A 72,089-nucleotide genomic window follows, 5' to 3' on the forward strand; every position below is an offset into this window, starting at 1 on the left:
GTGTAAACCACACCAAAAGAACAAGGATCCTGCTGATAATCACCAGTGGTACATGAGTATTTTTGGGAGGTCAGCATATAAAGATCATTCCTAATTGTTATTGAGGTGGAGATGATGCCTGCTGGCTAGTGAATATAGTGAAGGAAGTCCCACAGAGCTGTTAGCCAGCGAAATATGAGGTGCTGTTCCTCTAATTTGCGCTGGGCCTCACTCTGGCAATGGAGTAGGTCCAGGACAGAAAGGTCAGATTGGGAATGGGAGGGGGAGTTGAAGTGCTGAGCCGCCGGGAAATCAGGTTGGTTAAGACGGACTGAGCGGAGGTGTTCAGCGTCGATGTAGTTTCAGAGGGAAAGGGGCAAAGATTTTTTTCAGAGATTGAAAACAAATTCAAGGGTCTTCAGAAGTCAAGTAATACAACTTTAAATATACACATTCCTGAATAGGTTGAAGTGTGAAATGTTAGAGGAAAGTTTAAACAAAGTCAAGAATCTTGGGACAAAATGCTGAACACAGGGATGGAATGCTTCCCGACTCACCTCTGCCTTTGTCGTGTTTTCTTGCAGTTGGCAATAATTAGTCATTAAGTAGGTCATCTGCCTCTAACTCGTTCTTCCTGTCAAAACTGACTGGATGACCTTTGGATCAGACCTGAACTCCTAGAAGTTGTAAGACAATTTGGTTTGATGAACTTTCTGTCTCTGCTAATACCAGATGCAAACGAATGTTTGAGATAGCAGGATGATATTGGACGTCAATTGGATTTGTGAACATATTAAAAAATAAATTGGGTTCTCTCCCGTAAATGGAAGAAGGCCAAATGCAATAAAAAAACAATAAGCATCCTCTTCAAGTACAGCCATGAAATTCCTTGAGTTCACCCAAGAGGGCAGCCTGGACCTTGGCCTTTCACTTCATCTGAATATCAGAAGCCTGGAAATTCACTAGATACAAGGGACTGCAGATGATGGTTTATAAAAAAAGACACAAAGTGCTAGAGTAACTCAACAGGTCAGGCAACATCCTCCCTATTACAATCAGTCTGAAAAAGGGACACGACCCAAAATGTCACCTATCCATGTTCTCCAGAGATGCTGCTTGAACCATTGAATTATTTCAGTACTTTGTGTTTTTTCTAGAAATTCATTGTTGCAGGGCAAGTGCACAAATAATCTTTGCACAATGTACCAAAAAACATGATGATCATGAATTCTCCCACCATGACATGGAGCCATTGAATGGCCAATGAACACATCCCTTCACACACCGCACCATTATATAATGGAAGTAATGGTTAGGAGCCAAGAATGGGAGGTTGCAAAGCAAGAGGACTACTTTGTCTTGAACGGTGTTCTGTTTCTTGCTTGCTGCAGCATCACAGGGCAGATAGACTCAGACTCCACACAAAAACAAATTACACATAAATTACACATAACATAATTAGGAAAAAAAAACAAGCTCACCATAGTGCAAACGAGGTCCGTAATGTTCCATTACTGAGGTAGGATTAGGGTTGTGCAGGTGGGTTCAAGAGCCTGATGGTTGTAGGAAAGTTGCTGCTCCTGAACCTGCTGGTATGGGTCTTGAGGCTTCTGTACCTCCTGCCAATAGTAGGAGATGTGGTAGCAGTGAGATAGCACCCTCAACATCCCTTTTATGATAATTGAATGTAGATTGATTGGTAATCAGTCAGACTAGATTTGTCCCAGCCAACTTTCCACTTTTGTCTGAAGAAGGATCCCAACCCGAAACGTCACCTATTCATGTTCTCCAGAGATGTATCCTGACCCGCTGAATTACTCCAGCACTTTGAATCTTTTTTTTAAAGCACCTGCAGTTCATTGTGTCTGCAACTTTCTACATTGAATAAATTGAATTGAATTGAATTGAATACATTTTATTAGCCAAGTATGTATACATACAAGGAATTTGCCTTGGTGCTTTGCTCGCAAGTAACAACATGACATACAGTAAACAATGAAGGATAAAACATTATGATTTACACATGTGAAGAATGAATTAAAATACCAGAGCAAAAACAGGCTACAGACTTTTGGTTGTTGAGTAGAGCTACTCCTCGTGGATAAAAACTGTTTTTATGTCTAGCTGTGGCGGCTTTGACAGTCTGGAGTCGCCTTCCGGAGGGAAGTGCTTCAAAGAGTTTATGGCCAGGGGAAAGGGGTCAGAGATGATCTTACCCGCTCGCTTCCTGGCCTTTGCAGTGTACAGTTCGTCAATGGGGGGAAGGTTGCAGCCAACAACCTTCTCAGCTGATCGAAAGATGCGCTGCAGCCTCTGGATGTCATGCTTCGTGGCTGAGCCAAACCAGACCATGATTGTTGGGTAGAACCAGTGTTATGACTGTACTGAAACAGTTAGATAGAGGCATATATTTACCTGTTCAGTACTACCTTCAACCACTGAAGGTCACCTCACCTTCTGTCTCCTTTCTCTGTTCATTTATTTATTTACTTATTTATCTATTTATTAATTTCCCTATGTTTTCAAAATCTCTGTAAAGCGTCTTTGAGTATATGAAAAGCGCTATATAAATAAAATGCATTATTATTATTATTATTATATATTTGGAACAAGGAACAAGCTCTTCAGTCCATACTGTCCATGCCAAACATGATGCCAAATTACTACTCTCTTAAATATTTATTTTACAGCTGAAGCTAGAAGGCCACTGACCAAGTGCTGGTAGATGGGATTGGTACAGATGGGTTCTTGATGGTTGGTATAAGCGCCGTGGGAGAAAGGGCCTGTTTCTATGCTGAATGGCTCCGTGACTCTCCAGCCGCAATATAAATTCAATGTTTTGCTGTTGAGTTCTGTTCGACACTGTGTTACCAATTACCCTGATTAATATGCTCTCAATAAACTGGGCCTGACCACCTCGACAGCACAAATTTTCTGTATCAATGAGGTTACGATAACAAAATGTAAATAGGCCACAGCTGCCAAAACAAATCTTGATGGAAATTCCAAATTAATTGAAAATAATCTAGCATGGACAGATATATTAAGCACTGTTTTCTGAGCCAAGCACACTAGCAGCACCACAAATCAAAGATAGAAACAACCCAAGGCGTGTGGATAAGAGTTTTCAAAGGATAGCTGATCTCAAAGTACATTTATTTAAAAAAAATTAGATTCAGAGACAATCCTCCAAATGATTGAATGTTTGGGCTGGGAAGTGGGCCACTTATGTTTTCTGTTACAGCTGGTGGGTTACTTTTTTGTATTCCGAAGCCATTCAGTCCATTAAGCTTAGACCAGCATTCAGAGAATTTCTGAACGGTCCCTCCATAAAGTAAGATATTGTTTGATTCACTTCACCCAGTTGTGGACATTGGACTTGGTCTATGGAACTGATGTGCTATGATGCTGAGCTATTTTCTTCACTCTTTGCTCTATCTATTGGACTTGACTGAACTAATTGTATCAGTTTTATGGTATACCTGATTTGATTGGTTACCATGCAAAACAGCTTTTCACTGTACCTCGTTGCACATGACTGCTGTTCCTGCCTCCACATTTTGTCTGTTCCACTGCAAAACCTCCTCAAGGTGTGCCTACTTTGAAGAACTCCTCTCTTCAATGGGAGTTCTGCAACTGCCTCTCTTACTGCTCCCCCTCTGTGTATTGGTGTCAGCTCTGATTTATTGTGAACCTGTTAACCATTTACATTTTGTTATCGTAACCTCAACGATACAGGAAGTTTGCGCTGCCGAGGTGGTCGGGTCCTGTTAATTGAGAGCACATTAGTCAGGGTAATTGGTAACATAAAACTATTGTGAACAGGTGATCAATGGTCAGCGTGTATCTCGAAACGAAACTAAAGTTAATTGAGTGTGTGGATGATATAATGTAAAATAAGGCTATTTGGCCCTTCTACTATATGCCGGCTCTCAGAGCAATCCCATCAACTCCATTATCTTATTTAATTTCTGCACCCCTTCTCCCACATCTCTATCTTCTCCCTCCTTGCATACACATAAACAGGCAGGGAGTGGGAGGATATAGGCCATATGCAAGCAAGCAGAGACAAAAGGCATGGAACTATGCCCTTTTGTCCAACTCGGCCATGCTGACTAAGGTGCCTATCTAAGCTAGTTCCATTTGCCTGTGTTTGACCGATGTTCCTCTACATCTTTCCTATTATGTACCTACAACTTGCACCCTACAGAATTTAAAGGTAATCTCCATTGGAAGATAACTAGATTCAGATCTGCTAAAACATGGTTCGCGCCTTGGTATTAGTGCTCCTGCCTAGGTGAAGAAAAATCAACTAGGATTCCCCTCTTGATGACTAGCCTGTGTAATGGACTGTGGATTGTGCATTTGCAAAGAAGATACAGGGAGAGGTGCAAGGTGCCTTGTCACAGTTTGTCCCGAGCAGCTGTAGAACAGAGGACACTCCGATCTAGGGGCTATTACCAGGGACTCAGAGAAGAACATTAGGTGCTGCTGGAAAATCACCAGTGAAAGACACTCTATTGTCTGCCCAAAACCTGTTGCTTTCCCAGCACAGCGAGATGTCCATAAGGGAATGTTGCCAAATGGCTCATTCCAGACTGCAGGGGTACGTGCTGAGGGGCAAAACACACAAAAAATAAACACATAAAGCATAAATTATCCATAAATTGCACATAAAATTCTACAAGACAGTGAAAAGTAAAAAAGGACTGTTCAGATAAACAAGACATTAATGTAAAACACAATTGGGAAAACAAACAAATCCAGATAGTCCATGAGATGTTTGGTTGTTGAGGTCGGATTAGGGTTGTGCAGGTTGGTTTCAGATCCTAGAAGTAGCTGTTACTGTTATTCTTGATGATAGATGAAGCAGTACCTCACGTAGATGTTTTTGATTGAGGAAAGGGCTATGCCTGATGACAATGTTTTATGAAATTCATGTTTGGTTGTCTTTTCTAGCAGAGTTTGAACAAATGTTATGTTTAGAATAGTTTTTTTTTAACCAGTTAATGATTAAGGTCCACACTCCTGGACTCTGCCCTGACTCATTTTCCCTCTGTGCTGCAGAATTCACATTGCTGTAGCAACTCTCTTGTTACATCAATGGCCCTGGAAAATCTTCACCACACCATATGGGGCAGCACAGTGGCGCAGCAGCAGAGTTCGTGCCTTACAGCGCCAGGGACGGGTTCGATCCTGACTACGTGGGGTGCCTGTACAGTGTTTGTACATTCTCCCTGAGACTACATGGGTTTTCTCCAGGTGCTCCAGTTTCCGACCACATTCCAAAGACATGCAGGTTTGTAGATTAATTGGCTTCTGTAAATTGTCCCTTGTGTGTAGGATGAGAAACTGAGAAACATCAAACAAGTGTATGGGTGATTAATGGTCGGCGCAGATTCGGTGGGCTAAAGGGTCTGTTTCCACTCTGTATCTCTAAACTGAATCTGATACCTTAAAGAGTGTGGAGGAGTCTGTGAAGATTTAATTATGTTGAGTAATTTAGTTACAAGAAACGTTAAAGTAAATTTAGTTTAGTTTAGTTTACGTTATTATTGTCACGCGTACCGAGGTACAGTGAAGAGCTTTGCAGGCTATCCAGTCAAAGAAAAAACTATGCATGGTTACAATCAAGCCGTCCAAATCAGCAACAGTATGTGCGGCTGCTAGCATTTTCTGAAATTCTGTGGGTCAAAGGAGTAATCTATGACATCAGATATTTATGTTGGTAGGGATGGTGCATAATTCACTAAATAAATGAGGTTTCCATTCAAAAAGTTTGAGAAACAGCAGGTTAGATTACAACTGCTGCAAGAACACTATCACTCGCAGTCACTCAATCTACCCAAAATAGGATAAGATGTGAGCACGGACATTGTGGGCCGTAGAACCTTTTCCTGTGCTGCACTATTCTATGTTCTATCTCCTCCTCATCTTATTGTCATAAGAAAATAACTGCAGATGCTGGTACAAATCAAAGGTATTTATTCACAAAATGCTGGAGTAACTCAGCAGGTCAGGCAGCATCTCAGGATAGAAGGAATGGGTTGACCCATCTTATTGTCATGATGTCTACTCTTTCAACTCCTTTTTTCATACTTTCTTTAACGGGGGTGGCACAGTGGCACAGCAGGTAAAGCTGCTGCCTCACAGCACCAAAGACCCAGAATTGATAGTGACGTCAAGTGTTGTCATTGGGGAGTTTGCACGTTCTCCTTGTGACCGCGTGGGTTTCCTCCACCTATTCTGGTTTCCTATCATATCACAAAGACGTGTGGGTTTGTAGGTTAATTGGCATTTGTGAATTGTTCCTAATGTGTAAGGAGAGGGTGGGAAAGTGGGATAATGTAGAACTAGTGTGAAAGGGGGCTAGATCGTTGGCATGGACTTGGGCATATGGGCTTATTTCCATGCGGCATTTTTCAATCACTGCAATCAATAGTTCTGTTCGACACTGTGTTACCAATTACCCTGATTAATATGCTCTCAATAAACTGGGCCTGACCACCTCGGCAGCGCAAACTTTCTGTATCAATGAGGTTACGATAACAAAATGTAAATTTTGGCCAAAACAAATCTTGATGGAAATTCCAAATTAATTGAAAATAATCTAGCATGGACAGATATATTAAGCACTGTTTTCTGAGCCAAGCACACTAGCAGCACCACAAATCAAAGATAGAAACAGCCCAAGGCGTGTGGATAAGAGTTTTCAAAGGATAGGCCCATGGATCTGATCTCAAAGTACATTTTTTTTTTTTTAATTAGATTCAGAGACAATCCTCCAAATGATTGAATGTTTGGGCTGGGAAGTGGCCCACTTATGTTTTCTGTTACAGCTGGTGGGTTACTTTTTTGTATTCCGAAGCCATTCAGTCCATTAAGCTTAGACCAGCATTCAGAGAATTTCTGAACGGTTCCTCCATAAAGCAAGATATTGTTTGATTCACTTCACCCAGTTGTGGACATTGGACTTGGTCTATGGAACTGATGTGCTATGATGCTGAGCTATTTTCTTCACTCTTTGCTCTATCTATTGGACTTGACTGAACTAATTGTATCAGTTTTATGGTATACCTGATTTGATTGGCTACCATGCAAAACAGCTTTTCACTGTACCTCGTTGCACATGACTGCTGTTCCTTCCTCCACATTTTGTCTGTTCCACTGCAAAACCTCCTCAAGGTGTGCCTACTTTGAAGAACTCCTCTCTTCAATGGGAGTTCTGCAACTGCCTCTCTTACTGCTCCCCCTCTGTGTATTGGTGTCAGCTCTGATTTATTGTGAACCTGTTAACCATTTACATTTTGTTATCGTAACCTCAACGATACAGGAAGTTTGCGCTGCCGAGGTGGTCGGGTCCTGTTAATTGAGAGCACATTAGTCAGGGTATTTTGGTAACATAAAACTATTGTGAACAGGTGATCAATGGTCAGCGTGTATCTCGAAACGAAACTAAAGTTAATTGAGTGTGTGGATGATATAATGTAAAATAAGCTATTTGGCCCTTCTACTATATGCCGGCTCTCAGAGCAATCCCATCAACTCCATTCTCTTATTTACATCTCTATCTTCTCCCACTTCTCTATCTTCTCCCTCCTTGCCCTTCAAGAGTATGGCTTTCAATCAATGCAAGTGTAAGAGCCATTTCGACATACACATAAACAGGCAGGGAGTGGGAGGATATAGGCCATGTGCAAGCAAGCAGAATCAAAAGGCATGGAAATATGCCCTTTTGTCCAACTCAGCCATGCTGACTAAGGTGCCTATCTAAGCTAGTTCCATTTGTCTGTGTTTGACCGATGTTCCTCTACATCTTTCCTATTATGTACCTACAACTTGCACCCTACAGAATTTAAAGGTAATCTTCATTGGAAGTTAACTTGATTCAGATCTGCTAAAACATGGTTCGCGCCTTGGTATTAGTGCTCTTGCCTAGGTGAAGAAAAATCAACTAGGATTCCCCTCTTGATGACTAGCCTGTGTAATGGACTGTAGGTTGTGCATTTGCAAAGAAGATACAGGGAGAGGTGCAAGGTGTCTTGTCACAGTTTATCCCGAGAAGCTGTAGAACAGAGGACAATCCGATCTAGGGGCTATTCCCAGGGACTCAGAGAAGAGCATTAGGTGCTGCTGGAAGATCACCAGTGAAAGACACTCTATTGTCTGCCCAAAACCTGTTGCTCTCCCAGCACAGCGAGATGTCCATAAGGGAATGTTGCCAACTGGCCCATTCCAGACTGCAGGGGTACGTGCTGAGGGACGCGCAAAGGCTTGGTGCAGCCAACACAAAGGCGTTGTGGTGAAGGATTGTAGTCTAGGTCCCTTCTACCACCAGACATTGAGGGGCTTTGTCTGGTATAGAAGCCTCTCATACACTTGAAGATCTTGTCGAATGACCTGTCCTGAGCCCGGTACATAGATGTAATCACAAAGTAGAGCAGCACCTCAAATTTCTTAAAAGTTTAAAGGGATATGGCACGTCCCGAATGCTCTAACAAACTTCTACTGGTGCAGTATAGACATGATGTTCACTGGTTGCATCATGGCCTGATGTGGCAATTTCAACACAGAGGGACGCAAGAGACTGCTGAGAGTGGTCAATGTAGAATAGTGTTTTTAGAGCCAAATAAAATATTGTCAATGAGGAAATATATCCAAGTAAATGTTTGAGACCCTCTGAGTGATTAGTAAGACTACACATGGAGAATTATGGTCCGAGAACGATTATTGCCTTGGCGGTAACGTAATGTCCACTTGGACAAAATCCATCTAAAAAGATCAAAGTTCAAGTCAAGCTGGGTTTATTATCATATGCATTATTTCGGTGAAGTACAGGTACAAGGAAATTCCTGCTAGCGACAGCATCACAGGCACCTGGATTTCAAACAGCACACTCAGATATAAATTATAGATATATTATACATAAGATTCTGAAAGAGGACTGCAAAACAACAAAATATCAGTGCAAAACACACAAAAAATAAACACATAAAGCATAAATTATCCATAAATTGCACATAAAATTCTACAAGACAGTAAAAAGTAAAAAAGGACTGTTCAGATAAACAAGACATTAATGTAAAACACAATTTTGAAAACAAACAAATCTAGATAGTCCATGAGATGTTTGGTTGTTGAAGTCGGATTAGGGTTGTGCAGGTTGGTTTCAGATCCTAGAAGTAGCTGTTACTGAACCTAGTAGTGTGGGACTTCAGGCTTCTGTATCTCCTGCCCAATGGTAGCAGCAAGAGGAGGGCACGGCCTGGATGTTGGATATTCTTGATGATAGATGAAGCAGTACCTCACGTAGATGTTTTTGATTAAGGGAAGGGCTATGCCTGATGACAATATTTTATGAAATTCATGTTTGGTTGCCTTTTCCAGCAGAGTTTGAACAAATGTTATGTTTAGAATGGTTTTTTTTTAATCAGTTAATGATTAAGGTCCACACTCCTGGACTCTGCCCTGACTCATTTGCCCTTTGTGCTGCAGAATTCACATTGCTGTAGCAACTCTCTTGTTACATCAATGGCCCTGGAAAATCTTCACCACACCATATGGGGCAGCACAGTGGCGCAGCAGCAGAGTTCGTACCTTACAGCGCCAGGACTTGGGTTTGATCCTGACTACATGGGGTGCCTGTACAGTGTTTGTACATTCTCCCTGAGACTACGTGGGTTTTCTCCAGGTGCTCCAGTTTCCTACCACATTCCAAAGACATGTAGGTTTGTAGATTAATTGGCTTCTGTAAATTGTCCCTTGTGTGTAGGATGCGAAACTGGGAAACATCCAATAAGTGTATAAGGAAATAACTGCAGATGCTGGTACAAATCGAAGGTATATATTCACAAAATGCTGGAGTAACTCAGCAGGTCAGGCAGCATCTCAGGAGAGAAGGAATTGGTGACGTTTCGGGTCGAAACCTTTCTTCAGACTGATGTCAGGGGGCGGGACAAAGGAAGGATATAGTTGGAGACAGGAAATTAGAGGGAGAACTGGGAAGGGGGAGGGGGGGGGGGGGAACAGAGAGACAGAGGAACTATCTAAAGTTGGAGAAGTCAATGTTCATACCGCTGGGCTGCAAGCTGCCCAAGCGAAATATGAGGTGCTGTTCCTCCAATTCCCAGTGGGCCTCACTATGGCACTGGAGGAGGCCCATGACAGAAAGGTCAGACTGGGAGAGGGAGTGGGAGTTGAAGTGCTCAGCCACCAGGAGATCAGGTTGGTTAAGGCGGACTGAGCGAAGGTGTTGAGCGAAACGATCGCCGAGCCTGCGTTTGGTTTCGCCGATATAAAGAAGTTGACATCTAGAGCAGCGGATGCAAAAGATGAGGTTGGAGGAGGTGCAAGTGAACCTATGTCTCAACTGGAAAGACTGTTTGGGTCCTTGGACTATGCATGGTTATAATCAAGCCGTCCAAATCAGCAACAGTATGTGCGGCTATGACATCAGATTTTTATGTTGGTAGGGATGGTGCATAATTCACTGAATAAATGAGGTTTTCATTCAAAAGGTTTGAGAAACACCAGGTTAGATTACAACTGCTGCAAGAACACTATCACTCGCAGTCACTCAATCTACCCAAAATTAGATAAGGTGTGAGCACGGACATTGTGGGCCATAGGACCTATGCCTGTGCTGCAATATTCTATGTTCTATCTCCTCCTCATCTTATTGTCATGATATCTACTCTTTCAACTCCTTTTTTCATACTTTCTTTAACGGGGGTGGCACAGTGGCACAGCAGGTAAAGCTGCTGCCTCACAGCACCAAAGACCCAGAATTGATAGTGACGTCAAGTGTTGACATTAGGGAGTTTGCACGTTCTCCTTGTGTCCGCGTGGGTTACCTCCACCTATTCTGGTTTCCTATCATATCACAAAGACGTGTGGGTTTGTAGGTTAATTGGCCTTTGTGAATTGTTCCTAATGTGTAAGGAGAGGGTGGGAAAGCGGGATAATGTAGAACTAGGGTGAAAGGGGGCTAGATGGTTGGCGTGGACGTGGGCATATGGGCTTATTTCCATGTGGCATTTTTCAATCATTGCAATCAATAGTACACAGCATTCACTTCTCACCTTCAGTGGTCTATTCTATTTGAGGGACACTAAACGTAGAGTGACTTGCATCCTTGTGAGCACCCAGGCATATAATGGAAGCTTCAGGCCACTGGCTACTTTAACACTACATCCTCTCTCTCTCTCTCCCAGATCTGTCCTGCAGAAGTTCTGTGCAAGCTCAAGGAAAGGCACCAATGTTGGATTTAAAAGGCTGTCATGTGGCAGATATCAATTTGCCACATTACAGCCTTTTAAATCCAACATTGGATTAATAATTTCAAATAATGAAACTGCTTTTCCTGGTGGAAATGTCAAAGACTAGAGAGCATAGCTTTAAGGTGAGAGGGGGTATGTTTAAAGGAGATGTGTGGAGCATTTTTTTTACACGGAGAGGAGTGGCTGCTTGGAACGTGCTGCCAGGTGTGGTAGTGGAGGCAGATAAGATAGTGGCATTTAAGAGGCTTTTGGATGGGAACATGGATATTCCAGGAAACCCTGTCCTCCTTTCCCCTCCCATCCCATTTCACCTATATCCCTTGCACTGGCTTCACATTTCACTCCTTATCTGTTCTCTACTTTTCTGACACCCTTTTATCTCGCCTTTGTTCACTCATCTGTCAATCAAATTCCTTCACTCATATGAAGAATTCCAACCCCAAACATCACCTATTCTTTTACTGCAGAGATGCTGCCTGATCCACTGAATTACTCCAGCATTTGGTGTCTATCCACCTATCACTTGCCACACTTTGTCCCACACCCACCTCTCTTTCAGCTTTCTCTTCTCCGGTTCTAATCTGAAGAAGGGTTCCGACCAGAAACATTGCTTATTCATTCCATCCACAAATGCTGCCTGGCCGATTGTTATTCCAGCACTTTGTGTGTGTTTTTTGTGAACCAGCATCTGCAATTCTTTGTTTCTCAGTTTCTTAATCTAAGTATCATAAAATGTCATAAACTCAGCTTTCCTAAGCCGTGCTATCAAGAGGGCAGTCATTCTGATGCCCAGGTCTGTCATGGAAAAGGAGTGTGCCAGCACTCACTATCTGGACACAACGCAAGAGAGCCTACTTAGGAATGCACCAGAAAGCATCTGTTGCCCATCGAACTGGCCCTGGTGTGAATCTGTGCCCAGGAGAGGAAATGAATGGACAAAGACAAAATAAATGCAGAAAGGTAGAGATTGAATGTAATCTGGAACAGGTATGCACTGCAAAATGGCCATCATACTATTGTCTGTCAAAACATAGGGGGTAAAAGTATACTTAAGACAGGGGTGTTTGCAAGGATTTAAATATAACTTCTTTCAGAGGGATATTTTTAGTAGTGATTATTTTACACATTCATGCATATGTGTGCATCATTAATATGCTGGGGTCAAGAAAAGAGCATTCACGTCGCGGCCCTGTTTCCACCAATCTTTCCACCACCAAGCACAAGAAGCGCAATTGTGTGCAGATGCCGAGAAGTCTGTTCAGCTCTGGCTGAACAATTTCTAATCGTGATGTGGACTGGATAAGAAGAGTAATATGTTTGATTTCTTTGGGGGTTGAAGAGTTGCTGCCTCACAGCACCAGAGACCCAGATTCAGTCCTAATCTTGGGTGATGTCTGTGTGGTGTTTACACGTTCTCCTTGTGATCATGTGGGTTTTATCCAGTTGCTCCGATTTCTTCCCACATCTCAAAGATGAGTGGGTTTGTAAGTTAGTTGGCCTCTGTAAATTGCCCATAGTGTGGAGGGAGTGGATGAGAAAGTGGGATAACATAGATCTAGTGTGAATGGGTGATCGATGGTCGGTGTGAACTTGATGGGCTGAAGGGCCTGTTTCCATTCTGTAACTCTACACTAAACTAAACTAAAACATCAAGTGTTGGAGCTACTGAAGAAGGGTCCCAACCTGAAATGTCGTCTGTCCAGTTCCCTTTACAGATGCTATCTGACCCCCCTGAATTCCTCCAGCACTTTGTATTTTGCTCAAGATTCCAGCATCTGCAGTCTCTTATGTCTCCTTAATGTGCCAAATGATATGCAATTCCCACTCTCTCACCTATACATAATCGTGCTCCAGTGTAAGGTTAAACTGATGATCTCAGATTAAACCAAGAATTTGGAGGAGTGATAATAAAGAGCCTGTATTCTAAATGGGCAAATAATGAGCAAATGAATTGTTATTCAGATCTAAGTTACTTTATTGTCAGGGTGCAAAGAAATTCCTTGTTCAGGTGAAGCTCACAGAATAAACAATATATATGGTAGTTATAGATACCACATGAAATACAACAAAAAAAGGTGCAAAGGTGCAAACACATCTGAAATTGTGCAAAAAGAAATGCTAAAGTGCAAAAGGGCAAAAACCAAATGAGCTAAATTTTAGGGTGAGAGCAGGGTTTAATAAAGGTGATTGACTCAAGAGTGGGAAAGAAGCTGTTTTTGATTGTGGATGTCCAGGCTTTCGATGTCCTGTATCTTTTCCCAGAAGGCATAAGAGAGAACAGGGAATGGCCAACTTGACAGGCATCCTTGGTGATACTTCCAGCCTTCATGTTGCAGGCCTGGTGTTCTAGCACCATGATGCAAGGTTCTTGATCTCTCATGTATTCCATCTCATTGTTGCTGTTGATCTGGCCAACGACGGTGGCATCAATAGTGAACTTAAAGATTGAGTCGGCGCTCTATTTGGCCACGGGCATGGGTGTACACGGAGTAGAGCAAGGAACTGAACACACAACCCTGAGGGGTACCAGATTTGAAGATCAGGGTGGAAGAAATGTTCTGACCAATTCTAACCAACTGAGTTACACCAGTCAAGAGGTATAGAAGTCAGTTGAAGACTGGAAGGCCAAGGTCCAGGATTTAAGTCTTAAATATAATCCTGTTTACAAATTGTTCTGGAAGGAAAAAAAAAGTAGTCGCAGATTTGTAAAGAGAATATTACCATGCTTAAGAAAAAGGATGTCTTGAAGGAGGGGTAAAGACGGAATCTTTGGAGTTAATAAACTGTGGTGGGAACATTGCATGCACACTACAATTTGTTAGCATTGTTGAACGTACACTACAAATCACCAATTTGAGAGAGACATGTAAAGGAACAAAGACACAGGGAGATTGCAGACGTGTAAAAACAAGAAGGTAGCTGTAACGAGGGACTTTAATTATTCTGCTCTAAACTGAAATAATGATAGCGTTCAGGGCAGAGAGAGTAATGAGTTTCTAAAATGCTTCAAGGATAATTTTCTCGGTCAGTATGCTTGTGGTCTAATGAGAACAGACTTTGTTAGATCTTGTTCTACAAAACGAGGTGGGTCAAATGTACCAAAGTCTTGCTGGAGGAACATCTGGGCGATAGTGATCACTACATCATCAGATTTTGGCTACCTCCAGAAAAGGAAAAGGACGTTCTCAATACAAATAATTAATTGGAGGAAGGCCAATTTAAATGGGATAAGAGTGGACCTTGTCCAAATGTTTTTAGGCAAAACAGTAACAGAACAATGGGTTGCTTTTAAGAAATAAACAGTTCAAATATAGTTGAAGCTTCACTTCAAGAGTGAGGCTCCAGTGCCAGAGTGATGCCGCATGCACGGTGGAAGAAGAGCACCTCATATACACGAGTAGTCTACAACCCATCATCATGAACATTGAATTCTCCAATTTCAAGTTAAATACCAACCTCTCTCCCACACCAGCTCTAGCTCCCTCCTTCTCTTCTACCCAGCTTCTCTATCCTTCCCCCATGCACACTTTCATTTCTACCTCCCCACCCAGTTCATTTTCCCTCCTCCAGCCATTCAACGCCAACCCCTCTTCAGGTCTCACATTTTTCTTCTGCTCCCCCCCCTTGGCTCTGCATCCCTCCCTCTGGTTCTAGATTTCACTCCCCACCTTCCTTTCTTATCAGATTCCACCATTTGAATTATTGTGTCTTCCCCACTTATCACATCCATCCTTGGTTACCATCGCCACCTTTCTTCCCCCAACCTGATTCATCTGCCTGTCAATCCCTCCTCATCTGGGTCCACCTTTCACTTGGCAGCTATTGCCCCACCCCTCCCCCAAACCTCTTACTACCAGCTTTCTCCCTTCTACATCAGTCTGAAGAAGGGTCCCTAACCCAAAACATCATCTGTCCATTCCTCCATAAATGCTGCCTAACCAGCTGAGTTCCTCCAACACTTTGGGTTTTGTTCAGGGATCTAGCATCTGCAGTTCCTCGTATCTGCTCTATACTATTAGTTTTTAATATATTGATAGTGTCTTAACAATTTCAACTGTTACTTTAGAAGTACTTCAGAAATATTATTTTCTCTCATGAAGAAAGATGCAAAGAACTTATGTTGTACCTTTACAGTGTTCTCAGCATCCATCTGCACATTCGTGCTTTTGTCCTTAATGGACCCCAATCCTCCATGTAATACGCTTTTACTATTTATCTTCTCGAAGACAAATGTTTGAATTTATGTTTGCAGCTAACCTATTTTCCATATTTTCACTTTGCCTCACTTATTTTAATTTTCAGTCTGATTGTTTTGTAAGGTACTAGAAAAATTGGCTGATCCTAAAATACTTGCCTCAGTAGGACCAGGTGGGATATATTCTAAGATTTTAAGGGAAGTATGGACACATCAGCTAGAATTTTTCAATGTTTGTTACTTCCAAGGGTGGTGCCAGAGATCGGGAGAACAGCAAAAGAAGGAATAAATATTATCCCTGCAAGTTCTGCCAGAACAGTTTAACATTGGTGGTGAGAAGGCTTTTTCTATCTGGAAGGGACAGGAACCTGAAAACTGTGACCACTAGGTTCAAGAACAGCTTCTTCCCAGCAACCATCAGACTCTTGAAAACTACACAAAACTAACCTCAGCAACTGTGATCTTCTATGTACTGTGTCTTTAGTTGCACTACACTTCAATGTTCACACTATTATGCTTACCTAGTATTACAGTTATTAATTTATTATGTACAGTGTTTGATTATTATATATTATTTGTGCATTATTGTGTTTGTGGGTCGGCGAAGCTGCAGCAAGTAAGAATTTTATTGTTTGGTTTTCAGTATATATGACAATTGAAGACTCTTAACTCTCTTGATTTATAGAAACATTGATCCGCTACTGGATTGAATAATTAAGGCAAGCCAGCATGGACTTGTTGATGGAATATCACGTTTAACCAATTAGATAGAATTATTTGCTCTTGTGACAGATAAAGTCACCAAGGGTAATGCATTCATTGAGGTGCATATGGATTTCCAGAAAGATTTTGATACAAGTCAAGTCAAGTCAAGTTTATTTGTCATATACATATACAAGATGTGCAGTGAAATGAAAGTGGCAACGCCTGCGGATTGTGCTAAACTACAAAACAGAATAGAAAGAAAATTTTTAACACAAAAAATAAATTAATACAGTAAAATAAATTAGTCCCTGGTGATATGAGAGTTAACAGTCCTGGTGGCCTGTGGGAAGAAACTCCGTCTCATCCTCTCTGTTTTCACAGCGTGACAGCGGAGGCGTTTGCCTGACCATAGCAGCTGGAACAGTCCGTTGCTGGGGTGGTAGGGGTCCCCCATAATGTTGCTGACTCTTGATCTGCACCTCCTGATGTATAGGTCCTGCAGGGGGGGCGAGTGTAGTTCCCATAGTGCATTCATCCGAACGCACTACTCTCCACAGAGTCTTCCTGTCCTGGGCAGAGCTGTTCCCAAACCAGATTGTGATGTTCAGTTAGCTAAGCAAGGGGCAACAGAGTGTTGTTGCCATTGATTGTTTCTGTTCACCACAGGAAGATGAACAATGAACAATGGAGTCCCCCAGAGATAGTATTGCAGTCATTGTTTTTGTTTTTGATCTAACCTGGACGGGGAGCAAACGGCAAGTTCTAAATTTGTCGATGACATAAAGCCTTGCAGTATTGTGAACTATAAAGGGGATAATAGCAATCGATTGCAATGGGATATAAACTCGCAGAATGGGCACATGGATGGCAGGTGAAGTTTAATGTTCAGAAATATGAGATGATGCATTTTGGTAGAAAGAAAGCAAAGAAGACAACGTAGAAGAAAAGATACTGTTCTGAAAGGGGTGCATGACCAGTAAGACCTGATGCTTTGAGTTCACAAGTGGTTGAAAGGGAGAGGGGGCAGGTTGAAAAAGCTGTTAATAAGGTATGCACAATTCCAGACTTTATCAATAGCGCCAAATCATATAAAAGAAGGAAAGTTAAGATGAACTTTTATAATACTCTGGTCTGGCCTCAGATTATGTTATCTAAGCAAGGAAGTACTTTGAGTAAAGAGAGAGTATCAGATTGATTCCTGGAATGAAGGATTTGTTCTGTGTACAGAGATTATGCATACAGAAACCCTTTAAAGTTTCAAACAGTGAGAAATAATCTCACTGAAACATGAACATTCTTACAGGACCAGAGAGGGCTGTTAAATCTGGCAATGTTGTGCATGGATTAAGGCACCACAGACTCAAAATTATGGGGTAACCTTCGAGGAGAGAGATGAGGAACTTTCTTAACAGAGACGGTAGTGAATTCAGTTCAGAAGTCTGTGGAGGCTCTGTTGCTAAGGATACTCAAGGAAGAGATTGACAGATCTTTTTAGATATTAGGCAGAATACCTAAATATCCAGAAAGGGACATGGGATTAGTGTGGGGAATAGATCAATGGAGTAGAAATGAGGAGCCAACTTGCCCACTCCCACATCTACTTCTTTTGTCATCCTTTTGATATTTTCCAGCATTTGATATTTTACTCTGGCAGTTTAATGGGCACTCTATCAAAGTATTCTGAACAGAACACAAATGTGACGTGGAAATTGGTCCTGTCAGGTAAACTGACAAATACAGAGATCTAGTTTACATAATTGAAAAATGCAACGGTCATTTTCAATTCTTGTACAGTTAACTTCATCTGGAAATCTGAAACAATGGAAAAGACTGGATTTTATTTTTGTTACTATGCAGCCTACTTCATTTGGAGACTTCACAAAGACAGAATCTGTATGTATAAAAATATCTACTCCAATTATACCAATTATATGTCATTGAGACAAAACGTGGGAAATTAGTCTCCTGCTTCAACCATCTTGTTAATTCTGTTGTGATGTAACCCATGACCCTGAAAAGATATTAGTAGAATGAAAGAATAATTACTCAATGAATATGATTAGTGTATACTATACATAAGGTACAGTGCCCTCCATAATGTTTGGGACAAAGACCCATCATTTATTTATTTGCCTCTGTACTCCACAATTTGAGATTTGTAATTGAAAAAGTCACATGTGGTTAAAGTACACATTGTCACATTTTAATAGAGGTCATTTTTATACATTTTGGTTTCACCATGTAGAAATTACACCAGTGTTTATACATAGTCCCCCCATTTCAGGGCACCATAATGTTTGGGACACGGCAATGTCATGTAAATGAAAGTAGTCATGTTTAGTATTTTGTTGCATATCCTTTGCATGCAATGACTGCTTGACGTCTGCGATTCATGGACATCACCAGTTGCTGGGTGTCTTCTCTGGTGATGCTCTGCCAGGCCTGTATTGCAGCCATTTTTAGCATGCTTGTTTTGGGGGCTAGTCCCCTTCAGTTTTCTCTTCAGCATATAAAAGGCATGCTCAATTGGGTTCCGATCGGGTGATTGACTTGATCACTCAAGAATTGACCATATTTATGCTTTGGAAAAACTCCTTTGTTTCTTTAGCAGTATGTTTGGGATCATTGTCTTGCTGTAGAATGAACCGCCAGCCAATGAGTTTTGAGACATTTGTTTGAACTTGAGCAGATAGGATGTGTCTATACACTTCATAATTCATTATGCTACTACCATCAACCGTGGTATCATTAATGAAGATAAGTGAGCCAGTACCTTCAGCAGCAACATATGCCCAGGCCATAAACCCCCCCCACCACCACCATGTTTCACAGATGACGTGGTGTGCTTTGGATCTTGGGCATTTCCTTCTCTCCTCCATACTTTGATCATGCCATCACTCTGATGCAAGTTAATCTTCGTCTCATCTGTCCACAAGCCCTTTTTCCAGAACTGTGGTCGCTCTTTTAAGTACATCTTGGCAAACTGTAACCAGGCCATCCTATTTTTTCATCTTGCAGTGTAGCCTCTGTATTTCTGCTCATGAAGTCTTCTGTGGACAGTGGTCATTGAAAAATCCACACCTGACTCCTGAAGAGTGTTTCTGATCTGTCAGAAAGGTGTTTGGGGATTTATCTTTATAATAGAGAGAATTCTTCTGTCATCCGCTGTGGAGGTCTTCCTTGGCCTGCCAGTCCCTTTGCGATTAGTAAGCTCACCAGTGCTCTCTTTCTTCTTAATGATGTTCCAAACAGTTGATTTTGGTAAGCCTAAGGTTTGGCTCATGTCTCTAACAGTTTTATTCTTGTTTCTCAGTCTCATAATGGCTTCTTTGACTTTCATTGGCACAACTTTGGTCCTCATGTTGATAAACAGCAATAAAAGTTTCCAAAGTTGATGGAAAGACTGGAGGAACGGCAAGGTGCTGACAGCTCTCTTATACCTGCATTAAAGAGGCAATTAAACACACCTGAGCAATTACAAACACCTGTGAAGCCATGTGTCCCAAACATTATGGTGCCCTGAAATGGGGGGACTATGTATAAACACAACTGTAATTTCTACATGGTGAAACCAAAATGTATACTTAAAAAACCCTTTAATAAAATCTGACAATGTGCACTTTAACCAAATGTGATTTTTTTTCTATTACAAATCTCAAATTATGGAGTACAGAGGCAAATAAATAAATGATGGGTCTTTGTCCCAAACATTATGGAGGGCACTGTATAAATTTCACTGAGTATAATAAAAACTGCATTATGTAATACCACCCCCGCCCCTTCCTTCTACAGTCAGTCTGAAGAAGGGTCCAAAACCAAAATGTTATCTATCCATGTTCTCCAGAGATGCTGCCTGACCAGCTAAGTTCCCCCAGCACTTTGTGTCTTTTTTTGAAGCTTAGAGAGCTTGTCTTCCAGAGAAAGGAACCTGCCTTCCTAACCTGGTCTGGCCCATCCCTGAAGTCTCAACTAGCCACCCTCTTTAGAAGCAATTAAGGATGCACGTTGCTGTGTCCACCTCCCAAGAATGAATAAATAAAAATAAAATACTGCCTTTCGGAAAGTCTAAATACAGTTAAAGAAATAAATATATTTTACAATGAGCACAACAGCTGATTTTAGCAACAATCCACATTCTAAACTGAATACAATCAATACTGATTTACTGTGAGTGCCAGGGGATTTTTTTGGGAGGGGGAGGGGGAACAGTGGGGAAAGATGCAAGGGTGGGCCTCTGTTTGACCCTACACTCCATCCTAATATATCGTGTATCATACGTGTTTAACGTGCTTCTCCAAAAGAGGACAAATTTAAATCCCTTCACATGTTCCCGCTGCGTGCATTTAAATATTACCCTCAATCCCATAAACATTGATTCCCGCTTTGCAATATATACAATATATGTTGCATTAAACATTACACAGAGTGCAACCAATGTTGATTTACACTGTGTGCAAGGGATATTAATTAATATTTTACAATGTGTGCAATAAGCACAATAAGCACTCGAGCGCCGATAACACTGAATGCAATAAATGGTGATTTACACTTTACAACGTGTGCAAAGATTAAATTGCACTGATTGCAATAAATGCCGATTTTTACATTGAATGCAATAAACATTGCACATTACGATGTGTACAAATTAACTAAACTCATTCCAGCATTTTGTGCCTGAGATGCTGCCTGACCCGTTGGGTTACCCCAGCATTTTGTGATACATTCGATTTGTACCAGCATCTGCAGTTATTTTCCTACATAAACTGCGTGCAGTTACGTTGTGTATAATGATCACATCAAACGTGATCCTATATTTCACATTTCATTGAATGCAATAAATGCAGCACAATAACTAAGTATTGAAATATCTAATCTGATAGGGTAGGATAAATACCGTACATATAATAATCCTACATCTCAGCAGGTACTTAGAGTGAATATGTGACCACAACTTGTAATAACGCAGAAACAGCAATTTTCACCGTGTTGCTATTTCGGAACTTTTCGAGTTTCTTAAACTGAATATAAAAAAATATAACTGAATATAAAAAAATATAAATGTCCGCATATTTCACTGGCGAATGAAAATTGTATTGTTAGGAATTTAAGCGTTTAAAACGTTACTATTCAAATAATAGCTTCTTTCAAAATGGAAGGTGTCGCTTATCGATTTTTCCAATGAAAATGTATTCTATTTTCTAATTAAATTTCCCACTGTTCTCTCTTAATTGCTAGCTGCAAGTGTTGGCCAGATTTAAACTACAACTTGACCTTTAATTCTGCAAACAAATTCAATCCAGGCCAAGTCTTCAAAATATATTCCTATTTCGAGGGCATCCGATACTCTCAAAGACGGCTGACTAAATATTTCCCAACAAATCTGGATTCGGATGAAAAGGAAGCATTGAAGTTAATTAATTCTTTCAAAAACGTTTAATTTCAGCAAAGAAATATTTTGTTTTCAGTTGATATAAAGAGGTGTAATTAATATTTGAGACTAAACAGACCATGTAACATTCGTTCAAATGACTTTGATCGCGAATTCAAGAGTCGAGACCGTTTAATTGTAGTATGTATCGACGACAGCACAATGACATTCTTACTTGCAACCGCCCAACAGGCCTGTAAACAGTACATAGAGATAATATATAACAAACAATAAAATCAGTAAATTAATAACCACAATACTAATGCAAAAAAAACCAGAAGAAAACCCAAAGGACTTTCAATAAAGAATCTGTGAACCGTAGAGACAGGAACAAACGATGAAAATCTATGTGGTTAGGACTGTTTGTTAATCTGAAATGGAGGTTGGCATCCCGACTAAGAATCAATTATTGGACATTTAATTGAAACAAAACGAAACTTTAAATTATATGAAAATATCTCATGTTATTTCTGAAATACTACATTGTTGTTTCTGAAATTTATTGGATACATTAAATATGATTAAGACAATAAATATTTAACTACATGTACAATGTAATTTCCTGTTTCGTACGCATGTGAAATGTACAAAAATAAAGAGAATATACAGAGGAATGATTGTTTCCAGCAAGGGACGTAACCAGAAACGAATGAGAGAAAAAAGCATTAGGTTTGAAAATGATCAGAGACAAGAAATAGATCAGCTGTTTTAAAACGCAATGAAATCGGAGGATCCTTTTAAATTTTACTCATTATTTTATAGGGTTTTATTTGTAAAGAAGAACGCAGTTAAACTGCAATAACTGATATTTTCTATTATATGTTTGTCAAACAGGCAATAAACACAAATGCGTTCGTCAAATGCAACCTAATTTCTGTCTGCACAAGTTGCGTTCTCTTTAGATCGATTAGCAATCTTTACCAGAGGGTTTTTTTTAAATGCTGCTGCACGTGGGATTGTATTTACATTTTTTTGTCGCCGTTGTCCAACATACTGCATTCAAAACGATTGCAATTTATTTTTTTCAAACAAGCTTAATGCAAAATATTTTCTTGCATTTGTTTCTTTAAGCATTTCAATTTTCCATCACATGAGCGGAGAAATTGGAATCCAACATCACAAACTTTTGTTGCAACTGTCACATCAAAATGCAGAAGCGCAGAAGTGAACAATTTGTCAGGCTGTTTGATCGTATGCTTTATGTATCCAATTTCGCGTGTTATTCGAGTCAATTAGCATCGCCTTTGTATTGAGTGGGGAACCCACATGAATCGCCAAGGAAAGAGATCCATCCACCAGGAGACCGCGAACAATCCCCGAGCGATGACCCGATAATCTGTATTTCCAAAAACTATCTCAGGGGTAAAATGGTCAAATTTGGTAACAAGCCCCGCCTCTCTTTTATTTTTGTTTGCATATAAAATGCTAAAATTATATTAAGATACTACATTAATTTGTTCCACGCAGTTCCATTAATTATGCGGAGCCCCAAGTCACAATTTTATTTTAACTTTTGTTTAACATCCATTTTTAAAGCAATCTCCCTTTTCACTATCGTGGTTCGCACATTTCTGATTTGTTTGAAAGAAAACAGTTATGTGCTTAAAAAGATCCCCAATTATTTTTAAACGCCAAAGTTCTAAGGCTGTGTGAGCTTTTCCAACGCTAACACCACACATACATCTATCTCTTCTTGCAATGAATGGCATGTTTTTCTCAAATACATCTCTATTTGAGTTTTGACCTCCAGGCTCACAAATGTTTGTCAACTACAGCTATTCTTCCCAGCCCCTCGCCCTCAATCCCCACCCCTTTCCCACCACCACCACCCCGACCGCCAGAAGGGGAGGGAGAAAGTAGAAGAGCGAGGAAAGTAATATGCTGTCTGCAGGTTACTTTGAGAAGAGGAGGGGGGGGGGGGGGGGGGGAGGGAGCAAAAAGTGTTTATTTAAGTCGTTCCCGGGTGGCTGTTCATTTGCAGAGCTCAGAAGCAACTTTCACTGAACAACAAGGCGGTCAGAACGGGTAGGTGAACCTCTTCAAACAGTTTCCCTTCGACCTGAATCTTTAACAATGAACAGCTAAATGAGCCAGAGTTCAGGGGATATCGTGTACACTCTTCTGTTAGCTTCCTAAATAACGAGCCATCCGGTAGGCTGCAAGAATGTGAATTTAATCCGTCTAAATATTGTTTCTTTGAACATTTCCCTCCACATATAGAATATTTATATTCGTTAGCAGATAATATGTATCTGAGGTTTCAGTTTCGTGTAATATGCCTTTGAGATTTCGAGTTTGATTATATATAAATTTCTCGACATGAAAATTGTCTAAGAAGTTTTATTTGTAGATGAGACTAAGAGAGGTTGTCGATTATCGTTTTGAGGCATAAAAAATCTTAAAGAGGACTGATTAATATATATATGTTTATAAACAGACTCTGCAAAGTGTTTGACCTGGATTTGAAAGAATGTGGCCGGAGTGAAGCCGTGGTTTTATTTATCGATTTGTGATATATAAACTTGTTTAATTCCACGGTTTTAGGAGGCATGCAAATCTGCAGCATACTGGGCCGAAGAATGCGCAGTTATCGAAACAAAAACAACAAGGATTCTGCACGCAACGCTTTTGCGTACGTGTAACGGACGACAAATCTCTGCGTTATTTCGCTGTAAAGCAATGTGTGTCCGCTCTGATTAGTTCGAGCAATTAAGAATTTCCTTTGGCTCTTGTAACTGTTTATCTTCGTCCCATTCCGTGCAAAGATCTCCCAAATATTGCTAAATTAGAAAGTGCCAAATATGTTTTTAATGTTCTCCAGATGACGAGGATGACTGTTTTAGCGGTTTCAACATCTAGGGTACAACAATAAAAAGAATGATTTAGGATACCGAGTCGCTACACTTGGCTGCAATATTTAATAAACCATTATTTAACATGTCAGGACCAAACGAGGCATTAAACTGTTCCTTTTCAAATCGTTCAGCTCCATGAAACATTCAGTGACCCAATTCAAAGAAAGGAGTACTTCCCTGCCTTTGTACTCTTAAACAACAAGAGCAAAGAAAAACATAGTTGTGGGATGTGGCTACACACAAGGACGTCTGCTGTTTTAACTTCGGTTAGATGTACAATGGCAGTTGAAATATAATAAACAACTTCCTTTTGTACTGCGCCTATACATAATGAAATGTCCCAAGGCGCTTCTTAAGTGTTACCAAACGAAATGTTTCGACAGTGTCACATAAGAAGACATTTCGATGTTACCAAAGTTTGGTTAAAGAGGTAGAATTTAAGCATCATCTTAAAAGAGAAGTCTGGGAGGAGGGAGCATGGGCATTGCATGGTTTGTTCGCAAAAGAAAGATGAGAGAAGCGCGGAGGCCTGGAGGATGTGTAAGAAAATAACTGCAGATGCTGGTACAAATTGAAGGTATTTATTCACAAAATGCTGGAGTAACTCAGCAGGTCAGGCAGCATCTCGGGAGAGAAGGAATGGGTGACGTTTTGATTGATCAGGACATTATAGAGCCAGTTGAACATCCAACACCATGGGTGAGTCCAGTAGTGAAACCCAATAATGATATCAGACTGTGCGTGGACGAACTGCCTCTTCGGGGAATTGGAGTTGAATACAGATTGCACAAGTCTACATCGGAGAACTGGTAAAGCAAGAGTTGTAAAGGTAGAATGTTTGAAAAAGTGCTGCTATATCGGAAGTTTTCCTTGTCAAGCACACCTTCTCTCCAAAAGCAGTTCAGATTAAATCAGAAAGGTAGGTTAGATATCTATGAATAGAAATTAAAATAGATCTTAAAAATACTGAAAGAGGTCACTTGGGTCATTCTTCTTATGTTGAATATTTATTATAACATTGTAAAACTAATCACTATATCTACCCTTCCCTTCATCTCTCAATTAACCCATATTTCTGACCTACAAAATAACTCTTCAAAATCTCCCCCATTTCTTTGGAAATTCAGCTTCTAGTCAGCTCCTGGCACCCCTCCAACCTCTGGTAAAAATCTTGCCCTGCACATCATTAAACCTTGCCCCTTTCATCTTAAACCTATACCCTCTAGTCCTTGACATTTTCACCCTGGGGAAAAAAGTTCTGGCTGTCTACCCTACCTATGCCTCTCATCATTTGATGTACTTCTATCAAGTCTCCCCTCAGTCTCTAATGTTCCAGAGAAAACAATCCAAGCTTGTCCAACTGCTCCTTATAGCTAATAGCCCTAAATCCAACCTGCATTCTGGTAAACATCTGCATCCTCTGCCACTACTTCTTCCATTAGAAGTAACTTTTTTGTCTGTTTGCCAAAATCCTTCACTAATTTGAAAAATTATATAAAATGCCCCAATGGAGATGTCATCTCCAGTGGAAGTGTTTATAATTTGTTAAATCCCACTTCATAAGTAAAGATTCTCAGCTCAGATAGGATGCTACGGAACCTACAGAATACAAAATAACCTTTCTCGTGGGAACCTAAAAGTCCACACATCACATTTATGTTTGGTCTAATTAATGACTTTGCAAAGCTATTAGTATCTCTTTCTTCTTAAACAAATCTACAAAATGTTTCTCAGAGAATTAAGGTTTCTAAACTTCAGTCTGTGGGAAGGCCACATCAACGGATGTAAATATATTTTCAGGAGGCCTAGTTTGTTTGCTATAGGAGCTGATGAGGATGATTTTACACCTAATAGGGGTGTGAATTTAAGTGGTGTTAAAGGGAAGCCTAAAGGTGGGTGTTAGGGCCATTCAAAGTAGGATTGGATAGAGAGGAGACACAAGAAACTGACAATGCTGGAATCATGAGCAAAACACAGGTGCTGGAAGAACTCAGTGGGTCAGACTGCATCAGTGAAGAGAATGGATATGCAACAATTTAAGTTCCAGTCTAGGACAGGGAGGACTACCTTAGGGATATGGAAGCAGTGTATTCCAGAAGACAATAATCTTTATTCATTCCCTGCTTCCTAACATTCTCAGTAAGATAGTTTTGGGGATGCATAAGGAATGTTGGGGAAAAACTGGCAGCGACTACATTCTTTAACTGAATCTCAGAATTTTAGTAAAAAGGAAAATAGGTTTCAGAACACTTTCCTTTGAGGTAGATCTATGCATGGCACTGGGGTTTGAATCCACTGTTCACTACAGCCCAAGAATCTATTGGCAGACTGGTATCAATTAAATAATAATAAGCAGCCATGTCCAGGTAGCATATACCACAGCATTAGACCTTGGAGGCACAAGGAACTGCAGATGCTGGAATCTGGCATAGAACACAAAGTACTGGAGTAGCTCAGCAGGTCATGCAGTACCTCTGGAGGACATGGATAGGCGATGTTTCAGATTGGAACTTCATGCATTTGATTTTATGCAACTCAAGCTAAACATCAAATGAAAACACAATAAACTTGCAAGTCAGGCAACACTTGTGAGGAGAGAAACAGAATAAATATATGATGGGAAGATTCAGCAACAATCCTCCATTGACCTAATACTTTGTAGGTTTCCTTCTCCAGACCTATTAACTATTTCCGGAATTTTCTGTCACAACTTTGGATTTCCAACATTAATTAGTTTCATCTGCAGAAATTAAAATAACAGAAAATATTTTCAATCATATTTTCAGTCTGCCAGGGATGAATAGAATGTGCAATCAGGGAACTAAATACATTTTTTATAACGTTCAAATCCTGGCTATGATCTAGAGCACAGGTTTTCAAATTGCGTTCCAAAGAAAATGCCAAGTGATTCAACGTAGGCAGATTGCAGTAGAAATCTTGGCTGTTCTTCCTTTCTTTAGCCGGGTTAATACTGAGGCCATCTGCAGTTCATTTATTAATTGTCATCTAAAGTCAGTCAACTTACAATGGACCTTCCTGGGCTAAAATGTGTCAGAGCCACTTAGAGAATAATTCAGTCAGGATCAAACATGCACAATAGGATATCATGAAGAAGTAGATTGTCTGAACTATATTTTCCTGCCTGTTGTCTATATATCTTGATCCTCCTGTGGTCCAAAAAGCAGTCTAACTCAGCCTTCATTCTGTTCAATGATTATAACACTGAACAGAATACGGTACGGCACAGGGACAGATCCTTCGGCCCACATTGTCTGCGCTGAACAAGATGCCGTTAAAGTAATCTCTTCTGCCTGCATATGATCCATATGCATCAATTCCATGCATATTCATTTTCCTCTCCAGATGCCTCTAAAATGCCACTGTCGTATTGGCCTCCACCACCCCCATCCCCGGCAGCGCTTTCCACTCTGAAATGTAAGGCCACTCTGTGTAAAAACAATGCCTCACACATCACCTTTAAACTTTGCCCCTCTACAGCTGTAGAGCAACCATGGTGGTGCAAATTGCATAGAAGTTTGGTGCTGAGGTAAGCTGTGGTTAGAGATGTGCAGGGTTGTTTAAGAGCCTGATGGTTGATGGAAAAAAGCTGTTCTTTTACCTGGAGGTAACCCCTCCCATGCTTGTGTCTATTCTTATCTACACTTTTTATTTTGGAAGAGGGCAAACACTATTTCTACAGCTATCTCCTTCAAAATCCTTGGATGTGGGTCCTCATGTCTTGACATTTATTGTGTTTCCATGTCATTCATTTCTCCAACTTTAATTTATTCTGAATTCAAATTTCTTTCAACTCTTTGTTTACTCTAGAGGCACAAGAAACTGAATCTGCAGAAAATCTAAGCTGCTGGAGTAACTCAACAGGTCAAGTATCATCTGTAAAGGTAATGAATGTCCTGATTTGACATGCCTCCAACCACTCTTACCACCCTTCTACAGATGCACCTAGCAGCATGCATCACTGCTTGGTTTGATAACTGTTCTGCCCAAGTCTGCGAGAAATTAAGAGTTGTGGACTCTGTTCATCACATATACCAACCTACCTCCATTGACTCCATCTACACTTCATGCTGCCTCGGGAAAACATGGGAAGAAGGAACATGTATGGTGTTATTTAGTGGTATCACAGTTGTATTACTTGGATGTGGGCAGCATATCTAGAAACAAACTATATCTTCACTCCATCCTCGACACTTTGTGCTTTCCTTCTCCTTTGTATTTCTTCTTCCTCCTGTACCTGCTGCACACCATGCTGTTAGCAAGGTCTGAACTCAAATGATCACAATCACAATCATACTTTATTAGCCAAGTATGTTTTGCAACATATGAGGAATGCCATTTGCCATACAGTCATAACAATGATGGTGAGGTTATGAAATGTAGACTGCAAAACGCCTTCACCAGGGGTCCTTCATAGTGGTCCAGAGCAAGCCAGCGGTTTGATCATTCTGTGTAACAGCAGGCCCTTGTCTACTGTTCACTCAAATGCAAACACAAGAGACTGCAGATGCTGGAATCTTGAGCAAAAATAAATGATTGTTTGGCTCAGTTTGAATAGAGGAGTAGGGATGACATCAATAATAATCCCAAAATCAATAATAATCCCAAACAGCAGTAGAACAAATTAACTGGTCATTCATTCAGTGCTAAAAATGGAACGCGACCATTCAGTGCATTTAATTTTATGCTCATCGTGCCTTGAAAAGTACATAATTAAAATGAATCCCTTTAGAATGATTCATGTATCAGGATCACTAATTGCAATTTGAATCGTAATTAAATACCAAATGAAACCATACAGCAATAATGCCACAGACCGCACCTTTATCTTATTAGCAGAGTAAAATATTTTATGTTACACAACAGCATGGATTTACGAAGGGGAAATCATGCTTGACAAATCTACTGGAATTTTTTGAGGATGTAACTAGGAAAATTGATAGGGGAGAGTCAGTGGATGTGGTGTACCTCGACTTTCAGAAAGCCTTCGACAAGGTCCCACATAGGAGATTAGTGGGCAAAATTAGAGCACATGGTATTGGGGGAAGGGTACTGACATGGATAGAAAATTGGTTGACAGACAGAAAGCAAAGAGTGGGGATAAATGGGTCCCTTTCGGAATGGCAGGCAGTGACCAGTGGGGTACCGCAAGGTTCGGTGCTGGGACCCCAGCTATTTACGATATACATTAATGACTTAGATGAAGGGATTAAAAGTACCATTAGCAAATTTGCAGATGATACTAAGCTGGGGGGTAGTGTGAATTGTGAGGAAGATGCAATAAGGCTGCAGGGTGACTTGGACAGGTTGTGTGCGTGGGCGGATACATGGCAGATGCAGTTTAATGTAGATAAGTGTGAGGTTATTCACTTTGGAAGTAAGAATAGAAAGGCAGATTATTATCTGAATGGTGTCAAGTTAGGAAGAGGGGATGTTCAACGAGATCTGGGTGTCCTAGTGCACCAGTCACTGAAAGGAAGCATGCAGGTACAGCAGGCAGTGAAGAAAGCCAATGGAATGTTGGCCTTCGTAACAAGAGGAGTTGAGTATAGGAGCAAAGAGGTCCTTCTACAGTTGTACCGGGCCCTGGTGAGACCGCACCTGGAGTACTGTGTGCAGTTTTGGTCTCCAAATTTGAGGAAGGATATTCTTGCTATTGAGGGCGTGCAGCGTAGGTTCACTAGGTTGATTCCCGAAATGGCGGGACTGTCGTATGTTGAAAGGCTGGAGCAATTAGGCTTGTATACACTGGAATTTAGAAGGATGAGGGGGGATCTTATTGAAACATATAAGATAATTAGGGGATTGGACACATTAGAGGCAGGAAACATGTTCCCAATGTTGGGGGAGTCCAGAACAAGGGGCCACAGTTTAAGAATAAGGGGTAGGCCATTTAGAACGGAGATGAGGAAGAACTTTTTCAGTCAGAGAGTGGTGAAGGTGTGGAATTCTCTGCCTCAGAAGGCAGTGGAGGCCAGTTCGTTGGATGCTTTCAAGAGAGAGCTGGATAGAGCTCTTAAGGATAGCGGAGTGAGGGGGTATGGGGAGAAGGCAGGAACAGGGTACTGATTGAGAGTGATCAGCCATGATCGCATTGAATGGCGGTGCTGGCTCGAAGGGCTGAATGGCCTACTCCTGCACCTATTGTCTATTGTCTAAAACACAGAATATACTCCGAAGTATGAGATACGGAATGGTAATTGTCTAACAATTCAATAAATAATCTTCATGCAAAATAATAACTGGTCATAACTTGTATTTTGTCAAAACTGCAAGTATTTTCTGTTTCTTAGTTCGCATTGCATACTTCAGTATATTATTACGACACTTATATATTTTCAGACAGTGCCTGAGTCACAAGCAGGAACTGCACCTGCTGGAATCTTGACTTACACATAAAGTACCAGAGAAACTCAGCTAGTCAGGAACCATCTCTGGAGGACAGGATAGTCGATGTTTCGGGTCGGGACCCTTCTTCAGACTGATTGAATAAAGGGCCTGGTCTGAAATGTCACTGAACCATGCCCTCCAGAGATGCTGCCTGACCCGCTAAGTTACACCAACTCATTGTGTTTCAAACTTCAACTTAACTTTTAGGCTCAGGAATTGTATTAATAAGACAGTGCAAAATTAGATATACAGTAGTGGTGGTTACTGATTATCTAAAATGCAACAAAAGTAATCCAGGCCCTAACTTCCATGTGTTCCACACATGGAGAGTAGATTGCTACTCCATAATCACAAACCATGATCCCCTCATTTCATGTCCATTAATCTTTGGAACATATTTCTGTTAATTTGAATGTTCTGCATCATTCACTAAGTTGCCAGGCTCCAGACACTCCTTCCACAGTATTCCATTTTCTTCAGAAACTTCCTGATGCTCTGAAATCCAGAGTTATTACATGTAGCAGTTTATAGATTACATTTGTATGTGGATATGGACACCACACTCCAAAAATGTACAGGTTGTTAGGTTAATTGGCTTTGGTAAAAATTGTAAATTGTCCCGAGAGTGCGGGATAATGCTAGTGTACTTTAGAGATACACCGCGGAAACAGGCCCTTCGGCCCACCGAGCCCATGCCGAACAATGATTGCTGTTCGGTGTGGACTCGGTGGGCGGGAGCCTGTTTCCACGCTGTATCTCTAAAGTCTAAAGATAACTGGTTGAAGGTCAGAGAGTAAGAATAACCATTTTGGAAGACTGTAAGATGCTACACAGGTCAGTACTTCCCTCGCAGCTTTCCACAACTTTGATTAAAAAGACAAAGTGTAACGTTTCCAACTTTTGCCATGATAAAAGTTCAATGGGCAAATGAGTGGTAAAGAAAAAAAGTCATAAAACATAGAACAAGACAGCACAGGAACAGGTGAACTAAATGAGCCCACTGTGTGGATTGATTCTGGTATCCCAATATTCATTCATGAGCCAATTGACCAGATGAATTATTTTTACACTTCATTACAATATGTAAGATTTTACTGAGCACAACCAAATGTTCATATTTGTCCACATAATGATAATGATTATATATCAAAAGTATATGACTGACTATAATAATATATATTAGAATATGTATAATAAAATATTATTCTAATACTCAAATTTTGGACATTTTGAGGTTGTGAATAAAGCTGTAGATTTGCAAGGACTTCCTTTCTATTAAAATACATTGTTATTCTTGCTGCAGGTACACAGGCAATGACCGATTTTATTTTGTCCACTCTGTAGTTCACCATCATCCAAGATGGCTAGGACCGTGTACTGCTACTGGATTCTCCAATGCACCTGCTGCATCCTTGTATACTCACACCTTGCTATTGAAGAAAGAAAACCCGAAATTCCACAAAACAAGAACATTTCGGATCTTCATCAATCCATGTACACTGGCATCTCCATAGTGGGTCAGTTACAATTTATTGGTTACTAGACCAAGTGGACCCGTTGGGCCCAAACCTCTCCTGCATTGGTGCAGCACCCGCTCCCCCTCCCTCTCCCTCCCTCCCCCTCCCCCCCACCTCCCCTCCCCTCGTTCTCCCCCTCCCCTTTCCTCCCTCCCCCTCCCTCCTCCCCTTCCCCTCCCTCCCCCCTCCCCCATCCCCTCCCCCATCCCCTCCCCTTCCCCTTCCCCCCACTCCGTGCCTCTCAACCCCCCTTATCCTCCCTCCTCCCTCCTCTCTCCCTCACCCCCTCCCTCAACCCTCTCCCTCCCTAGGGGATAGATTTAAACTTTAAAATGTGAATAACTTTTAAAATATAACACCAATTTCAATGAAACTTCTTCCATTAGCACCAAAGGGACGACGGTGAGTTAAGGTGGGCCTAAAATTGTTGTGCTATCGTAAACCATTTTGGCTGTAGTTCAGGAACAAACAAACAAACAAACGAGAGTTTATATAGATTTGGCTAGCAAATAAAATATTATTCTATTAACTGTGTCGCAGTTTTATTCAGAGGGTAAAGCAATTAATGGAGTGTATTGAAAATCACTTTTTGGTGTGAATGAGTAATTCATTTAAAGTCACCGTACTCTGTGATTAAAAAGATGCATCTTTAATTCTGGTGACATTAGGTTTCCAGGAAATGTTACCCCATTGGACACAAAGTGCTGGAGTAACTCAACAGGTCAGGCAGCATCTCTGGAGAACATGGATGGGTGACGTTTAGGGTCGAGACTCTTCTTCAGACTATAACCAGTTATTAACTGCTGAGGTTACAGCAGAATTTGGCTTTAAATGATAATTCCAAATTGCCTCATGTTTATTGATTTTTCTAGCTGTTCAACAAACATTATGGAGTTTATTAACCAAATATATTCTACTTGTCCCTCTAGGTGGGGTCATAAGTTTGGAAAATTGTTGGCATAGCCTTGATGAATTGCTTGAGCACATTTGCAGATCGAGTGTTGGTGATGGAGTGAATGGTCAAGCTGGTGGATGGTGTGAAAATTAAGGAGGCTGCTTTATCCTGGATGACGGCAAGCTTGAGTGTTATTGAAACTTCACATCCAGGGAAATTGAGATTATTTTGTGTCTTGTAGATGGTGGACTGTGTTTTGACAATCAAGTCACTTGCCCCAGCAGTTACCACTCACACACTGCACACATTTACTCTCACAATGGCTGCTCAAAAAAAACTTCTAACAGACTCTTTCCTCCAGGAAAATAACCTCTGCCTATCCGATCTCTCTCCGTAACTAAAGTCCTCCAATCCAGGCAACATCCTGGTGAATCACCTTTGCTGTTCTTGCTATTTAATGAAACATTTCGCTGTTATCCCCAAGACCGAAATAAATTGTGGTCTATCACACAAACTCTCCACCATTGACTCCATCTACACTTCCCGTTGCCTTGGAAAAACAGCCAACATAATCAAAGATCTGTCCCACCCAGGTCATTCCTTATTCTTCCACTCTGGCAGAAGGTACAGAAGCTTGAAAGTGCGCACCGCCAGACTCAGAAACAGCTTCTTCCCCTTTGTTATCAGACTTCTGAACGGTCCTTCCACAAGCTAGAGTACTGTCTGATTCATCTCTATCCCATTGCGGACATTGTACTCTGTCTCTGGAACTGATGCGCCACCATGCTGAGAACTATATTCTGCACTCTCTAGCTTCCCTTTTGCTCTATCCATTGTACTTGTGTTTGGCTTGATTCTATTTATAATGTTATCAGATCTAATTGGATAGCATGCAAACATTGCTTTACATTGTATTTTGACATACATGACAATAACAAACTTTAAATGTATCAGGGGACTTGACCAGACAACTTCAGAACCAACTACAGGATGGCTTCCAAAGTGCACAGACTGGACTCCAATTAACAGTTAGCATTTCCTCTAGCATTTAACTGCTGAGATGTCTATTCAATATGGGAGTGATAAAACTTTGAAGGAATAAAGACCTGACGACACCAAAAGGGTGAACAGAAAAGCATAAAAATGCAATGTATGGTACTTACTATCATGATGGACAAAGGATTATATTACTGCAATACCTGGCTGCAATCAAAATATAGTAATTCTTAATAATTTGCCATTGGAAACTAAAATAAATTTTAAGGACATTGCGGTTGTTTTTATAGTTTTGGCTAAGGCTTTTGATTCTGTCAGATCATAGTTGTCTATTAGGGCCCAGATAGATTTGGTGTGTGGAGATATTTCATTGGTATTGTTTTAGATCTTTACACAGACTCTTCTACAGTTATTGAGAGAAAGAAGGGAAGGAACGCTCCTATTCATATTAGGAGATGGGTGAAAGAGGGCAATCTACTCCCCCCTATTTTAATTAATGGGCATTTTATTATATTTAATGGAAAGGGTTGGAAGTGGTTTTAACTTGATTGACTGGGATATGTAATGAAACAGAAAGATTGTACCTGCAACTATTATTGTGAATTAAGAATGAAATACTGTTCAGCGATATTGCAGAAATGTATGCAAGAGAGTTCATTTGATCAAATATCTTCTCATTCAACTAGGAAGAGGTATTCAGTTGGTCATGCAGCATCTAAGGTTAGGACCTTTCTTCAGACTGAAGAAAGGTCCCGACTCGAAACATTGCCTGTTCATTGCTGCCTGACCACCTGAGTTCCCCCCAGCACTTTCTGTTTTGCTCAAGATTCCAGCATCAGCAGTTTCTTGGATCTCTAGGAAAAGATATTGTGGGAAGTGATGTTGAGGAGAGATGTAGATCTAATGGATGAAACATCAGTATAAGTACAGTGTTTAGTGAATTTATATTAATAATGGAGAAGGGCAAGGAGTTATCTAAATTGGAAGAGGTTTGACCTTTTATTGAATGAGAAGGGTAAAATAAAATTAAAGTTTGACAGTGCAGACTGTTACAAAACGATGGATAACCTTTAGGGAAGTAATGCTTCCAGTACCACTAGGTTTATTCTAATAAGAGGAAAGCAAAATCCAGGCTCCTTCAATGAGAAGAGAGATGGAGAAAATAATGAACAAAACTAAAAGAGCATGTATGCCATACATTTTTCAAACAAGAGCTAGGCGAGCTACAATAAAATATATAAAACTAGACCAAGTGGATCCGTTGGGCCCAAACCACTCTTGCATTGTTGCAGCATCCTCTCCTTCCACACTCTCCCCTCCCCTCCCCCTCCCTCCCCTCTCATTCCCACTCCCCCATCCCTCCCTCCCCCTCCATCCCTCCCCCTCCCCCCTCCCCCCTTGGATTGCCTCTCCTGCATTGGTGCTGCACCCTCTCCTTCCCCACTCCCTCCTCCCCCACTCCCCCCCTCCCCTCCCCCCAACCCCACTCCCCCTTCCCTCCCCCACCCCCACCCCCACTCTCCTCCCCCAGTCAACCCACCCCAACTCCCCATCTCGCCTCCCATCTGCTCAAAGGGCCCCAACTGCGCAGGCGCGGACGCATTTGTTGTGCGCACGCGCGGATGCGGCGGCCATCTTATGTAAGTACCAGATCAACGGATCCCAAACTACGCAAGCACGATTTTTTAAACTTTAAAATGTGAATAACTTTTAAAATATAACACCGATTTCAATGAAACTTCTTCCACAGGACCACGGGACGACGGTGAATAAGGTGTCATGCTATCGTGTACCGTTTTGGCTGTAGCTCAGGAACAAAGGAACAAACGAATTTTAATATATAGATGATATAAAATAAAGTATATAAAATTATGAGAGGCACAGATAAAGTCGACAGTCAAAACCATTTTCCTGGGGTGGAGATTTCAAAGATTAGAGGGTAAAACTTTAAGGTGGAAGGGGCAAAGTTTAAAGGAGATATGCTTTTTAGACAGAAATTGCTGGGTGCCTGGAACGTGGTGTCAGGGACGGTGGTGGAGGCAGATACAAGAGCGGCATTTAAGAGGTTTTTGCGTATGCACATAGACAGGGAATGGAGGGATATGGATCCTGTGCAGGCAGATAAGATTAGTTTAACTTGGCAACATGTTTGGTACGGAAGTATGGACTAAAAGGCCTGTTCCCATGTTGTACTATTCTATATTCAATCTGAAGTAGAGGAGACTGGGAAAGAGAATATAAGAAAATAGTTCATGTAAGGACCCAAAAATATTATAGTAACATTCAACTAGCAATGAGTACTATGCCTGGACCTAGTAGGGTCAAAGATTACTGATAAGAGCTGCAGGGGACGGCTTGATTTATTAATGAATACTTTGCATCAATTTCTACTTAGAATGAGTAAATTGACAGAGTAGAAACAGAGATGTGAGAGATACTGGATGATGGGAAAATTGATAGAAGGGGTGGACTGGAATGACTGGTTATACTGAGAATGGATAATACCAGGTCTAGTTAATTGCATCCCAGGTTCCGAAGGGAAGTGTGAATGATGGCAGCAAATGGCTTGCTGGGGAAATTAAAATCGGAAAACGTGACCTCCTTGATTGAGAAAGGAGGTAAGGATATTCCAGATAATATTCCAACTCACTGCCATTCTCTTATATTACAGCTTAGGCCTGGGAGGGATGCCCTTTCTCCGTAGGCCTCAGACAATGCAGCTTCAAGAGCTGAAAGATTCACTTCTCTTCAACATGCAGCATTTTTAATTACAAAATTGGATCAGTTGTGGCTTCAGTGTCGTCGAGCAGCAGTTGTAAATTTAAGTAGATAATAGCACCAAGGCAAAACGATCATTTACATCATTTACTTTTGCAATATGTCATTATGTTTCTAAAGTTTTGTTCAAGTTCTATCATCACATTTTACAACATTTTTCAAAATTGCACTCAATACTTCAACTGTCTTTTGTTCCTTACAGAATTGCCAAGTCGCAGAAAAATGAGCTTCAGAAGAGAGAATGGAAGAAGAGTCCCCATTCAACAGAAAAGAGTGAGTAAAATCACAGCCTTCTGAGGGATGACTCCTACTTTGGTAGTCCCTCAGGATCAAGGGCGACTAGTTTCCTCTCCACAGGTCCCTCTTAAATCTCTCCCCTCTCACCTAAAGTCTATGTCCTCTACCCTGCGAGAAAGACTGTGAGTGTTCATTTTAACCATGTCACCCTTCTGCCTCCTACACACCAAAGAAAAAAAGGTCCAACCGGTCCAACCTCTCCCTATAACTCAAGCCCAATTTCTTGTGAATCACTTCTGCACCCTTTCTAACTTTCATTGTAGCTGAACACATTGTTCTTGCAACAATTATTGTCACAATTATTCACCACATCCCCATGCAATAAGTGTGTGGTTAAATGACCAGCTGAACTGCTACATCTCCAGAGAATTGTTGCCGTTCCCAGTGATAGAAATCCAAAGTATTAAATGCTTCTAAGCTCCTTCAAGGATCATTTAATTTGGATAATCTCTTTAAAGGGATCCAATGCCAACAAGGTACAGGCGACGTATATGTTTAGTTTAGTTTAGTTTAGGGATACAGCGCAGAAACAGGCGCTTCAGACAACCGAGTCTGCGCCAACCAGCAATCCCCACACACTAACACTACCCTAAACACACTAGGGACAACTTTACGATTTACCAATTTACCAAGCCAATTAACCTACACACCTGTACGTCTTTGGAGTGTGGGAGGAAACTGGAGCTCTCAGAGCAAACCCATGCAGGTCAGAGGGAGAACGTACAAACTCCGTACAGCCAACACCCCTAGTCAGGATCGAACCTGGGCTTCTGGCGCTGTAGGACAGCAACTCTACCGCTGTGCCACTGTGCCACCCAATTATGATATTGCCATTCTCACAGAATTTATGTGATGTGATTCAACATGCATTTCTCGATGTAAGTGCAGATTATGCAGTTCTGTGTATATATCTTGCCTCTCCCACCCAAAGTAGCATTGACCAGAGGTAAACAGATGTCTCCCATCAATGTCAGCTAATTGCCAAAGAGTTACTAACAAAGTTGAGATTAATGCAGCAGAAAGAGTCATATCACATTTAAATAATAATGTTTAAAGCAATGCTACATAGTATGATACAAGATAATGAAGAAAAATAAAAATATAAATGAATTCTGTGTAAATGCAATCCTCTTGTCACCTCCTTGTTTATTCTTGCTATCAACCTGCTTGTCCCAAACACTGGAGATAAAGTTATGCATGGGCTTCATTCTAGTCATATACTCTTTGTATTGAAATCAATACAGGTGATTATTTAGTTTAGTGTAAAGATATAGCATGGAAATAGGCGCTTTGGCTTTCTGAGTCCACGCTGACCACCGATCATCTAGTTCACCAATCACAAAGTTATCCACTTTCTCATCCACTCACTACACTTGGGGACAATTTAACAAGAGGCCAAATAACCTACGATCCACATGTCTTTTGGCTGTGGGAGAAAACCTGGGAACCTGGAGGAAGCACACAAATGGTCATAGGGAGAATGTTCAAACATCGCAGATAGCGCCTGAGGTCAGGATCGAACCTGGGTCTCTGATGCTATGAGGCAGCAGCTCTACCAGGTGTGCCACTGTGCCGCCCTTGCGTCACTGGGTTATAGAACTCTTTCCATCACTCAATCTCCCTTCCTCTTATAACAATTAAAAGCAAAGCTTGATGCTATATTATGGTTGGGTTTATTACATTTTCTACCTAATTTTCATCACTTTTTAATGGTGTCCAGAACTTTGGACCTTCATCTCTCAGTTGTTTGATAAGGAAAAAGTACAAAGATCAATAACAAAATTATATTCTTCTTCTGTTAAGTAACATTTAATACGGTGATTGTACCATCATTTTCTCATCTTTACTTTTCATTTCCTTAAATTCAGAACGGGATTACAATGATCCATAAGGTGAAGAAGCTAAGAGCGTACAATGGTCACTGTGTGCAGCTCTGGGGAATGTGTCTACCGCCATCTCCACCATGTTGCCATCCCTGTGCCTTCTGCCATTGTCATTTCTTCAATGCTGTCTGCTATTGCCGGAAGCTGAATTCCAAGTGCTTGGACAGAACATAAGTGGTTCACTTTGTGTAATTAACACAAAGTTATACACCTGAAAAATATATAATATGCATGTTTTCTCTTTGGTTATTGTTGAATTTATCAAGGGTAAGGGTAACAGTGGATTCCAATTGACTAAGAATTATCTACAAACCACCAATAAACTCTTATAGCCTTTCACCGTATTTGATGTAAGCTACTTCTGTGGAATTAAAGAATCCCCCAAAAATTATTTGGCTAAAGAATGAGGAGTGGAGGAATGCAGCTGGAGTAGATGGTCATCAGCTTAATATCCAATTAGTTTATTTTATTGTGTACCTCAAAAGTTCAATAACAAAGATATTGACATAACAACGTATTTCTTTCACTCGTTTCCACTGTTAATGTCAAAAACAAAATATGCTTTATCATCTATGCTTTTGCATCTCTGAAGGTGCCACCTCTTTTATATGCAGCACAAATTGTTTGAGACCTAACAAGTCTCTGGAAAAATCACGTTTCATAAAAGTTGAGCACTTCAATAACCCTAAAGACTGCTCTAGTAAACTTGTGTTTGCCTATCTAACAAAAAACAATGTAATAAGTTACCAGTGAATTTGGATAAATGTGAAATTTGACCAATTAAAACCTTATGGCATAATGAGGCAGTGGCTTTCTTACTAATTATCCAATTAACAATAGTCTAGAATCATTGAGAGCTGAGTGAAAAATATTTAGCTCTCAAAGGTAGGTCTTCTTCTCCACATCCCAACCACGTGGCAGTCTGATTATTCATCATCAGTAATGCTCCAGAACAGACTATTGGAGGTAATCAGACAGATTCCAGCCATACATGGAAAGGACGGGTACGCAATGTATCTCGATATTTCTACTCACATGGATAGTCTTAAAGCTTGTGAAGGCAGAGAAACCAGACACCCAAAATTACATTCTTTCCAAGTGGAAATTTGAATTGTCACAGGTATAATTTCCTTTATTACATCTGAAACACACAGTTCTCAGACAGGAGTGAGTGGAAAAGGAGATAGAAACCTATTTTATCAAGGTTTCATATCTATTAATCTATTGCTCTGGATTTTTCACCTGTCTGAAATAATCACAGACCCAAAGTAACAATCCAGGATATGGCATAAGAGGGAACAAACATATATTTGTTTGTATGATTGAGAATTTTTATGCTGATTCTCAAATTTTGTAAATAGCCAGATGTGACACAGACACGATGTATCTTCCAGTTCTATAGTTCATACCTTATGCTCACTTTGTGTAGTAATTTGGTTATCTAAAGTATAAACATATGATGATGTGCCAAGTTTTGCAAAATTCCAGTCTCAATTAGAAAAATTATTTTCTTCTTACTAACATGTATAGGAAAGGTTTCGAGGAATAAGAGCCAGATGTTGATAGCTTATTTAACCTATCTATATCCCTCTATAGTCACTTTATATGCTCTTCACAACTTATTTTCCTACTTACCATTGCGTCATCAGCAAATTCAGTAACTACACAAATCATCTGTCATTTATATAAACTGAACAGCACTCAAGCCTCAGTAATAATCCTGTGTAAAAACACATGTTATATCTTGCCTACCAGAAATGGGTCAGTTTATATCTCCTCTCTGTCTCCTGTTAGTGAGCCAATCTTCTCTCCACACCCGTGTGCTTTCTCTTCCAAAATGTACCCTGTAGGTGCCTTTTGGAAATAGAACTATAGAATATTATTGGCATCCCTATATCTACAACACGTTAATTCTTCAGAGAACTCCAATAAATTGGTCAAATGTTATCTGCCTGTCACAACCATGTCCAAAGACGTACAGGTATGTAGGTTAATTGGCTGGGTAAATGTAAAAATTGTCCCTAGTGGGTGTAGGATAGTGTTAATGTACGGGGATCACTGGGCGGCACGGACTTGGAGGGCCGAAAAGGCCTGTTTCCGGCTGTAGATATATGATGATATGATATGATATGATATGATATGATATGTGACTTTCCTTGAATGACATGAATCTTTCTAAGTGCTATGCTTTCACATTTTTTATATAAGCGTCTAATATTTTCCATATGACTGATCTTAAACTAACCAGCCTGTAGATTCTTGTTTTTTTCAGTAAAGGAGTTACAGTTGCTGTTTTCCAACCAAGGGAGTTTAGAAAAAAATTAAACCGATACATTAACTATCTCACTGATTCATTATATTACGGCCCTGTGATGAAGTCAGGTTTGCTCCCACACCCAAAGCCTTGCTGGTAAGTTAATTGGCTGATGTAATTGACCCCTGGTGAGGGACAGAAGAATTGACAGAAGATGGGGAAAATAATTGGGGAAACTGGGACTTATGAGAAAGTTCTGAGATTTGGAATAGAGTTGACGGGCTGAATAGCCTTCTTCTAATTCGATCTTAAGGGAAAGTACATCAGGTCCAAGGCCATATCAGCCTGTACAACTCCTCCCCCTTCTGTAGTGGGGTAGACTGACACCCCTCCCCACACCCCTTCCCAAATCTTTGCACATCCCCAATCCTTTCCACACCACTATAATTTCTTGTTTCATGTATTTTGTGTTTTATGACTGTTGGCTGATCAATTTCACTCCTGGGATAAATAAAGTTCTATCGTATTGTATCATATCGTAAGTTTCCTGAGGTCTTCATTCCAATTCCAAATGAAGTGAGGGTTTAAATAAGGGCAGTGACATCACTTTCTCTCAATCTGCCCTTTTTGCTTACAATTATGAAATAGCAAACCAGAAGAATCATTGCCGAAGAAGTTAACATCTCATGAGGAGGTGCAGTACAATGAGGTGCACCGACAGCAAGGAGACAAGATGAACAAGCAATAAATATCATTAAATATTACGTATGGAAAAGTGTGAGGTATTGTTTATTTGATCTTTAGAAAAGGGATTGATTGCCCTGCTCTAAAGCTCAGAAACAGTGTGGATGATTGGGAGGGTGGAATGATAAAATAGAGAATAAAATGCAAATCTAAATCTAATATTACAGCTTAACTACAAATAAAGGAACAAGTATACAGAATAGTTATCCAATGCCTGATATCATCATAGAATTACAGCTGTCAGAACAGTGATGGATATGCACAGTAGCAATAACCAACAATATCCAAGATTTGATAGACAATAAGTAGCACAAAATATGGATGTCTATAATTGCAATATATGTAATAATTTAAATAAAGCAATGGGAGCATGTTCCATTATTGTAATTCTCTCTTGTATGAAAATTATGATGTTTTATTAAAATATCCGTCCACCTAATGCAAACTGGCATTCTTTGGGGATAATCAAAACCCAAGAAACACTAAGATTGGGTAGGTGATTCTCTTATATTATGATGTAATTGAGAAGATGAATGCAATTGAACTTTTCTACCTTATAGCTCAGAAGCTGGCCAGCTCAGTTTCCTGAGTTTTTGGGATGGGGAAGACCATAAGACCATTAAAAGAAAGGAGCATAACTAGCCCACTCAAACCAATCGTCCATTCAATATAATCATGGCAGATCTGACCCAGGGTTCACCTCCTCTTCTGCGGTAATTCCCCATGGCCCTCAATTCTTTGATCTACTTTATATCATAGATTCACAGAAACCGCTCCTCTCGCCCGCCTCATTCATGGCGACCGTGATGCCTATCTATCATAATCTCATCTGCCCCCATTAGGCCCATATCCCTCCATATCTTTCCCATCTAAATCGCAGTCCAAACACCTTCTAAACAGTTTTTGCACTTGCCTCCATCTCTTCTGAAGAGGCTTTTCAGATATTCAACACCCTCTGTGTGAACAAAATACCCCTCAGAGCTCGAAATTTCTCACCTCTCACCTTAAACCTGTGCCCTCTAGTTCTGGACTAGACTGACCTGCCATAGGAAAAGGATTCTGATTATCTACTGTAGGAGCCATTTTGCATTTATTAGTTATTTTAGTATAGTATATTACTTTGTATCTTGTTGTACTATTTTTGGGCACTAAGAGATTAATACTATGCTTATGTATATGGACTGCGCGGAGCCAGATTAGCCAGAGGAGCTGCCAGCTCCGATGTAATGCTTCAGTTCACGAGAAATACCTGCCAATAGAAGGTCGACAAGAAGGATTTTTAACTATAAGAGCCTACTAAAGTAATAAGATTTTGGTGGCCAAAGAAAATACAAGAAGTGTCTACTGGATATAAGGTCTGGTAGTTTTGTATAAGTCACGAAGGAACCATGGTAGGATATTAGATTTTTACCAAGTTAATCAATAACAAGTTAATGACAAGAGATATGCCAATATGTTTTATTGCAACTTCAAATAAATGACTAACTAACTGAATCGTGGTGGAGATCTCTTTGTTGTTGGTTATTTGCGTTAAGAAGATGCCGTTCCGCTATCCTTCGTCAACGGCAGCTTTGGGGCTTGTTAAGAAAGACGAGAAGCTGACCGTAATATCGTAAAAATCTACCTTAGCTGGAGCGATCAGTTTGAATTTGTTCTTCAGAAGCGTTTAGCCAGAACTTGCCTTCGTGAGATACAAAGTGTGAGAGCTTAACTGACCTAGAGGGATTTATTGCTAAAGTTTCTCAACCGTAGAATAGAACGAGCTATCCTCGGTGACGAAACATAAATTTGTCTCTAAGAGTGATTTGAAAAGTTAATTAGCTCGTAAAGAGACTGAAGTTGTTTGGCGATTGAAACTTTGAAGGATTATTTGTCACTAAAACTTTGAAGATAAGAAATCGATATCTGCGTTAAATTGGTTTATAAGAAAACCCGTTAATTGCAGTAAGCCTTTGTAAGGCTGCTTTCCGTAACTCGTACTGAAAGGTTTGGAATGCGAGCCACAAAGCCACGACCTTGAAGAGTGGCTAGTTATCAGCAAAGATAATAGAGGAGCAAGGTAGACCACTCAACCCTAAAAACCGTAGTAGGTCATGTTGAAAGACTGGAGCGACTAGGCTCGTATACACTGGAATTTAGAAGGATGAGAGGGGATCTTATTGAAACATATGATTATTAAGGGATTGGACACGTTAGAGGCAGGAATGGGGTACTGATTTTGAATGATCAGGCATGGTCACATTGAATGGCGGTGCTGGCTCAAAGGGCCGAGTGGCCTACTCCTGCACCTATTGTCTATTGACCCTTTGAGTGTATATAAGTAGATCTTATAGTTGCCACGGGCATATTATGATTAAGTGTATGGAAGTTATTTTGACCCACACGCCCTCAGCGATGAATTAATTATTTATGCACAGCAATTAACCCATGCTTTACCAGTCCTGCATTCCCAGGTACGAGGCACAGAAGCCACTACCAGTTACATAAGGGGACAAGTCCATAATGCCAGGAGACTACGTGCTCAGAATAGACGAGGTTAACTTATAATGAAAGTGCACCTGGTGATCATCTGTCTCAAAGCCTTGCTGATTCCAGGTATGATGGAGGAAAGAAGTGCAGGCCGGACCAACCTAACCACATTCACCACCTGTGCCAAGGAGATGTACTCTAATGCGATGATGATAACCCGGAGGGATTTGGAGAATGGAACGTCAGCCGACTGAAGGCCTGTATTGGACTTTTGAGGCATCTTCACTTTTCGTGACTGTTGAAGGACCGTCATCATAAAATGTTACCTTGTTATTGGACTAAGTGTAAATTTGATGATGTATGTCCAAGTGCGGGAGGTTGGATTCCCATAGAACTATGTCTGGTCTCTCCACTACAGAGATGTAAACGTGATCTCCAGTTTCTCGGAGAAGTCCCAAGAGGTAACTTATTTCTCCGAGCTCACTCAGCTGTGTAGTTCCCACAGTCAGTTGTTTGCTACCCACCCATGAACTCAGTCCAGGCATTATTCAGCATGACCAGAATGGGACCCCCTAAAGGGCGAAAGCAAAAATAAAGACGCCTAAACCTATCCACCTTATTTATGAATCCTTTACTGCCCCGTCTGCTATTTGTCTTCCGTTATCAAAGGGTAATTCACATTCACAGGACCTAGGTTTGGTCGGAGATATCACCAAACCGTGCAAATTCACACCCAATGATGACCTCATATTGTTTCCACCAGGAAGAGGAGGGATGCGTATATGTTAATAACCCGAGCAACATCACATGCTTGATGTCGTTTTGTGATAACAGGACCTGTCAGGTCAAAGATGGCCAAGGGAAGAGTAAATGCCACCACTACACCTGTGTTCCTCTTGCTATGGGAATCCAACTAGTCTGTGGAGTATGCAATAGAACGCATGTGGTGGTAGGAAACTATACGTTCCCACTTACCCAGATGACTAAAGAAAGAGGTGGCAGAGATGCGCAATGGTTCTCTGAGCGGTTTAGGGACAGGATAATGATAATGATAATGACACCCAGATGCAACGTGACCTGGGTGTCATGGTGCACCAGTCATTGAAGGCAAGCGTGCAGGTGTAGCAGGCAGTGAAGAAAGCGAATGGTATGTTGGCATTCATAGCAAGAGGATTTGAGTTTAGGAGCAGGGAGGTTCTACTGCAGTTCATATCATATCATATATCATATATATACAGCGCGGAAACAGGCCTTTTTCGGCCCACCAAGTCCGCGCCGCCCAGCGATCCCCGCACATTAACACTATCCTACACCCACTAGGGACAATTTTTACATTTACCCAGCCAATTAACCTACATACCTGTACGTCTTTGGAGTGTGGGAGGAAACCGAAGATCTCGGAGAAAACCCACGCAGGTCACGGGGAGAACGTACAAACTCCTTACAGTGCAGCACCCGTAGTCAGGATCGAACCTGAGTCTCCGGCGCTGCATTCGCTGTAAGGCAGCAACTCTACCACTGCGCCACCGTGCCGCCCTTGTACAGGGTACAGTTGTACAGGGCCTTGGTGAGACCGCACCTGGAGTATTGTGTGCAGTTTTGGGCTCCTAATCTGAGGAAAGACGTTCTTGCCTTAGAGGGAGTACAGAGAAGGTTCACTAGATTGATCCCTGGGATGGCGGGACTTTCAAATGAAGAAAGACTGGATAGACTAGGCTTGTACTCGCTGGAATTTAGAAGACTGAGGGGGGATCTTATAGAAACATATTAAATTCTTAAGGGGTTGGAGAGGCTAGATGCGGGAAGATTGTTCCCGATGTTGGGGGAGTCCAGAACCAGGGGTCACAGCTTAAGGATAAGGGGGAAGTCTTTTAGGACCGAGATGAGAAAACATTTCTTCACACAGAGAGTGGTGAGTCTGTGGAATTCTCTGCCACAGAAGGTAGTTGAGGCCAGTTCATTGGCTATATTTAAGAGGGAGTTAGATTTGGCCCTTTTTGCTAAAGGGATCAGGGGGTATGGAGAGAAGGCAGGTACAGGTTACTGAGCTGGATGATCAGCCATGATCATATTGAATGGCGGTGCAGGCTCGAAGGGCCGAATGGCCTACTCCTGCACCTATTTTCTATGTTTCTATGTTTCTAGGATAGAGGGAGGTGAATTAAACATGTATTCGATATGTCATGGCACCTTGTTTTTAACAGACTCAAATCTCTTCTTTTTCTTTAATGGTACAGCCACTAATGTCCTGAATCCACCATTCCCGAGACAGGTGGAAATAGGAACCCTGATTCCTATGACAATACCCTATCCCTCCCAGTGGGTGTCTCGTTAAAGGTTGGTGACTAAAGCTGTTTCAGAAGAATTTTGTTCAATGTGGAAAGATCCCACATCTCTGGGAACACATGGGAGCTCTGTGGGATACGGATGGGCAAGCTTCTTTAGTCTTGCAATTACCTCATTTGTGATCTTACTATCTTGGATAATGCAACCATAGGGGCCCTCGACATGATTACCCAGGGACTTACTGAACTTAGGCTCTTTACTATGCAGAACAGATATGCCCTAGATTATTTGTTGGCTCGGGAAGGAGGTGTCTGCTATAGTGAAAGGTAGGTGTATGATGGGAGTTAGGGATCAGACAGAGAATATTACTTGTTTTATTATAAAGATAAGGAAGCAAATGGATAACATGAAGGAGTCGAATAGTTGGGGTGATTGGGGTTTCAGAGGCTGGTCGGACAAGTTGATTAATATAGCATTGTATTTGGGAATTTTAATTGTTTGTATTTTTGTAGGGTTGGCTATTCTGAAATGCGTATTGAAAAGAATGCAGATGGTGTTAGAGAATATTGGTACTTCAAGAATGTTAGTCGTAAGACAAACTGAATTGTGTGATAAGGAGGCTGAGGATGTTGATAGTGTGAAGGAAGAGATTGAACGACTAGGAAGGTTATTAGATTAGGAGGTAAAGATGAAGGGGAAGATGAAGTGGTTTTGAGGATAACCAACTTAATAGAATAGGTATAGTAGAATATGTGGCCTTTGGAGGGCGATACCAACGAATGATGCATGTGTGGAGTTTTGGAACTGAAAGGGTTAAGGCGATGTAGGCAAGAAGCAGTTCATGTAAGAGATATTGTAGCAGGGAGTAGTTTTTCTGGTGTCAGGGGTCATTGTTTAGAAGTGTTAATGATGGTCTAGTAGAAATGGTCTGTAGAAATAAACAAGGTTTAGATTTGATTGTACTTAGAAGTTTGGTTGTATGTAGTTTGTTTTCTATCCACATGAGGGAATATGAAGGCATTGTTTTACTCTTGAGGTGTTTAATGTAATTTATTGTTTTAAGCTTTGATGGTTATCATAGAATGATAAAAGGAGGGAATGAGAATCTATGCTATTAGCTGGTATAGTTAATTAGAGATATTGATATTTTGTTGTAGATGGTTGAAGATGGTTTATTTTGTTGTTGTTTTAGCTAATATAAAATGAATGCTTATTCTCAGTAGAAAGCAGTAAGATGGATGCACGTGGCAGAAATGTTATCATTGGGAATGGAATGTGTTTGTCCCTTTGTGAGTGATAGGGAGTAGACAGTGGAGTATAGGGGTTCTTTGTTCTTAAATTACTCCCTTGTCTGATAGTGTTAGCTTGTGTACTAAAAAAGTTAGAAGCAAGGTCGTGCAGCTGCAAGATTGCTCGTATATAGTAGATAAAAAGTTTATTTCTCAAAAACAACTCCTTATTGGTCATTGATTTCTTTTCTGTCACACCCCTTTTTCCTTTCTGTATAAAAAGTAAACAATCTTGGAAAAGTTGTTCTTTCCCTCTCCCCAGTTGAGATCTTTTCAGACACTAGCATTGTATCTGGAGACCCTCACGGGAAGAACCCCACTGTGGCATAAATCTGTTGTACTCATCCAGTATATGTATATTATTCAGGCTGAAGGTAAAGAACTCGGATTATCAGGATATTAGATTCTTTTACCAAGTTAATCAATAACAAGTTAATGACAAGAGATATACCAATATGTTTTATTGCAACTTCAAATAAACGACTAACTAACTGAATCGTCGTGGAGATCTCTTTGTTGTTGGTTATTTGCGTCAAGAAGATGTCGTTCCACTATCCTTTGTCAACGGCAGCTTTAGGGCTTGATAAGAAAGATGAGAAGCTGGCCGTAGTATCTATCTTATCTATTACCTTTACAGAGGGGCAGATGCAGACATAAAACGCAGAATCAATAAGGTGGTGTTTAACATGCTCAGGAAGATCTGGAGCTCAAAAAACATCTCAATCAACACCAAAATACGCATCTTTAACTCAAATGTGAAGCAGGTAATGCTGTATGGATCAGAGACATGGAAAACAACAAAACACACAACAAACAGGCTGCAAACATTCATTAACACCTGCCTCAGGAGAATACTAAACATCTGGTGGAGAGACAAAGTAAGCAATGTGGACCTGTGGAAAAGGACAAGCCAGGATCCCATTGATTTACAAATTCGAAGCAAAAAATGGAGTTGGATTGGGCACACCCTCAGCGAACCTGCCACAAACATCACCCGGCAAGCCCTGAAATGGAACCCCCAAGGAAAAAGGAAAAGAGGTCGCCCCAGGAAAAGCTGGAGGTGTCCAGGCAGAAATGTCTGGGAGCTGGCTCAACTGGGGAGATCTCGAAAGAACCGCCAACAATCGAGTGAGGTGCAGGACATTTGTCAATGGCCTATGCTCGCTTGAGGAACAAAGGGCTTAAGAAGAAGAACCTTTACAAATTTGTAAACCTCTATGAGGTTATCCTTCAGATTCCTAGATTACAGTGAGAATAAACACAGCCTATCGAAACACTCTTTATTTCGACTGCCCTCCATTCCAGGCAACATTTTGGTGAATGTCCGGCACTCTCTACTGCTCCCATTTCTTCCTATCATGGGGCGACCAGGTCTGGTCACAATATTCCAAATATGGTCTGAACAATTTTTGTACTTCCTTATTAAATACCATTTTTGCATGACTTAAATTAGGTGAATCATATTCTCTAATATACAACATATATAATATTTAACCACTGTAGAAAACACCACAACATAGAATAATAATTTAGACTTTATGGAAATATATTTCCAGGCGAAACATGAATGTAATGTGGCCTAAACAGAAAGTTCCATCGTTTAAAATCATGTATCTCATTATTTTCAGTGTATCAACAAATAAGAGATCTATTGTTTATTTTTAAGAATATTTGTATTTATATTGAATTTGCTGTATTAGGATGTGGTTCAGGGTCATGGGCATGTCATCAATATTTTTATCTGTTTTTTGGACCCATGCAAGAGGACTGAAGTTAAAAATCAGATGTGCCACAGTATGTGGAATATAGTTACTGCATGTCTCATGTCCATTAATTTGCAATCATTGCTGACTCTTAAAAGTATATATGATCTACATATTATTTGTAATTTTTCTGGACTTTGCACTCATCAGGATGAGTGCTAGAAATCTGATGCCCCAAAATTGGAGCTAATTGTCAAAGTGAAGTCAAGAAAGCTAGTCATCTACGCTGCCAAAAGAACAATGATATTCTTACTTGCAACAGCTTAACAGGCCTGTAAGTGCAATATGCACAGGAAAATATAATAATCAAATGTTCAAACTTAATAACCATAATACTAGTGCAAATAAAAACCCCAAAGTTTATAGTACAATCAAAGACACAATCCATAACAATTCACAGTTGAGGGTTAGTGTTGCGCAGTGATCAAGAGCCTGATGGTTGCTGTGAAATGAGAGCATAGCCAGGGTGGTGTGGGTCGTTGATGACAATGTCTTATGGTATCTATCAGGTTACCCAAAAGAACAGAAAATTATGGAAAATCCTGAATCAGGCAGTGAAGCGTTCCCAGTATCGTCTCCAACAGCAGCTGTCTGCAAAGGTTACAGCTGCCATTGCTATATTGACTTCTGGAAATCGTGACAACCTTTAAAGAACACATACCATCGTATCCATGGTATAGCCTATCAGATTGCTATGGAGATGAAGAAAATTGTTTGAGAGGGTGCTTGGAAGAGGCGATACAGACCATTCTCCTGAGTGACTGGGTACCCCAAAACTCAATAAGCCCCCTTGTTACAAGTAGCCCCAACACACTGCAAATTACAGATTTAGCGAGGCAAAAGTGACTGCAGCATCTTGAGTTGAGAAGCATAATATAGACAATCCACAACCATTGTCAAAGATGCTTTTGACAAAAGAAAAACATCAATCTCCACTCTTATATCCCACATTTTATTTGGTTACAAATTGTAGTTCTTCTTCGTCTCTTCTCTAACATGGTAGTCCTTCCATCTCCAATACTATTCAAAAAGCAAAGTTAAGAAACTGGATCAATTAACATCCTTGCTTATGGACAAATCATGCACGAAAGTGTTTTAGCTCATGATAGTTTGTTCTTGCAATCTAGATGAAAAAACACCCATTAGGAATTAAGACCAGACATTTCTGTGATCTATTCACACAAACAAATATGACATTTCTCTGGCTTCATACAAGCATCTAATTGTCATCATCATTCACACCTACATCGTCATTAAACAATTACCATACAACCAGAAGAACAGAGCTACTTCACTGTATTCATCATTATTTAAAAGACATTGCTAAGTCAAGAGAGCGAAGGGGCAGGTTCAGAACACACTGCAGCCATGCTCATGTACCTTTCAAAGAACACAGAGTACATAGAACATAAAGAATTTAGAATAGTACAGTGCAGGTACAGTCCTGTGACCCACAATGCCCATGCTGAACGTGATGCCCCATCAAACTAATTTCCTCTGCCTGCATGTGACCAATATTCCTCTATTCGCTGCATATCCATGTGCCTCTCTGAAAACCTCTTTAGCACCACTATCGTATCTGTCTCCATCACCATCCCTGGGAGCATATTCCAGGCACCCACCATTCTCTGTGTAAACAAACTTGCCTGCATATCTCCTTTAAACTTTGCCTCTCTCACCTTAATGCTATGCCTTCTAGTCTATGACATTTCCACCCTGGGATAAAGGTTCTAACTGTCTACCCTATCTCATAATGTTATATATTTTTATTAGGTGTCTTCCCAACTTCTGACGTTCCAGAGAAAACAATCCAAGTTTGCCCAAACTCTCTTTAAAACTAATTAGAATCCACTCAGCATTCTGTATACCTCTTATGCACCCTCTCCAACTCCTCAACATTTCTGTTGTAATGGGACAACCAGAAGTAGACAATCAATAGTTCCTCGATGATGACAGCACTCTATCATTGAAGTCTTTGATAGGGCAATAACCTATCACTCAGGTACCAGTAAAATTTTAGACACACCACATCCTACCTCCATTTTTCAGCTGAACATATATTTGCAGGCTAAGATTCTATACACGTGTTAACTGCTGCAGGAGGACTTGCATTTGCAGTGTTCTCCAGATAGTTGAAGTCACTGATTCCCAGCTTCCACACAACAGGTCATTCATTCCACATGGTCACCACAGATCTCTAGCATGTCTAACGGTTTGATCCTCACCACAGTCAGAGGTCATCCAGGCACTGCATTCACATGGTGATGACTTTATTCAGCAAACTCAGCGGGACAAGCAGTATCTGTGGACGGAATTCAACAAGGTTCATGATCCAAAACATCGCCTGTCCATTCCATCCATAATACTACCTGATCTGCTGAGTTACTTCAGCTCTCCAGAGTAAATGTTTGGCCTAAGATGCCAGCACCTGCAGTTCCTTGTTTCTCCATCTGTGGAGGGAACAGACGACGATGTTTTGGGTGTTTTGGGTCGCGATCCCTCTTCAGACTTCATTTTCTTTCATTTCAGCAGCAGGTGGCATCTCAGACCACAGGACCACCTTGCTGGCTTCCCTCGAATGCAGGTACCCCTTGACAGTGTTCATGACCCAAGCCTTTTCCTCTGCAGATTATGTGGGTCATTGTACATTATCAACAGATCTTCCTTGGAGTGATTGCTTTGTTCCCGACACATTCATTCTCAGGCAGACTGAATTACGAACCATTTGTTCATCCATTCCTCCTCAGACGAATTGATCCAGGGAAACCTCCTTGGTGCCTTGCACCATTTCTGTTAAGGCACCCCACATGAGAGAAATGCAAGCTTCAAGATCTTTGTGCAAAATGATACTTTTTTTCTGAAAATTAGATTCCATTGTCTGCACCAATTTTGAAAATACCTAAAATATTCTCTAGCTGTTGCAGTGAAGTCATCACTCTGTCCTGATTGCTGCACAACCTAGCAATTTGAATACACCAACCTGTGATGAGGGGAACAGCACACAGACTCAAAACCTAACGTATATGAGATGGAGGCTGAAGGACAAGAGGTAAAAGAAGCAAAAAGATAAGAAAAGATGCAGGGGGGAGTTTGAGCCAAACAATAATGTCATACAGTATGGAAACAGATCCTTTGGCCCAACGTCCACCCTGACCAAGATGCCCCTGAGATGCCCCTTAGACGTTTCTTAGCTGCATTTGGCCTAAATCCCTCTAAACCTTTCCTATCTCATCTCCCATTAGTTAAGTTTGGTTTAGTTTATTATTGTCATGTGTACAGGTACAGTGAAAAGCTTTTTGTTGCATGCTTTTTAGTCAAAGAAAATGCTATATATGATTACAATCAAGCTGTCCAGTGTATAGCTAAAGGATAAAGGGTAGAGCATTTAGTGCAGAATAAAGTTCGATTCAAGATAGTTTAATGAGGTAGATGGGAGGTCAGGACCACTCTCTAGCTGGTGAGAATACGGTTCAGTTGCCTGATAATAGCCGGGAAGAAATTGTCCCTGATCTTGGAGGTGTGCGCTTTCAAATATCGGTACCTCTTTCCCCATGGGAGAGGGGAGAAGAGGGTGATTGGGGTAAGACTGGTCCTTGATTATGCTGGTGGCCTTGCCAAGGCAGCGTGAAATGTAGATGCAGTCAATGGAAGGGAGGTTAGTCTGGGCTACGTCCACAACTCTCTGCAATTTATTGCAGTCTTGGATGGAGCTGTTCCCAAACTATGTTGTGATGCATTCTGATAAAATGCTTTATATGGCACATCTGTAAAAGTTGGTGAGGGTTGTTAGGGACATGCCGAACTTCCTAAACTCTGTTACGAAGTAAACGTGTTGGTGTCCTTTCTTCGCCATAGCGTCTATGCAGCTGGTCCAGGACAAATTGCTAGTGATATTTATTCCTAAGAACTTGAAGCTTTCGACCATCTCTACTTCGGCGCCATCAATGTATACCAGAGTGTGTGTACTGCTTTGCTTCCTGAAGTCAATCACAATCTTGTTTTGTTTAGAGATACAGTGCAGAAACAGGCCCTTCAGCCCACCGACTCCACACTGACCAGCAATCCCTGCACATTAACACTACCCTAAACACACTAGGAACAATTCTACATTTTACACCAAGCCAATTAACCTACAAACCTGTACATCTTTGGAGTGTGGGAGGAAACTGAAGATCTGGGAGAAAACCCATGCAGGTCACAGGGAGAACATACAAACTCCATACAGACAGCACCCGGAGTCAGGATCGAACCCAGGACTCTGGCATAGTAAGGCAGTGGCTCTACCACTATGCTCCCGTGCCACCAATGTATTCCTGACATTGAGGGAGAGATTGTTGTCTATGCACCAAGTTAGGAGTTTCTCAATCTCCTTCCTGTACTCTGTCTCATCATTACTTGATATCCAGTCCACTACGGTGGTGTCGTCGATGAACGTACATTGAGTTGGATTAGTATCTGGTTGCACAGTCACAAAATTACAAGACGTGTAGTAGGGGTCTGAGAACACATCCTTGCGGGCACCAGTGTTGGGGATTATCATAGAAACATAGAAACATAGAAAATAGGTGCAGGAGTAGGCCATTCGGCCCTTCGAACCTGCACCGCCATTCAATATGATCATGGCTGATCATCCAGCTCAGTAACCTGTGCCTTCTCTCCATACCCCCTGATCTCTTTAGCCATAAGGGCCACATCTAACTCCCTCTTAAATATAGCCAATGAACTGGCCTCAACTACCTTCTGCGGCAGAGAATTCCACAGACTCACCACTCTCTGTGTGAAGAAATGTTTTCTCATCTCGGTCCTAAAAGACTTCCCCCTTATCCTTAAGCTGTGACCCCTGGTTCTGGACTTTCCCAAAATCGGGAACAATCTTTCCGCATCTAGCCTCTCCAACCCCTTAAGAATTTTATATGTTTCAATAAGATCCCCCCTCAGTCTTCTAAATTCCAGCGAGTATAAGCCCAGTCTATCCAGTCTTTCTTCATATGAAAGTCCTGCCATCCCAGGGATCAATCTGGTGAACCTTCTCTGTACTCCCTCTAAGGCTAGAATGTCTTTCCTCAGATTAGGAGACCCAAACTGTACACAATACTCCAGGTGCGGTCTCACCAAGGCCCTGTACAACTGCAGCAGAACCTCCCTGCTCCTATACTCAAATCCTCTTGCTATGAATGCTAACATACCATTCTCTTTCTTCACTGCCTGCTGCACCTGCACGCTTGCTTTCAATGACTGGTGCACCATGACACCCAGGTCACGTTGCATCTCCCCTTTTCCTAATTGGCCACCATTCAGGTAATACTCTGCTTTCCTGTTCTTGCCGCCAAAGTGGATAACCTCACATTTATCCACATTATATTGCATCTGCCATGCATTTGCCCACTCTCCTAATCTATCCAAGTCACTGCAGCCTCCTAGCATCCTCCTCGCAGCTAACACTGCCACCCAGCTTCGTGTCATTATCGTAAAGGATTAGACATTTGAGAAGAGGATGAAGCATTTACATCAAAAAAGAATCCTTGATACATACTTTCATTAGAAGCAAAAAATATCCCCGATTTCAGCATCTGCATTCTTTGTACCTCCACCTTTCATAAGGGGCCTGTCAAACCATAGCCTCAATCCAAGCAAAGCAGCTCTCTCTATATTACAGTCCTCAAGAATAACACATTTCATTGATAATCAATTTGGAATAAACAGAACTGAAAATTATTTCACATTCTGTTTTGCAGGCCCATATATAATGTAAAACTTACCACTGTAATAAGAAGGACCTCACGTGGTCCACTAACACCGCTGCGCTAGTCAAGAAAGCACAGCAACGGCTGTTTTTCCTGAGAACGCTGAAAAAGGCCGGTCTGCCCCAACAGTTACTGATGACCTTCTACCGCTGCATCACAGGGAGCATACTGACATACGGCATCTATGTGTGGTATCTCAGCTGCACGGCAGCGGATAAGAGTGCTCTTCAGTGGGTCGTCTGCAGAGCGCAGAGGATCATTGGGATACAGCTACCAGCCCTGGAGGACATCTACAATGCACGCTGCCTCAGGAAAGCCACCAGCATCTACAAGGACTCCACACACCCATGCCACCATCTGTTTGAACTACTTCCATCTGGCAGACGTTACAAGGCCTTCTACGCCCGCACCTCCAGACTAAGAAACAGCTTTATTCCTAGAGCTATTGCCGCTCTGAATCAGACCTGCTGAGAGCACCCCATGATCTGTCTCTGCCCTCAGGGTCATCTGTACAACTGACCCTGCATGAACCTTTTTTGCACTTTACCTTGTTTCCTTTTATTTTTCTTCCCCTCCCTTTGTTGTTTTTGTTTTTGCCGTGATTTATTTATTTTATAGCATCGATATGGAAGTGGCATTCTTAATCTCGTACTTGTACAATGACAATAAAGATATTGTATTGTATGGCATTGAGACAGATGATCTGTATTTCTTGATGTGGTACTTTGCTTAACCACACAGTGCTCTCTGCACATACCATACTTACCTTGCATCAGATCAGTTCTGTAAATCCAAACATTGTTTGTTTTCATGAACGGACAGGGATAAATATAACTGATCAACATTACATGAGGGAGGAGGAGAGGATTCAGATGCATACAATGCAGAACAAAATGGCTGGTGTATCATGAGATTAAATATGTAAATATTAAACCACTGCAAAAATCTTAAAGCTTTTAAAGGTATAGTGTCCAATTAATATTCAGGCACAAATCAAGGTTTAACTTAAAATAAAATATTCCAGTGCCTTACCCATTTCACTGATTCATATGGGGTTTAGTGGTCCTAGTACTGTAGCTGTGATCCAGCTTTAAGAAGACTGCTTCCTTTGAGTTTACACAGATTCCCTTGATATCCTGTGTAAAGCTCCTGTGCTGGATAGGCCAGCTTCTGACTGCTCTCCTGGGCCAATTTAAGGTGCAATATTGGAAACCTGTAGAGGGAAATGAATGAATGCCATGTGAATTAAATGTAAATATCCTGAACCTATACGCTCAGTAAACTCTCAGGGGGCAGGATTGACAATGGTGCACAGATCTATTGACTTTTCCTACACTATCATTATTTCAACATCCTGCCCTGAAGTCATCCTGGCTGACTGACCTGGTTTCACAGGTGTATAGTCCCCTGGTATCCCCTGATACCTTCTATAGATGTACAGTCCCTGCTACCTTCTACCTTCCTCAGGTGTATAGTCCCTGCTACCTTCCACAGATGTAAAGTCCCTGCTACCTTCTACCTTCCACAAGTGTATAGTTCCTGCTACCTTCTTCAGGTGTATAGTCCATGCTACCTTCCTTAGGTGTATAGTCCCTGCTATCTTCCACATATGTACAGTTCCTGCCTAACTTCGACCTTCCACAGCTGTATAGTCCCTGCAACCTTCTACCTTCCTCAGATGTATAGTCGCTGCTACCTTCACTCTTTTATCTGGAGTCAGTTGTCTGTACAATTTCAGCAGGATTCTGCTCACAACGAAAAATGTGCACACTGGAGAATATATTTCTGGTCTACCTAAGAAATTGAGTTCCCATGTACCATATCTCTGTTCCTTTAGATAGGTTTTCTGCTTACGTGTGGAATCTCTCTGTTTATGCAGGAGCACAATCTGCTCATATAGAATTTCTCAGTTCATGCGGAACAGCTGCTGCATATGCATGGCATCCCTTGTAAAGAGTGTAATCTTGCTCATGGATAGGATCTGTGTATCTACTGATAGCATCAATGTGCTCCCAAATGGTAGTACGCTGCTCAATGAAAACAGATATCTCCTCATGCACAGCACCTCTCAAATCAAGGCTATTAAGCTGCACTCTGGTGGCACCTTACTAATCCTTTTTAATGCTTCAAGATACTACACCATGGCAGAGACTAGACCTCTAAACTGGATCAGGGTAAGAATGCAAAGAGACCTAAACACATTATATGACTTTTGTCTATGTCTCCATCGCAGAGGTTACCTGCACCAGTAAGTGTGTGATAGATTACTGCCAAGCCTGTGTAGAGAAGCCGGCATTACGCCCAAAGTAAAATAAAAACAGATTAGGCTGGAAATACTCAACAGATCAGGCAGCACAAGCAGAAAGTAAACAGAGTTCGAGTTCTTTCATCAGAAGCATAAAACAAACTACTGGAGGAACTCGGCAGATCAACATCATCTGTGAAGGCAGAGGGATGTTTTGGGTCCAAACTCTGCATCAGAACCTACCCAAAGTGCCAGGCATTTCTCTGTATCCACAGATGCTGCCTGACCTGCTGAGTCTTTCAATAATTTGTTTTTAACTCCTCATTACAGCATCCACAATTTAAATTTCGGTTTAGGTTTATGTACCGAGGCACAGTGAAAATGTTAATATTCTCTAAATTAAAGACATTATATAATGGAGAATCCCTGCATTTGTCAGTATTGCTTAGCCCTTGTCAGCAGAACTTTACAGGCTTCGATTGGCGTTAGCTAGTCTCGGCTCAGGCTGATATGCAGAACGGTAAATGGTCCAGGTGTTCTCCATGTTTCCCTTAAATTGATAACCTATATAATGATTTTGCAAACTGACCCTAAATGCATCATTCCTATTATGTAGTAAGAATAGAAAGGCAGATTATTATCTGAATGGTGTCAAGTTAGGAGGAGGGGGAGTTCAACGAGATCTGGGTGTCCTAGTGCATCAGTCAATGAAAGGAAGCATGCAGGTACAGCAGGCAGTGAAGAAAGCCAATGGAATGTTGGCCTTCGTAACAAGAGGAGTTGATTATAGGAGCAAAGAGGTCCTTCTACAGTTGTACCGGGCCCTGGTGAGACCGCACCTGGAGTACTGTGTGCAGTTTTGGTCTCCAAATTTGAGGAAGGATATTCTTGCTATGGAGGGCGTGCAGCGTAGGTTCACTAGGTTAATTCCCGGAATGGCGGGACTGTCGTATGTTGAAAGGCTGGAGCGATTGGGCTTGTATACACTGGAATTTAGAAGGATGAGGGGGGATCTTATTGAAACATATAAGATAATTAGGGGATTGGACACATTAGAGGCAGGAAACATGTTCCCAATGTTGGGGGAGTCCAGAACAAGGGGCCACAGTTTAAGAATAAGGGGTAGGCCATTTAGAACGGAGATGAGGAAGAACTTTTTCAGTCAGAGAGTGGTGAAGGTGTGGAATTCTCTGCCTCAGAAGGCAGTGGAGGCCAGTCGTTGGATGCTTTCAAGAGAGAGCTGGATAGAGCTCTTAAGGATAGCGGAGTGAGGTGGTATGGGGAGAAGGCAGGAACGGGGTACTGATTGAGAGTGATCAGCCATGATCGCATTGAATGGCGGTGCTGGCTCAAAGGGCTGAATGGCCTACTCCTGCACCTATTGTCTATTGTCTATTGTCTATTGTCTAAATGTATTGTGAAACAATACATATAATGTTTCAAGACGGTCATCCTGTTAATTGATGATTGGTCGAATTGTTGAGCCTTGGGGAAGTTGTGGGTTTCCAGGGCACATGGTTCAATGTTTATCCTTGTTAGCTTCCTTCGAGAGCTTTCCATGCAATACAATGTATTGAGCTGTTGTATTATTGGGTTAGGGAGATGTCTGTTATGTACGGGGTTAATCGATATCTGTTATTGGGTAAGTGTAAGACAACCCCCTGTGTGGTTCGGCCCTCAGGTTCGCGGGGCATATAAAAGACGGTGATCTCAAGGTTCGTGGTCGATCCTCAGGAGAACTGCTGGAGTGTCTCTGTCATCTAGAGGGCTTGATTAGACAGAAGCAGGGTTCGAACCTGCGGTGGGGATAGTAGGTACAGTGTATGATCTGTGATGCGCTTATAATTTCACTAGAATAAATATTAATCTTTGCAAGTGCTTGACACAGTGTTTTTACTGAAACTAGACTGGGGGGAAGCTCAGAAACGAGCAATTATCAAAAAGATTTGTTTGCATGTTATCCAATCAAATCAGATCATACTATACATAAGTACAATCAAACCAAACTCAAGTACATTAGGTAGAGTGAAGGGAAAAGATGCAGAGTGCAGAATGTAGCTCTCAGCATTGTATTATAACAGTTCTGATCAAGTGCATTAGGGCTAGGGTTAGGGTTAGAGAGAGAGAGGTGTGCTGCTGTAAACCCGACCCCGTGCATACCAAGACAAATATTGTTTTCCTACAAATTTCCTACAAATCTTTCCTACAAATATTGTTTTTGTTCTCTCTTGCCAATAAAACTGATTTGTAACTAAACATACGAGCGAGCCTTTTTCTTTTCTACTAGTCAGATCCTTGAACCTGTTCCCTTGTAACAGACCCTCCTTCAGGAGAAAACAAATCATAGAGCAGGAGAGCAGCAGGAATCACAAGAGGAATCACAGCAGTGAGCGAGGGTCTCATGGAACTCCCATTGGAGAAATGGGAGAAACCTCTCCAGAGTAGGCATACCTTGAGGAGATTTCGCAGTGGATCAGTAAAATGTAGAAACAAGGAACAAGCAGATATCAGTTTACATAAAAAGACACAAAGTGCTGGAGTAACTCAGCGAGTCAGGCATCATCTCTGGAGAACATGGATACATGATGTTTTGGACGGGACCTTGAGGGAGCCCATGTTCCTATCAATTAGGTTTCCCGATCTGCCAAACTAGTTAAAACTTTTCCAAGTGGCACAAACAAATCTCCCCTTTCTGAAATGCAATTCTGAAATGCAATTGAACAGAACAGAATTTTGAAACAAGTAATGAAAGTAACAATATATGCACAAATAACAACAGGCTCCTTTAGCCGATACATTATTTCAACTTCAGGGTCTAGCATATCTCTCCTTTCACACACACACATGCACACTCACACACCTCTCAATGACGAAACATGCATAGGCAGTGCCACAGAAAAAGAGGCATCTGAATCACGAATCTATATGAAATAATGGACAGCTGGACAGGACAGCAGCATGCGAACGAGAGAAGCTTGTGAGTATTTGGTAAAGAAGCACGTATATCAGCTTTCTTTGCTTTTTTAACACATTCACAATTTCAAAAAAGTAAAATGCCAATGTCTAGACAGCAGAACAATATTCTTTCTTTCAAATTCTTTGAAGAGAAAGCCAAGTACTGCAATAGTCATCTGAGTATATCCAGATTGCTTTTGCTACTTTGTCATCAGAGCCTAGCATTGAACAAAAGAACAGGAGCGAGCTATTTTGTCTTTTTATCCTGTTTCTCCAATTAATTAAATCAACGCTAATCTCCATCTCAAATTCATGTTCTGCCTTTGATTTGTCTCCATCAATACTCCTCGCAACAAAAGCCTTACCCATGATTAGCAATATGGAGAAGGTAGTTCTTGGATTCAGTTAATCTTTGCGTCAAATTAGGTTTCCTTACAGTTTACAAAAGCCAACGTAAGATCATCAAATAATGATGAATAAGTTGGAAAGATTCCAACCAAATGTATTAGTGACCACTTGCAACAATGTGGACTTTGGAGATGAGAACATGCTTCTCTATAGAAGGCGTGGGCTCCCGTAGAAAACAGACTTAAAGTGCTGAAGTAACTCAGTGGGTCAGGCAGCATTTCTAGAGAAGATGAATAGGTGATGTTTTGGATCAGGATACTTGGTAATACAATTAGTCAATTTGTAATAATGACTTTTGTTTCTGAAAGTAAACCCCAGACTCAACATGCATTTTTCAACCCATCAAGCTCATGTGTATCCCACCAAGATAATTTCCATATATATGGGTTGGTTGAATAGTGAAAGTAACAGAGCAGTCCAGGACACGTTGGAAAACATCCTGGAATCTGAGATTATCTGGGACTGTCCAGTAGCATTAAGGCACCAGCAAATGATTCTAAGGATATTGCTAGCTTCTGGCATCAATCACCAAAGCTTAAGTAATTGATCAAAGTAGACCAGAATGAGTGGTCAGAAATAAGCCAGCTATGTAGCATAGAATCAGGTTGATTCCTCCGTTGTCCCAAAATAGTCTTTTGCTATTGAAATGAAATGATGATGGGCAAATGGGAGAGTCATAGAACCATGAAATCATACAACGTAGAAAAAAGGCCCTTCGACCCAACTGACCAAGATGCCCCATCTAGGCTAATTTGCCCATTTTAGGACATATCCCCCTAAACCTCACCTATCCATGTACCTGCCCAAGTATCTTTTAAATGTTGTTAGAGTACCTGCCTCAGCTACCTTCACTGGCAGCTCGCTCCATATACCCACCGACCTTTGAATGAAAAAGTTGGTTCCTATTAAATCTTTCCCCTCTCACCTTAAAACGATGTCCTTTGTTTTTGATTTCCCTCCCCTGGGTAAAAGACCCTGCATTCACCTTATCAATTCCCTCATGATTTTGTACATCTCTATAAGATCACCCCTCAGCCTCTTGCACTCCAAGGAATAAAGTCCTTGCCTGTCCAACCTCACCCAATAGCTCAGGCTCTCAAGTCCAGACAACATCCTCATAAATATTCTCTGCACTCTTTCAAAGGGCACATGGAGGGGATGGCAAAACAAGCCCTACCTAAAAAATAGGTAGAAAAATAAAACTTTAATAATCTTTATGTTGAGGTTCTGGATAATCTATGATCCCTAGTTTAACCAGAACTGTTAGTGCTCATCAGTAAACCTATGGTACTCACAAACCTATGGTACTCACAAACTCACATATTCACAATCACCAATAACCAAAAGAGCCACATGACCTCTATGCCAGTTCTCCACCCATCTAAACCTTTCCTATACATATACCTGTCCAAACATTTAAATGTTGTTTTTGTACCTGCCTCAAGTACTACCTCTGGTGGTTTGTTCTATATGCCCACCACGCTCTGTGTGAAAAGAAGTTGCCCCTCAGGTTTCTATTAAATCTTTCCCATCTCATCTTAAACATATGCCTTCTAGTTCATGTTTCCCCTACTCTAGAAAAAGGACTTTGTGAATTCACCTATGACCTATGGTTTTATTAAACCTCAGCCTCCTGTACTCTGAGAAAAAGTCCTAGGCTGTCCAACCTCTCCCTATAGCCCAAGCCCTTGAGTCCTGGCAAGATCCTCGTAAATCTTCTATGCACTCTTTCCAGTTAAATGGCATCTTTCCTACGGCAGGGTGGCCAAAGCTGAACTAAGTGCTGCCTCACCAATGACTTGAACAATTGTAACATAGTGTTCCAACGTCTACACTCAATTACCTGACTGATGGTGGCCAGTGGGCCAAAAGCCTTTCTCACCACCCTATCTCCCTGTGATTATTCTGGATTATTTTATAAACTCTATTTGGTACAATATGATCAATTGCCTTCTTTGGTTCTGTAAACTATTCCATAGATATATACAAATTATTAAATATTACAATAAAATAATAATAAAACTAAAAAACAATAGTGAGTGTTTTATTACATCGTTGCAAGAAAAAAATACATTTTAAATATTTTAATGCACAATGTACAGGGGAACTGAGTAATTATAAACACACACACCCTCAAGGCACATACAGCATTTTCCTCTGTGCACGTTGCTCTCATGATCAATAGGAAGATACAAAAACAAGAATGTCTCCACTGCAGGATTGTAAAGAAAGAAAACATTCATACCGTGAAATGTCATTTCTTTGGAATTTAATCAACCTCAATCAGCAGTCAAAAAATAGTCTTTCCAGCACTGAGAAATAATCAAGTTTTACTATTCAGTTCATATGTTTTTAACTGAAATGTCACATGGCATAACCTGAAATATAAATGAACACACAAATCCACAATGTTTAATGTTACCCTTATGAGATGTGTCATCATGAAAAATGTACAAGTCATGCAATATTCTGCCCGATGACAGAATTGGATCCAGATAATTCAGTCACAACTTTAAACAAAACATCAGATTATTTATCTGGTGCCTCATGTAATGTTGCCCTTATCTAATCAAGATCTGATCTCAGTAATCTCTAATGCAAAAGTACCCTGAGAGAAGGTTGCTTTTGTAAATTATATGTCAGCAAAAGCACAGAAGGAAAACGTCTTCCAACTGATCTTAAAAATATGGAACATTACACCAATTTTAATGAATAATAAGTAGACACAAAGAACTACAGACGTTGGAATCTTGCGCAGAACATAAAGAGCTGCACTAACAGGATCGTTCCGAGTCAGCATGGATTTACGAAGGGGAAATCATGCTTGACTAATCTACTGGAATTTTTTGAGGATGTAATTAGGAAAATTGACAGGGGAGAGCCGGTGGATGTGGTGTACCTCGACTTTCAGAAAGCCTTCGACAAGGTCCCACATAGGAGATTGGTGGGCAAAATTAGAGCACATGGTATTGGAGGTAGGGTACTGACATGGATAGAAAGTTGGTTGACAGACAGAAAGCAAAGAGTGGGGATAAATGGGTCCCTTTCAGAATGGCAGGCAGTGACTAGTGGGGTACCGCAAGGCTCGGTGTTGGGACCGCAGCTGTTTACAATATACATCAATGACTTGGATGAAGGGATTAAAAGTACCATTAGCAAATTTGCAGATGATACAAAGCTGGGTGGCAGTGTGAACTGTGAGGAACATGCTATGAGGTTGCAGGGTGACTTGGACAGGTTGTGTGAGTGGGCGGATGCTTGGCAGATGCAGTTTAATGTGGATAAGTGTGAGGTTATCCACTTTGGTGGTAAGAATAGGAAGGTAGATTATTATCTGAATGGTGTCAAGTTAGGAAAAGGGGACGTTCAACGTGATCTGGGTGTCCTAGTGCATCAGTCACTGAAAGGAAGCATGCAGGTACAGCAGGCAGTGAAGAAAGCCAATGGAATGTTGGCCTTCATAACAAGAGGAGTTGAGTATAGGAGCAAAGAGGTCCTTCTGCAGTTGTACAGGGCCCTAGTGAGACCGCACCTGGAGTACTGTGTGCAGTTTTGGTCTCCAAATTTGAGGAAGGATATTCTTGCTATTGAGAGCGTGCAGCATAGGTTTACTAGGTTAATTCCCGGAATGGCGGGACTGTCATATGTTGAAAGACTGGAGCGACTAGGCTTGTATAGACTGGAATTTAGAAGGATGAGAGGGGATCTTATCGAAACGTATAAGATTATTAAGGGGTTGGACACATTAGAGGCAGGAAACATGTTCCCAATGTTGGGGGAGTCCAGAACCAGGGGCCACAGTTTAAGAATAAGGGGTAGGCCATTTAGAACAGAGATGAGGAGAAACAAATTCAGTCAGAGAGTTGTGAATCTGTGGAATTCTCTGCCTCAGAAGGCAGTGGAGGCCAGTTCTCTGAATACATTCAAGAGAGAGCTAGATAGAGCTCTTAAGGATAGCGGAGTCAGGGGGTATGGGGAGAAAGCAGGAACGGGGAACTGATTGGGAATGATCAGCCATGATCACCTTGAATGGCGGTGCTGGCTCGAAGGGCCGAATGGCCTACTCCTGCACCTATTGTCTATTGTCTATTGTCTATTGTAACTCAGCAATCTCTGGAAACATAGAAACATAGAAAATAGGTGCAGGAGTAGGCCATTCGGCCCTTCGAGCCTGCACCGCCATTCAATATGATCATGGCTGATCATCCAACAGTATCCTGTACCTGCCTTCTCTCCATACCCCCCGATCCCTTTAGCCACAAGGCCCACATCTAACTCCCTCTTACATATAGCCAATGAACTGGCCTCAACTACCTTCTGTGGCAGAGAATTCCACAGATTCACCACTCTGTGTGAAAAAAAACGTTCTCATCTCGGTCCTAAAAGACTTCCCCCTTATCCTTAAACTGTGACCCCTTGTTCTGGACTTCCCCAACATCGGGAACAATCTTCCTGCATGTAGCCTGTCCAACCCCTTAAGAATTTTGCACGTTCTTACAATCTGGAGAAGATGAAAAGATGAAATTATGGTCATCTTCAGATTAATCTTCTTCAGATTAAAGAATAAAAATGTGCAATGCGGCTTATCACAGTTGTCCTCGAGCAGACCACCCCTGCTAAAAAACACACCCCAGGGATTAGATGGAAAGGGTATCAAGGAATGCAAGCAGGAAATAGTTTTGAGATAAGCAATTAGCCATGAATGATGGAACAGTCTCGAAGGGCCAATTGCCAACTCCTGCTTCCATTGTCTATGTTTCCCTAACTTGCAAACTGAGCATGCTTCGGGGGAAAACAAAATGAAAGCAAAATTTGTAACAATCTCAATACATCCCAGAATGCTTTACTGCTAGTTGTCACATAGCAAAGATTCATTGAAAGGAATGTGATAACTAGCTGTAAAGGAATTTTAGATGTCTTGAGTGTTCCTGGTGAGGGATAAATGTTGGTTAGTACAAACAGTGTACTTTCTGTAAATTCCTTTCTCTCATTTGATAATGCTCATGAGAATTTTATTGGAAGAATTCCTGTGGAAATAACATGCTAAAAACATGTTAACAATTAGTTAATGGAGAAAGTGTTTATTAGGGTGGAAATTTGTCTTGGGCAGAAGCTCAAAATAGGAAATATCGTAGCAGCTGCTTAATTTACACTTGGCCCAATTGGCTACTAACTATTCTGCAGTTAGTATAGAACTATTTTATATATTTCAGAATATATTTTAGCCACATTCGGTTTACAGAAAGTACACTGCTTCTTACTAATAGCATGGGACTGGCTGTGTGCAGGGACTGGCTGGTGAATGCTGTCTTCCTCGATTGTTGAGGTTTAGCTTAAAATTTAAGATACAGCATGGAAACGGGTTGCTCAGACCACTGAGACCATCAATCATCCATTCACACTAGTTCTATATTATTCCACTTTCTCATCGACCCTACACACTAAGGGCAATTTACAGGGACCAATTAATCGACAAACCCGCACATCTTTGGGATGTGGCAGGAAACCGGAGCACCTGGAGGAAGCCCACATAGTCTCAGGGAGAAGGTATAAACTCCACACAGACAGCACCAGAGGTCAGGAATGAACCCGGGCTTCGGCCTCTGTGAGGCAGCAGATTTACCACTGCTTCACTGTGCTGAGTCAGTCCAGAGAATGCGGTTTCAACCTGAATATCGACTCTCCATTTCCCTCACAGATATTACCTGACCAGCTAAGTTCCTCCAGCAGCTTGTTTTTTTGCTCAAAATTCCCGCAAGTGCAGTCTATTCTGTTTTAATCTCAATAATCTGTTGGAGGAGAACTGTAATACTCTGCAAGTCCAATTGCATGCTGTGATTTGCAGCTCAACAAGATAACACACTGACATTGAGTGATGGAAAACTAAATTTCCACTTCAGCACTTGGCCAGAATGGAATTTGTGACATTAGCTGTAATCCATGCTTCGAATCTCTTCAATGAAATGTTCCACTGTCTGACAAGCACCAACATGTTTGACTTCAAGCCGTCTTGAGTGTACATCAACATGCAAGGAAATAATTATTCTCCAGTTCCAAAATTCGACATGGCCTTTTTGGAATGAAATAAAATTGACCATATAAATGACCTAAAAGCCTAAATGGACCTCATTTAGTTTAGATAGAGAATCAGCGATATAATCTGTAAGGAAAACATGCTTTGGGTGATCTGACTTCAACCAATGTGTTAAAAAAAAACCCACATAAATTAATCACTGTTTTTATGTTCATTATTCAGCAGGAAAATATCTACCTGGGATTTGCACAGATGTGACAGGCATTTCTAATGCATTTTAATTATCAAACTTCAGTTTCAAACCTTTGCTTTTATTTTTGGTAGTCTATCATGTGGACCTAGATTTTACAACAAGCATTAAACATATAATGTATTACACATGCTATTTCTCATCTGTGGGCAATTTTTTTACAGTTAAAATTCTAATGTCATGAGATCAAATACAAGTTTCTGACCCATCTCTTGGCAGGAAATGAATGTTGACTGGGTGCATGCCAACGCTGGTCCACAGCTTCATCTGGGCCAAAATCCAACTGGCGAGAGATTTGACTCAAAACTAAACTGGTGAGTGATGCTTGCCTTAGATGAAAGGCTGTGCCAGCTGTTCTTTAACCTATTCTAGTAAAATGAGAACTCTAACTAAATGAAAAAAAAAAAAAAAAAAATTGAACATGTGTGCAGAATATTTTGTCACATTAAAGAATTATTAGAAGACTGATAAATAAGCAAATAAAACTGATCATATTTTCAATGTTCCAATAGATACAAATCTCTCAAATTGTTAGAGTAATATTTTTATGGTTTTCAATATTTATGATCACCACCTATTTATGATCAACATAAATAGCCTGATAGCTAAACAATCCCAATACAGATAATTTTCAGGTTTAGGTTTATAACTGTCATATGTATCAAGGTACAGTGAAAAATATGATTCTGCATGCTATCCAATCAGTTCAGATAATATTATACATAAATACAATCTAGTCAAACTCAAGCACAATAGGTAAAGCAAAGGAGAAGATACAGAGTGCAGAATTTAGTTCTCAGCATTGTAGCACTTCAGTTCCATAAAAAAGTCCAATGTCCACAATGGGTTGAGGTAAATCAGAATATAGCTTTCTTAGTATGCAAAAGTACTGAGTTCTGTAGAATAGAGGCTTACAGAGAAAATGCTAAAAGCAATCCTCAGTCCCTGCTCCGTTAATTGACTGATTGCTATTACCACTAACTATCTGACATGCAGAGAACAGCATTAGCCAAAGTTCCAGTAACTGATCATAGACTGGATTTTGAGGATGTAGCAAAACATAATTTGAGACATACTGGTATGATAACATAATGGCTGTTACTGTTCCAGCAGCTTAAAAGATGAATCACACCATTTTGCTTGGGAATTTAGATTCTAGTAATTGTAAACTTGGAATTAAAAGAAAAATTAGTCAGTTCCTTTGGAACTAGTGGTTTGTCGTAAAAACACACTTTGTGCCTGTTAAAGGAGAGGACATTTGCGAACCTTATACCCCATCTAGCCAATATAGTCTCCACACACAGCTGTATGGTAGACTCAGCTTCCCCCTTAGTTCAGAGGAATCCACATCAAGTATGAAAAATAGCAAAGCGTTCACAACATTTACATTTTAATTGCTGTTAATTTGATTGTCGTTTTTTTAATTTTCTAAACAAAGTTGAAAAATGCAGCAAGTTAAAAATTTGTAAATGCTTGTAAATAAAAATAGAAAATGTTGGAAGTATAGTTTATCCATCCATAAGCCACTGAGCTGTTTTTTCAATGTATCTTCTATTTAAAAAAAATAATAATTCCATACTTTCTGAAAATGGATAATGTTTGAATTCAGACTTTTCCTTAAACTCATGGAGTCAATTCTGCAAAGACATGATTTGCCAAAATGAGTTTAGGAATGTTAACTTATTTTCAAAGTAATTTAATTTTATCAAGGAAATATTTATAATTTTACTTGGTTTCACCTCTTTTTTATTTTAGCTGTTTTTAGAAACAATTGTCAGGTAAATTGAATTTCAATAAAATTTACAAAAGTGCGACCTTCGATAGCAACTACTTTTAACTTCATTTTAGTTGACCAGCTCAATTAAATAAACTATCTTAAATTGGTGAAATTAAAATTTGTTCACATGTGATTTTTATAAGGAACAAGTGGACCCGTTGGGCCCAAACAACTCCTGCATTGGTGCAGCACGTCCAGGCCCATGCCCAGGCTCCGGCTGCTTCCCCCGGCACTAGGCCTGGCTCTCCCACCCCCAAGAGACAGGCGGCTGAGCTCCGCTCAACGGGCCCCAATTTCGCAGGCGCGGACGAGTTTGTTCTGCACACGCGCAGACACGGCAGCCATCTTACGTAAGTACCAGCTCAACGGAGCCCCAACTGCACATGCGCTGTTTTTTAAACTTTAAATGTGAATAACTTTAAAAATATAACACCGATTTCAATGAAACTTCTTCCATAGGACCACGGGACAATGGTGAGTAAGATGGGCCCAAAATTGTCGCACTATTGCGTACCATTTTGGCTGTAGTTCAGGAACAAGCGAACAAACAAGAGTTTTAGTATATAGATGTTGTCATATGTTATAGAATTTTTAAGCAATTCACATAAAACACACTGAACTGGCATTTTCCACACTTTAGGATTCTACAAGCCAAATTTATTTTGTGATCACATAATAATAATAGGTAGAGCAGAAAATGTTTGGCTCATGCCACAGCACTCTGGCCTTGGATAATTCAGATAGTGTGGCGCGTCGAGAGAGGCCCGAAATAAAGGCGAGGAGCCGATTATTTTGGGGCATTCGGCCCCCCTGGACTGGTCCATTCCCGTGCCGAGGGGTCAGTAGTGGTATGGCCCGACCCTTGGGAGCCGCCACAGGACCCCCCCCCCAGAACTGGAGGCACGAACCGCACTGGTGGTCGCACAAACCGACCAGACCGCGTACGAAAATCCAGGGGGGCGGTCCTGTACTAGGTATATAAGGACAAGGTTTTGGGCGCAAAGCTATTCCAGCAGACTTGACCGGTCTGATAACTGAGTAATAATAAAACCGAACGCCCCGAAATACTCGTCTTTATTTCGGGCCTCTCTCGACCGCCACAATAGCAAATTTAATTACTTTGTCACAAATTAAAAATTAGTTGCGCCTAGCAGTGGTCTCAACAAATGTTTCCTTTTATTGTTTAAAAAATTACGATTATAAATGATAAGGCCAGCATTTATTGTCCATCCTTAATTTCCCTTAGGCGATTTTAAGGCGACTGCCGGCGAATAGGCTGTCGCCGACAGTTTGCCGGATGGTCGCGGGCATGATCGTGAGGAATCTTCAAAGAATCGTAGTGGATCTCGGCGCGTCGCTGAGAAATCAACCGGTATGAAATTTCTCGGCGACCGCTGGCTTGTCGCCAGGTATCGTTGCTTATTGCGGGAGCTGTCGCATGCTGTCCCCAGATTTGCTAAGTTCTCTTAGATTCATTTAGAAGCACATAATATTAAATTAAGTAAAGTAATTTGAAGATACCATAAAATACTTGTGTTTAACCAATTTATTTACCGTCAGGACATTTGACAGGTAGATTGGAGGTGACAGTTTGACGGTCAGGTAAGCGTGGGAATTTTCGCGATGTTTATGGCCATCAGCGATTACATTTAAACTAGACTCCCAACCCAGATATGCAACCCAGGAACCAGATATGCATCTCCCGTACATTTTCAAAGAATGTCCACACTCACACAAAAATCCATTTAACCACTTTTAAAATTAAATTTCTTAATACTGCTATTAGTAAACTGGAAGTCAATCCAGTTTATGCCTTGTTACCGTGAAGCTTGGTTTTCAAGTAACCCGGGCAAGATGTTATATTTCAAAACTCTCAAGTAATTACCGACTTGTCAGTGATTTCAGTAAAAATTAGGACGCCGGAGAAGCATTGACAGCGTGGGAATTTTGCGATGTTTCTGAAGACGGTGTCATCTCGACCTGACTCGGCATTGTCGTGGTCATTGTCGTAGGGTAAAAGAAAATTTTGGCGATCTGCTACAACTTTGACAGTCGCCGGCAGTCGCCTACAAAATCGCCTGTGGGGCAGGCCCTTAAGTCCATCTGTTACAGTTCTTCCTACGATGTTGTTGGGTGGGGAATTTCAGCATTTAAAACCCTGCAGTAAATATATTTGCAAGCCATATGGTAGGCAACTTGCAGGGGAGTCTGTCAAAATCTTAAATTGCTTAAAAGGATGTTTACCCTAACTGTTTGGGAATAATAGGTAGGCCACATAGGACTTAGATTAGAAGAAATTTCTTCTCTCTGAAGGTGGCAATTCTTTGGAGCTCTCTTTGTCAGATAACTGTGAAAACTCCATGTTTATGTTCATTCAAAACAGAGGATGATAGTTTTAAAGGAATCAAAGTGCCGGAAATTGGCATTGAGAGGAAGATCAGCCATAAAGTAAATGAATGACAGAGCAGGGTCCCAAAAGTGAAGTAAAAAGATCAGGTTTGATATTAAGATGGCGTTTGACTGTGCAAAACTGAGTAAAGCTTGTCATCTATCAGTGTGATTCATTCAACATGGTACCTAGAAATAGCTGAGAGCACCTGGTACACCCAGGATTATGGGAATATCCGAGCTACAGCCCTGAAGACTCACATTCCCA

At 41.0% G+C, this 72,089-nt stretch overlaps 1 protein-coding gene across 1 annotated transcript; it reads left to right on the forward strand.

The window, feature by feature from the left end:
- Window positions 1-23,534: 23,534 nt before the first annotated feature.
- On the forward strand, window positions 23,535-43,700 carry asip1 (agouti signaling protein 1). The gene is made up of 5 exons (XM_078418860.1): window positions 23,535-23,611; window positions 28,270-28,343; window positions 32,194-32,366; window positions 37,238-37,308; window positions 39,201-43,700. Exons 3-5 carry the CDS (start codon window positions 32,210-32,212, stop codon window positions 39,387-39,389), a joined length of 417 nt encoding a protein of 138 aa, XP_078274986.1. The 5' UTR covers window positions 23,535-23,611; window positions 28,270-28,343; window positions 32,194-32,209; the 3' UTR covers window positions 39,390-43,700.
- Window positions 43,701-72,089: the final 28,389 nt, after the last annotated feature.

This window comes from Rhinoraja longicauda, chromosome 22 (assembly GCF_053455715.1).
Source record: "Rhinoraja longicauda isolate Sanriku21f chromosome 22, sRhiLon1.1, whole genome shotgun sequence".
Lineage (NCBI taxonomy): Eukaryota > Metazoa > Chordata > Chondrichthyes > Rajiformes > Arhynchobatidae > Rhinoraja > Rhinoraja longicauda.

Coding starts and splice junctions, on each gene's coding strand:
- asip1 (XM_078418860.1), top strand. CDS start 32,210: ATGGCTAGGACCGTGTACTGCTACTGGATTCTCCAATGCACCTGCTGC. Junction 32,367..37,237: donor CACTGGCATCTCCATAGTGG/GTCAGTTACAAT, acceptor TGTTCCTTACAG/AATTGCCAAGTCGCAGAAAA. Junction 37,309..39,200: donor TCCCCATTCAACAGAAAAGA/GTGAGTAAAATC, acceptor CCTTAAATTCAG/AACGGGATTACAATGATCCA.